This window comes from Mytilus californianus, unplaced genomic scaffold (genome assembly GCF_021869535.1).
Source record: "Mytilus californianus isolate M0D057914Y unplaced genomic scaffold, xbMytCali1.0.p SCAF_36, whole genome shotgun sequence".
Taxonomy (NCBI): Eukaryota; Metazoa; Mollusca; class Bivalvia; order Mytilida; family Mytilidae; genus Mytilus; species Mytilus californianus.
This window is the reverse complement of record NW_026262686.1, coordinates 1,877,072-1,949,160: the sequence shown is the minus strand read 5'-3', so window position 1 is coordinate 1,949,160 and position 72,089 is coordinate 1,877,072. Positions and strand designations below refer to the sequence as shown.

The 72,089-nt window shown below is 33.4% G+C and overlaps 2 protein-coding genes and 1 long non-coding RNA gene across 7 annotated transcripts; 2 read left to right on the top strand and 1 right to left on the bottom strand.

Annotated features, from left to right (window-relative positions):
* Nucleotides 1-16,156: 16,156 nt before the first annotated feature.
* Nucleotides 16,157-37,754, bottom strand: LOC127736786 (zinc finger SWIM domain-containing protein 7-like). Of its 4 annotated transcripts, none has more exons than XM_052247386.1 (7): nucleotides 37,490-37,754; nucleotides 28,355-28,427; nucleotides 23,994-24,015; nucleotides 21,316-21,418; nucleotides 18,710-18,788; nucleotides 17,284-17,309; nucleotides 16,157-16,569 (listed from the first exon to the last, which is right to left on the bottom strand). In XM_052247386.1, the coding sequence occupies exons 1-7, from the start codon at nucleotides 37,508-37,510 to the stop codon at nucleotides 16,465-16,467; spliced, it is 429 nt and encodes a 142-aa protein (XP_052103346.1). In that variant the 5' UTR covers nucleotides 37,511-37,754; the 3' UTR covers nucleotides 16,157-16,464. The 4 variants fall into 4 exon arrangements, with proteins under 4 accessions (XP_052103346.1, XP_052103348.1, XP_052103347.1 ...); XM_052247388.1 differs by lacking the exon at nucleotides 37,490-37,754 and adding an exon at nucleotides 37,039-37,166; XM_052247387.1 differs by lacking the exon at nucleotides 37,490-37,754 and adding an exon at nucleotides 32,551-32,651.
* LOC127736787 (uncharacterized) lies at nucleotides 20,469-21,099 on the top strand. Its single transcript, XR_007999176.1, has 3 exons — nucleotides 20,469-20,571; nucleotides 20,784-20,848; nucleotides 21,059-21,099. It is a non-coding gene; the product is annotated as an uncharacterized LOC127736787 (long non-coding RNA).
* LOC127736785 (beta-ureidopropionase-like) lies at nucleotides 37,231-71,758 on the top strand. Of its 2 annotated transcripts, none has more exons than XM_052247384.1 (15): nucleotides 37,231-37,450; nucleotides 40,153-40,324; nucleotides 42,647-42,734; nucleotides 43,351-43,445; nucleotides 44,836-44,920; nucleotides 48,022-48,098; nucleotides 49,449-49,503; nucleotides 52,344-52,458; nucleotides 56,890-56,971; nucleotides 58,147-58,189; nucleotides 58,919-58,945; nucleotides 61,346-61,386; nucleotides 66,029-66,115; nucleotides 67,954-68,044; nucleotides 69,569-71,758. In XM_052247384.1, exons 1-14 carry the CDS (start codon nucleotides 37,350-37,352, stop codon nucleotides 68,038-68,040), a joined length of 1,155 nt encoding a protein of 384 aa, XP_052103344.1. In that variant the 5' UTR covers nucleotides 37,231-37,349; the 3' UTR covers nucleotides 68,041-68,044; nucleotides 69,569-71,758. The 2 variants fall into 2 exon arrangements, with proteins under 2 accessions (XP_052103344.1, XP_052103343.1); XM_052247383.1 differs by having other exon boundaries at nucleotides 67,954-68,048; nucleotides 69,573-71,758.
* The last annotated feature ends 331 nt before the right edge of the window (nucleotides 71,759-72,089 follow it).

Here is a 72,089-nt window from a genome sequence, read left to right as displayed (position 1 = left end):
TGCTCTAAACAATGAATTAAATTATATAAATTACTTACCTTGACTGTGTATACAAAACCATTACTGGTAACCAGTTTCCGGAATCTTCTTTTACTACCTTGCTCCACTATATGGTATGTCACTGGCCTGTTTCCAACAAAGTTATTGGGAAGTGCTGGGTCTTCTATGTCACTACAAAAATGTATATATTAATAATTCTTTTTATATCAGATAATAGATATAAGAAGATGTGGTATGAGTGTCAATAAGACAACTCTCTATCCAAGTCACAATTTGTAAAAGTAAACCATTATAGGTCAAAGTACGGTCTTCAACATGGAGGCTTGGCTCACACCAAACAGCAAGCTATAAAGGGCCCCAAAAATGGCTAGTGTAAAACCATTTAAACAGGAAAACCAACGGTCTAATATATAAAAATAAAACGAAAAACGAGAAACACTTATGAACCACATCAACAAACGACAACCACTGAACATCAGGTTCTTGGCTAAGGACAGGTGCAAAGAGTTTATTTGAATATTTAAATTATCAGCTCTGAGTTATAGGATTTATCACGATAGCCATTCAAGTACATGTGTAGAAATATTTCGAACCTATTTTCAATTTACACCAATTAATAAGACTACAAAAAATAATTACCTTTCAACTATGTCTTCTACTTCTTCAATAGCCTCTGAAATATTGAAAGACTGAACTGGTAGTACATATAAGGCATATAAAGACCACATAAAGATACAGTACATTCAAAGTATACATGACGGCCTTGTCATATCAACGTTAAATTAAATAACATTAGTTTAATTAGATAATTAAACTATCACCTTGATTAATGTGATTGAAACAGTATATAATAAATGAACATTTGAGTCTACTTGTAGTCTCAATATAAATAAAGCATCAAAACACATTAAATTTCATAATTTTAACATATTTATGTAATTTAGTATTCTATATTTTACCACTTGTAATACAAAAAGATACGATACATTCAATGTATACATGAAAACCTTATAGCACTTGTTATTTTTAATAAGATAAGTTGAATTAGATAATTAAATTTTCACCTTGATAAATGTGATTGAATTCTATCATTAGTAAAAATATTAATAACATAATATGATTTTTTTTACACGGAGAACAGTTGATTTAAATACGATATATATACCTTCAAGAAATACAAGTCTAAATTGAAAACAACGTTCAAACCTATGATTGCATTGGATAAAATTTTTTATACGTGTGAATGCATAACAAATTTCTTGGTAGAAAGGTCTAAATACAGCACAAACAACATTTTCCAAAAGACCAACAAAGTGTAAAAGTATGTTTCAACAAAACACATTTGACTAGCAGGTCGAACAACGGATGTTCTTAAACCCTTCTGACTGCCATTAGCGATTGCCAAATAAACGGATCACCAGATGTAATAAAATGGATCTTAATCATTAATTCAATATTAAACAGAAAACAATGAACTTGCGGAAAAGATGGTATACCGGAAACAAAAGGAGCAAGAATTAGTACACCATATCCGGATTTCGACAATTAATGTCTCTTCAGTGATGTAAGGAATCGAAACGATATTAGGAGGACCATATAATTTACCTCAATTTAGGATAGACTCTTGAATTTTGAAGAGTCGAAATAGGATGAACGGATCATATAAACCCGAAGGCAAGTATAATATATTTATATAATTAGTAGTATTAAATTAATACCCAAAAGTCTTGAAAACTTGTGTGATGAAAACATAATCAACATAGTTAATATATCTATGAAAATATTTGTCGAAGGTCAACTTTTTTTTACCGGACACCTTTTACATTATTATAAAATTCATAATCCGTATATATCTTTATTGTTATTCCTCATAAATGTATTTTTTGTTTTTTCAATGTGAACGGTTCGACTTTAAATCAGGGGCCGGATCGACTTGGGACGGATCGACTTGGTACAGAACGACTTGGAACGGCTCGACTTGGAGCCGGATTGACATGAAAGCACACGTACATGCAATTACTTGGGAGAATGTAATGCATTACAATTACAAATTTGCATTACCCCTGTCTACCCCTGAGTATCTCGCAACTACATGTAAGGTCAATATATGAGACAAAGAGATGAGAGAAAGTAAACTGTTTTTTTTTTTTTTAACGTGACTAATATACTTTATTGCACAGTATTGCTGTTAACAATTTACTTAGTGTACAGCATTGCATTAAGTATCCCTGATATATTAGTTATTAGGTATCCAGGGAGAATATCTAATTAAAGTAAATTGATGTTATATTACAATATTTCAATATTTTAAATGATTTTATGTTTACCGGAGAATTTCACTTCCATCCGATAATGGTGTTTAATATTAGTTAAATGTGCATCGTGTATGCCATCATCATCTTTGATTTGGATAAATTAAATGGAATATCGACGGAATATAATACTAAGACAAGTTGTCTTTTTAAAAGGTAAGTTGACCATAATTTTCTTGATTTCTTTAATCATAAGCAAAATTTGCACTTATTTGAACATTGAGGTTTATTGTGTAGTTTTGACTAAAATATATAAACTACTTAGGTAAACATGATTGTACACAACATCAGAATATATAACACAAAGTTGTCAAAAATAAAATAAAATAATAAATGAAAGAAGAAGACAAAAAGTGTGTATTATACAATATTGGATAATATATTTTTTTTATTAAACATGTGTTAGTTATGTCAAGGTACATTATAGTCACCTGACATGCTCACGTCATGTGACTTCAGACTTGAGTCATGTGACGTCAGGGATATTTATTATTGCTTATGTAGTTTAGGGTTTTTATAATTAATTTGCTATTTTTTCTTTTAATTACATTATTGACTTCAACTATATATTTTATTTCTGCTTTGAATATTTTAAAGATATCTATTTTTGTTCTCTTTGAATCAGAGATATAATATGACTTGTAGATATCAAAAAATATTACAGTCAAAAGGAAGTTAATTTCATAGTAAGCTTCATCGTTTATGTTATATCCTACTTTAAGATTTTCCATATTAAGAATGCTTTCATTGAAACCTACGAATTTAAGAAGGTTTAATATTTTTGATATAAAATCACTGTTGTAACTGCAAGAAAAATAAAAATGTTCATAATCTTCTTTTATACTACAATGATTACATTTATTATCTGTGAGTATTTTCCATTTTACTAATAGATCATTGCATGGAAGAATAAAGTGAATTAATTTCCACCTAAACATTTTCAGTTTATTGTCAGGTAAGTAGTGAAAAATGAAGTAAAAACAATTTTCTAGTTTAAAGTATAGGTTTTTGGCAAACAATTTTTCCCACATTATAACTCCTATTGGTTTGTCTGGTTTGTTTTCATTTATAATAATGTTATAAATTTGTTTTGTACTCATTTTAAAATTGATTTCTTTGTTAAGCATAATTTTTAGACTATTAATAGTTTTATGAATATTAACTTTAGTTTTAATTGAATTATCTTGACTTATTGTGGTAAGCCAATGATTTGGTATTGCTTTTTTAATGCAAGATATCTGCCTGATCCAATCTTGTTTATTTTTTAGTTTAGAAAGTATATATGTTTCTGAAATTTGACCTCTATCATCTGTGATATCATTTATGAAAAAAAAATGGCTTTTTACCCACTCTTCAAAAAATAAACATTTTCCATTTAGTCTGATAAAATTATTTCCCCATATAAATTGTTTTCTTATTTGTAGAAAGTCATGTGGGTATGATGACCCACCTCCTTTAACACAAATCCAAGTTTTAATTAATTCTTGGTAAAATTCTGGTACACTTTTGAAAATTGTTTTATCTAGATCATTTATATTTTTTAGATTCATTTGAAAAATGATCAAGTTATTACCAAATTTATTTAAATAAAATCTTGGTATAACTGTCCAATTGTCCTTTTCTGTATTAAATAATTTTGTTATCCAGCCTATGTGTATGGATTTTATAAACATATCAATGTCTATCATTTTTAGTCCCCCTTTTTTGTACTCTGTTGTAAGAGTTGATCCTTTAATTTTATCTCTTTTACCATTCCATATAAAATTGTATATGAGGGTTTTAAATTTTTGTAACAAATCTTTTGGTATTACAGTTTTTGATGCTATGTATGTTAAGTTTGGTAGAATTAAAGATTTAGTTACTACTATTCTTCCTAATATACTTAGTTTTCTTTTCTTCCAATTTGCTATATTTTTTCACATTTCAGTATTTGTTTTTCAATATTAAGATTTTGACATTCTGATTTGTTGTGTCCAAAATAAATTCCCAAGCTTTTGATAGGTTTATTACTCCAATTAATATTTTCATATTTTTCTTTGCAGTGCTTTAATTTGCCAAGCCATATTCCTTCAGTTTTAGTTCTATTAAGTTTAAGACCAGAAAAGTTACCAAATGTTTCAATTAAATTTAATGCAACTGTAATGTCTTGTTTAGAATGTAGGAACAGAGTAGTATCGTCTGCTAGTTGACATATTTTTAGGGTATAAGTGCTGCTATCTAGCTTAATTTCTAATCCTTAAATATTTTTATTTTTATTCTAAAGGAACCGGAAATATTTTTTTTTCATTTAACCTACCAGTTCAACGCCCCCCTTTTTTAATCAGGGTCGGACATGGAGATGATGTTTACATACCACAAAACATTAATTGGGCATGGGTTTACCTCTATCATGAGGTATTTTCCCCTACCATTAACCCAGGTTTATAAAAAAGAAAAGAGGAAATGGGAGAAGGTTCCCCTTATCTTAATGGAACCAATCTTCTCTTTGAGAGAATTCATTTTATTTGCATTGAACAATACCTGTAACATTTTCTGATAAGGCATCCTTGTCCCGCCGTGTTGTCCCGCATTCTCTTCAATTTCAGGTGTAAATGTAAATATTCCCATCAGCTTATCACTCACAAAAATAGTGTAACCGTGTCCGTTTTATGAAGGTTGTAGGTTTCGGTGTCTTAGACACAGGCATTTGTTTTGTCAATTTGGGTTTACTTCTCAAACTTGTGCACGTGATTTTTCATACAAGGGTGGATAGTAAATCCACATTGACAGAAACAAGTGCCTGTGGTCTTAGAGAACATTTAGGACATCGTTTTATGTTTCATCCTTATCATAATGAGACAACCGGTTTTTGCAAATGTTTAGACCTTCGTCTCCACATTAAACAGCCAAAGATGAAAATAAAGTAAACTTATTGCCACTATGTCATAGTGTTTACCTCATGTAGACGATATTTTGCAATTTGCACGTCTTATATCTGCATTTTACCACGAATGTAAATGCAAATTCAGAGAAAAAGCTTTAATGAACTTCCAGTCAACATAAAAACAAATCGGATCCAGAAATTTCGTTTCCGGAAGTAAATTCGAAATAAATAAAATGTAAAAAAAAAAACGGCATAAAAACTTTTGTGTCGGCACGGTTTTCAATGGGTCGGTCGGGTGAGGGGAAACAAACATTATTTTTATTGTGGCCTACGGACTAATTTATGTGCAAAAAAATCAACGAAAAACCAATATGTAACACATCAACAAACAACATCCACTGCGTTACAGGCTCCTGATTTGCGACATGCACATACATAGAGAATGCGGCGGGGTTAAACATGTAAGCGGGCGCCCTAACCCCCCCCCCCCCCCCCCTCACATTACCCCTGAATCTGGACAGTGGTGTACCAGTTCAACTAACTATAAAAATCAATTAAAAAAGAAAAGACGTATAGTTTTTCTCTGACTGTTTATGACATCTTATACTAACTTATCCATTGGATGTTGGATGTGTACTGATTGATAGTTAAGTCTTAGATGCATGATTTTTTTTTATTAGTTGTAACAGGCTTAGCGGCTTTGAACTAGCTGTCAGTAACTTAAAGTACTCTCAGATCTATACTTAGTGGGTTTTTGTTGTTGGGATGACAAGTTCCCGGTCACGTGTATTTTTGTTAGATGTATTTTTATTTGTATTCATCTGATGAGTTAATATAAAAGAAGATGTGGTGTCCATTGGACGATAGTGAACGCCAAGGATCAAAGATACAGATAAATGTCTCTAGTGAGTTGAATAATGTCTGATTTACAATAGGGGACGAGTATCATCAATGCTAGAGATAAATGTATCTTGTGAGTTTTAAAAATGTCTAATGGACGATAGGGTGCGTGTAAGATCAATTACAGAGATATATGTCTCTAGTAAGTTGTAATGATGGACGATGGACGATAGTGGACGAGTAGGATCAATGATACAGATATATGTCTCTAGTGAGTTTTAATAATGTCAAATAGATGGTAGCTGACGACAAGGATCAATGATAGAGATAAATATATCTTGTGAGTAGTTTAATAATGTCTAATGAACGTTAGGGGACGACAAAAATCAATGATACAGATAAATGTCTCTACTGAGTTTGAATAATGTGTGATGGACGTTAGGGGACTCACCAGAGACATACATCTCTATCATTGATCCTATTCGTGAGCTACCGTCAATCAGACATTATTAAAACTCACATGATACATATATCTCTATCATTCATCCTTGCAGTCAGCTATCGTCTATCGGACATTATTCAAACTCACTAAAAGATATGTATTTTTATCATTGATCCTAACTCCTAACCTCCACTTATGTCAATCAGACATCATTACAACTTACTGGAGACATGTATTGATATCATTGACCCTAATTGTTCACTTTCGTCCATCAGACATCATTACAACTTACTAGATACATTATCTCTGTCATTATTCTGACAAATCAACAATCATCCATCAGATATGATCACAACTCACTAGAGACATGTATCTCTAACATTGATCTTAGTCGTTCACTATTGTCCGTTAGACATTATTTAAAAGTTAAATCACAAAAATACTGAACTCCGAGGAAATTTCAAAACGGAAAGTCCCTAATCAACTAAACTCACTACAGAAATTTATCTGTATCATTGCTCCTTGTCGTCCACTATCGTCCATTAGACATCATTAAACTCACTTGTGACAGTTATCTATATCATTGATCCTTGTCGTCCACTATCGTCCATTATACATTATTAAATTCACTAAGGACATTTATCTATATCATTGATCCTACTCGTCCCCAAAAAATAACGTCCATCAGACATTATAAAAGCTCATTAGAGACATGTTTCTGGATCATTGATCCTTGTCGTCCAGTAACGTCCATCAGACATTATAAAACTCACTAGAAACATTTATCTCTATCATTGATCCTTGTGGTCAGCTATCGTCTATTATACATTATCAAACGCACAAGAGACATTTACCTGTATCATTGATCATTCTCGTCCCATAACGTCCATCAGACATTATCAAACTCACAAGAGATATTTATCTGTATCATTGATCCGACTCGTCCCCTAACGTCCATCAGACATTATTAAAACTAACTAGATACATTTATCTGTATCATAGATCCTTGTCGTTCTCCCCTAACGTCCATAAGACATTCTCAAACTCACTAGAGACATTTATCTGTATCATTGATACTTGTCGTTCACTATCGTCCATTAGACATTATTTAAACTCACAAGAGACATTTATCTCTATCATTGATCTTTGTCGTCCACTATCGTCCATCAGACATTATAAAACTCACTAGTGACATTTAACTCTATCATTGATCCTTGTCGTCAGCTAACGTCCATCAGACATTATAAAAACACACTACTGACATTTATCTATACCATTGACCCTTGTCGTCAGCTAACGTCCATCAGACATTATAAAAGTCACAAGATACATTTATCTCTATCATTGATCTTTGTTGTCAGCTAGTGTCTATAAGACATTATTAAAACTCACTAGAGACATTTATCTGTATCATTGATCCTTGTCGTCCACTATCGTCCATTAGACATTATCAAACTCACAAGAGACATGTATCTCTGTCATTGATCTTTGTTGTCAGCTATCGTCTATTAGACATTATTAAAACTCACAAGGGACATTTATTTGTATCATTGATCCTTGTCGTCCACTATCGTCCATTAGACATTATTAAAACTCACTACTGACATTTATCTCTGTCATTGATCTTTGTTGTCAGCTATCGTCTATAAGACATTATTTAAACTCACAAGATGCATTTATCTCTATCATTGATCTTTGTTGTCAGCTATCGTCTATAAGACATTATTAAAACTCACTAGAGACATTTATCTGTATTTTGGATTCTTGTGGTCCCGTCCCCTAACGTCCATCAGATATGATCACATCTCCCTAGAGATATTTATCTCTATCGTTGATCCTAGTCGTCAGGTATCGTCAATTAGACTTTATTAAAACTCACAAGAGACATGTATCTGCTTTATCCACCATTTTCTACATAAGGAAATGCATGTCCCAAGTCAGGAATATGAAAGTTGTTTTCCATTCGTTTGATGTGTTGGAGCTTTTGATTTTGCCATTTGATAAAGGACTTTCCGTTTCGAATTTTCTTTGGAGTTCGGTATTTTGCTTTTTTACTTTTTCTGCAGCAGTTAGTAATTACCCTCAACGAGTACGAGTTTTTTTTCAGAAAAAAACATGTTTACACTGTCAGTTCTTGTTAAGGTTGTTGTTGCATTTTTTTTAGTACTTTAGTTTACCCGATATAAAACAGGGAGCTCTTAAGAGGCTGAATCACTAACCTGATAAAAAAAAAATGCAGTTCAGATATTTGTTTACTTTTCCTGCAAATCAGTTATGTTTGCTTACTTGTAGATCCTATATATTGACACTTTTGAAGATCGTGCATTGATGATCATTCTTACTGTTTACAGTTTTTACCTAATCAGTATTTTTTTAAAGATAATTTGTAAAATTATAAAAAAAAATGTCAATTTTGTTTATTAAAGGCAAAAACTCAATATAAAAAGTCAGAGGGACAGTCAAACTCATAGATCTAAAACAAACTGACAACTTAATGGCCAAAAATAAAAAGACAAACAGACAAATAATAGTACAGATGACACAACATAGAAAACTAAAGACTAAGCAACACGAACCCCACCAAAAACTGGGGGTGATCTCAGGTGCTCCGGAAGGGTAAGCAGATCCTGCTCCACATGTGGCACCCGTCGAGTTGCTTATGTTATTACAAATCCGGTAAATAGTCTAATTCGGTAAGTCACATTCGTGAAAAGGGAAGGGTATTGTAGTTACGACATTAGGAACATATCCGATATCATCTGTGAAACGGTTATTCCATAACGGTCAACCAACTCGTGATGGCGTCCGTAAAATTTACGATGGGATGACTTCAACTTCACCATTTGGAAATCTTGGTTTAATAGCTTCCTTGTGATCAGCAATCCTCTATCAAGGAAATCATGATAGGAAACACAAGCCCGGGAATATCGTATCAATTGGGAGATATATACTCCGTATGCAGGCGCTGCTGGAATGTTGCTACATAGAAATGGAAAGTTCACAATTGGGAAGCTGAAATCATCTCTTTTGTCGTAAAGTTTTGTTTTCAACCGACCCTCATTGTCAATTTCTAGATGTAAGTCAAGATATGAGGCAGACTTAACTGTATCTGTAGTATCCTTTATCTCTAGTTCGATGGGATAGATTCGTTCAACATAGTCACCAAATTTTGTATTATCTATCTTAGCAATATAATTTTTGATATAATTCGAAAATTTTTTAGAATAAATAAATAATGTTTACTATAGAATTAAGCGAAAATACATAAATTTACTCGATCTTCAAACAACTAATGAATAAAAACACAATGAAAATCGTGTGCACTCAAGGACGTGACTTCCAATAAAGGCAAATACATTTTGAAAATGTTAAAGGTAATTACTCATCAAGGGATGTGGTTCATAAGTGTTTCTCGTTTCTCGTTTTTTATACAGATTAGACCGTTGGTTTTCCCGTTTGAATGGTTTTACACTAGTAATTTTGGGGGCCCTTTATAGCTTACTGTTCGGTGTGAGCCAAGGCTCCGTGTTGAAGACTGTACTATGACCTATAATGGTTTACTTTTATAAATTTTGACTTGGATGGAGAGTTGTCTCATTGGCACTCATACCACATCTTCTTATATCTAGTCATACAATGGATTCGGTAAAACTGGCATTTTGTTGTGTTTATATTGCTTATCATTTGTACTGTTTACATGCTCTACTTCTCTATTATACTTTTCGTGATTATTCGCAAACTTAGAAGAGTTATCAATAAATCGTTATGTAAGATAACCATTCCAATAAGGATTAGTCCAAAGGTTTTTGTGTTGATTTTTAGGTTTTGTATCGCTGTCCATTTCTACTGAGTACAGTTTCTAACAAACTGTTATAGTTTAGGGATAATTCGCAAAATGTTAATAATTGGTTAAAATATTTCATTTAAGGCAACAACTCAAAGTGGTTAAGGTTAACTTAGCAAGGTCTGTAGATCTGATATTGCTGATATTTTTTTTTTTTGCTGTTAAAAGTTTCTACTTGTCTTTTATAGTTTTCGAGATAATTGGCTTAAACATGAAAAAAGCCAAAATCATCATTGCAGGGTAACCACTCAGTAGTTTTGGTAATTTTGCATTTTTGCATTTCTGTATTGCTGAGCAATTTAACTCTTAACAGTTTCCATTTATCTATTATAGTTTTCGATATTACAGCCCCGTGGATACAAACAAATTTTTATTATTTGTTCTTTTCCTCTTATAGTTGATGTTTTTCCTCGCTTTTTGTATGTGGCCCGAATTTGTTTCAGTTAAATCTATTTATGACTATTGAACAGCGGCATACTACTATTGCCTTTATGTGTAATACCACCATTGATTTATTTATTTGCTTTTAACTATAGAGCGTGATAACAGTTTGTCAGGGATTTCGATGTTTGCTGTACCACGGTTCATTTCAACGGACTTTTTTTCTTTTCTAACCAATGCATGGCGTTGTCAGTTTATTTTCGATTTATGAGTTTGAATGTCCCTCTGGTATCTTTCGCCCCTCTTTTATGACAATATGACAATACCAATCAGAATGAATTTTTTGCAGTGTTTTAAGAAATGATTTTACTTTGTATCCATGTATTATTTGTGAAACGATAAAAGAGGGGCGAAAGATACCAGAGGGACAGTCAAATTCATAGATCGAAAATAAACTGACAACGCCATGGCTAAAAAATAAAAAGACAAACAGACAAATAACAGTACACAAGACACAACATAGAAAACTAAAGACTAAGCAACATGAACCCCACCAAAAACCGGGGGTGATTTCAGGTGCTCCGGAAGGGTAAGCAGATCCTGCTCTACATGCGGCATCCGCCTTGCTGCTCATGTTATTACAAATCTGGTAAATAGTCTAATCCGGTAGGTCACATTCGTGGTGAAAAAGGAAGTGGATTGTAATTACGACATAAGGAGCATATCCGATATCATCTGTGAAACGTTCCATAAAGATCAACCAACTCGTGATGGCGTCCGTAAAATTTACGAAGGAATGATTTCAACTTCACCATTTGGAACTCTTGGTTTAATAGCTTCCTTGTGAGCAGCAACCCTCTATCAAGGAAATTATGATAGGAAATATAAGCCCGGGAATATCGTATCAATTGGGAGATATATACTCCGTATGTAGGCGCTGCTGGAATGTTGCTACATAGAAATGGAAAGTTCACAATTAGGAAGCTGAAATCATCTCTTTTGTCGTAAAGTTTTGTTTTCAATGTTTAAAAAGGGCGTATTTTCTGTATAAAGTATGTAGATTTTTGACGCCCAAACTTTCTAATGTTTTAAATACGCAAATGAAAGTTCCGAAAACTATACCGAAACTTATAGCAAAACTTTTGGTTGACAAATTTATATTCTTTATTGCAAAAAAAAAAACTTGAAATATCTGTCATTTTCTCCTTACCCAGTTTAGCCGCTGCTACTTATCATAATGTGGACCGGTCATTGTTATTAAATCTACGCAATTTTATTGGATTAAGTTAATATTAGTTTACCTTCAAACTGTGTTTTCATACACATATATTGATTAAATCAGAACATGCATGAATGTGTACAGTTACTTAAACGACCGTCAAACTGGACACTGGACGAGTCCATATTATTTTTTTATTAATGAAACTAAATGTATGAAAGGTAAGAATTGCCACTTCTTATATTTTCACAAAAATTTCCATATATATAGAGTAGATAAGTTATTTTTAATAGCCTATTCCGGAGAAAATAAGACAGTTTTCAAATCAGACTGTTTTTCCATTACATAAGTCATTTTTCGAAGAGAAATGCCGAAATACATTTTACGCACGGCTACGACAGGTAAGATCATTATTTATCTCAACAACAAAAAAAAATTCAATCTCATTATAACATGTATAATATTATACTTACAATTAATTCCAAACAAAAGTAGTCAGTAAATAAAGTCAAAATATGTCCGATCTGGTTATTTTTGGACATCAAAGTTCAATAGGATCGTTTTAATGTCACTTTCGTCAACATCACAAAATCTTTCAGTAACTACGAGTACCCTCAGATCAGTACTTTAAGTCTGTAGTCTTTTTGTTAGTTGATCAGACACTGGTGACGTTTTACAAAGTCTGAGTAGAAGCTGCAAGCTCTTGAAAACCGAATGAGTTGGGAAATTATATCCAAGATGCAGGTGAAGTTGGTATATTGCTATTAAGGTGGGGGAAATTGATGATTTCAAAATAAAAATCGTCTCGTTTGTCATAGATTCTGGTACTGAGATGACCGCTTATGTCAAATTCGAGGAATAAGTCTTAAAATGAGGCAGAGGAAACCGTGTCTGTTGTTTCTTTAAATTCCAGTTCTGAAGGATATATTAATGGAACCAAAATCAGAAAAATTTGGATTGTTAATGGAAAGATCATCATCAGTATATCTGAATGTAAAATTAAATGATCTAGCTTCTTTGATTTTCTTGCCTTTGAAGAAGAGATCAGAAAGGAAAAGGTGGGTTCCCATAGGGATCCCGACAATTTTTGAAAAAGTTTAACTCCAAATTCAACAAATATGTTGTCAATAAAAAACTCCAGCATACTGATCACTTGTTCCTCTGTGTAGCATGTTTTTTCATTTGTGTTCACTACTAACAGAATATGCCGTTGGTATCCCAAAATAATAAATTTATAGCGTATGCTACAATTTTTATGTTGAAAAGCATCGTGGATTATTTCTTTTAGACGATTTTTCAATTTCACATGGGGAATGGTGGTATAAAGGGTTAAAAAATCAAAATTTTGATAGAACTGATTTCAGTAAAAAGATCGAGATTTAAAATTATCCAGAAGTTCTTTAGAGTTTTTTAGAATCCACATATGTTTATACCACTACGCGAGTAAACAGTTTCACTGTTTTATTGAAGAACCTATTTCACTGCGGACAGAATCTTTGTCAATCTAATTGACAATTCTTTCGTCGAACATGCAGACGAGTCAATATGTACCGTTGTTTGTACGGAAGTTTTTGAAGCTTAGGAATCCAATACAAACAAGGTAAGTCCTCCGATTTGCTCATTTATTCCAAAGCATGGGGAGCTAAAAATGAAGATGTGGTATGGTTGTCGCTGAGACAACTTACCACCAAAAATCTAATGACATAGATGATGTAGATCAAAATTATATCCAAACGTCTTTAAAGTAAACCGAGTTTACGCGTGTTCTTCGTGGGTTTGTACTACTACGAATGTCTTGTAAAAGAATTAGGAATAAATGAGAACTCAGGTAATCCCACATACAAAAACATATCATTTGAAAAGGATGAGATTTTGGCGAATCATAAGTCCTTCATGGCTTCAATGAACATTACATTGAACAACAAATCGGAGGACTTACCTTGTTTGTATTGAATACCTAAACTTCGTACAAACAACGGTACATTGCCGGCTCATCTGCATCTTCGACTAAAGACGTGTCCATTAGATTGACAAAGATTCTGTCCGCAGTGAAAGAGGGTAATCAGAAATACACTGAAACTGTTTACTCGCGTAGTGGTATAAACATAATTATGTGGATTCTAAAAAACTCTAAAGAACTTCTGGATAATTTTAAATCTCGATCGTTTTACTGAAACCCTTTATACCACCATTCCCCATGTGAAATTGAAAAATCGTCTATAAGAAATAATCCACGATGCTTTTCAACATAAAAATTGTAGCATACGCTATAAATTTATTATTTTGGGATACCAACGGCATATTCTGTTAGTAGTGAACACAAATGAAAAACATGCTACACAGAGGAACAAGTGATCAGTATGCTGGAGTTTCTTATTGACAACATATTTGATGAATTTGGAGGTAGAATTTTTCAACAAATTGTCGGCATTCCTATGGGAACGAACTGTGCCCATCTCCTTGCCGAACTCTTCTTATTTTCATATGAATCGGAGTTCCTTCAGACACTTGTCAAAAACAAGAAGATCAAAGAAGCCAGGTCATTTAATTCTACATTCAGATATATTGATGATGTTCTTTCCATTAACAATCCAAACTTTTCTGATTGGGTTCCATTAATTTATCCCCCAGAACTAGAAATTAAAGACACCACAGACACGGCTTCCTCTGCCTCATTTTTATACCTCGAATTTGACATACACGATCATCTCAGTACCAGAATCTATGACAAACGAGACTATTTTAATTTTGAAATTATCAATTTCCCCCACAGTTTGTTTTCGATCTATGAGTTTGACTGTCCCTCTGGTATCTTTCGTCCCTCTTTTAGTAGCAATATACCAACTTCACCTGCATATGGGATATAAATTTCCCAACTTATTCGGTATTCAAGAGCATGCAGCATTTACTGAGACTTTGTAAAACGTCACCAGTGTCTGCGCAGAAATTTGATGAACCAGGGGTATGCCAAAGAACGTCTCATTCTTTTTCTAAAAAAGTTCATCGGAAGGTACTAAGGCCTTGTTAATTAATATTTCGTATCAACTTCACAAATAATACACGATGGTCTTGAAGTATAGATTTTGGGTACTGACGTTGTTTATCGTCTTTATAACGTGTTATAGTAATCTTTTATTTGCCTTTATGAATATTACTTTTACTGTTTAGTTTGTTTTTGGTGTTATCCATTTGACGTGGATCTGTACTTATACATCCCGTCATTGTGTTATTGTTCTATGATAATTTCTGTATTCTTGTCTTTCATTTTTGCTAATATGCTTTGTCTATATGCCTTTTTGTGTTTCTTTGTCACATATGACGTGGCTCTGTACTTATACATCCTGTCATTGTTTTATTGTTCTATGATAATTTCTGTATTCTTGTCTTTCATTTTTGCTATTATGCTTTGTCTATATGCCTTTTTGTGTTTCTTTCTTACATATGACGTGGCTCTGTACTTTTACATCCCGTCATTGTGTTATTGTGCCATGGTAAATGTTTGTTTATATATTTGTTTGTTTTTATAGTGATTGAGACAATAACACAATGTTGACTGCTGTTCCCCTATTTTTGACATTTTTACCTATTATGTCTGATTATTTTGTTCACACATCGTTGTCAATATAATGGAATTTTATGCGACTTTCATAAGTGAGAGGTTTAGCTAGCTATAAAACCAGGTTTAATCCACCATTTTCTACTTAAGAAAATGCCTGTACAATATGACATTTGTTGTCCATTCGTTTGATGTGTTTGAGCTTTTGATTTTGCTGTTTGATTAGGGACTTTCCGTTTTGAATTTTCCTCGGAGTTCAGTATTTTTGTGATTTTACTTTTTTGTACAGATCATGCAGATGGTGATGCTCATTCATCCTAAGCAACTCACATTACATATTATGTTATTGGAAAAAATGCTTACTGTTTCAAGCAACTGAGTAAACCCAATTTAGTCTGAGTTTTTGGTGAAGTTTTTTGTTCTCTAGGGAGTGATTTGTGCTTTTCTGTTTTTACTATCGGTGTTTTCATTTAGATGATCCTCTTCACCCTTGACAGAATAAGTCAGAACTTGTGCATACAGAGTAGTCCCATCTAGCGACAGATAGAAGTCAAGCCCACTCTCACTACATCATAATTTACCAATGACAGCACTTGTACTCTTTAGTTAGGAGATGTAAAAATGACTGTGTCCAGTGTTTACACCTTTCGTAAAGCAGAAACCGGATATATATGTTGACATTCTAACATCAAACAAGGAACGTGTCCAAAAATGTTTAATTAGTTGATTAAGAACTTGTACAATATGTGTACAATAAGTTGCATTTTTATAGTTTACTTTATTGTTTTAAGAAATACTATTCAATCTTAACAAGTGATTTCTAGTATTATATTAATTTCTGTTCACTTTATTTTTCTTAATTCTATTATTACAAAATATCTAGTTATTGCATTCTAAGGTTGTCTGAAATACTTTCTAATCTTTTCAAGTCATTTCTTGTATATCCTTCCTTATATTATTATATCTAATGTTTCCAATTCAGTATCCAGTAGTTTCATTGTTTTTATTCATTCTATTGTTTTAAGTAATGTTGCCATTTCATCATCAGTAACTTCCAATGTCTTCGTCAGCTTCATTGCCTCAGATAATTTTATAGCTAATACATGCTTACACTGTAAAAAAATATACATATATATATATATATTTCATTTAACTCTAATATAGATACACTATTAATAATAAAATTAAATTAAATCTAACATAACTGCATGTCTCGTTTTGAAATATAGTGGGAAATCTGTTTGTTAATTGATGTACTAGCAACATAACCAGACTAATTTCGTTTAATAGTATTATCATAGATGTTGCAATTTATTATTCTTACCCATTTCTGAGAATTCATTGATCCAGTCTTTTTTTTATAATATGTGTTCATAAAATATCAAAATCATTCGAAACACTAATGTATGTATACATGGTCTCAGCAAGACTTGGCAAATTTCTGATAGTTTGGTTTTCAAAGCTCTTTAGCCTATTATTCATGTTATTGAAAAATGTTATGGACGTCAATTCACGCGTTGGTTGACTGTTATTGAATATCTGTTTCACGGATGACAACCGATATGTTCTAATTGGTGTAACCGCAATCTTCCTCTTTTCTCATTGAATGTGACATACCAAATTAAGACTTATCACTGGTTTCACTTACATGAGAAACACAGCAGGCGCTAAATGTGGAGCATGACTTGCTTACCTGTCAGGAATAACTGAATCACACCCGATTTCGGTGCAGTTCATGTTTTTTGCCTTGTGTTTTGTGTACTGTTGTTTGTCTTTTTAAGTCTATATATACATATAAACGTAGAACCATATCAATTTAAACTTACCATTAAATGATCATCTTTCATCAGAACTAAAATAAAAAATAAAGCAATGATTTATTGATGAACCTATTTTTCTAAATGGTCACTTTACAATATTAACTCACTCTGGGCCAAAATAATCCAGTTTAGATCCTTATAAAAAATTGGGCAGTGATTCCCCTGATTGTTTTCAAGAACTGTCAAAAAACTAATTGAGTATCTGAACTCTTATGCAGAGCAATACAATCTGGTAGTGAAACGCTGGTAGTGAACCAGGTGTAAAGATAATGAACTATCTGTAACCTATCTTTTGAACCCTGGAATGGAACAATAAAGGCTGGTAGTGAACCAGGTGTATAGTAAATGAACTACCTGTAACCTAAACTTCTGAACCCTGGAATTGAACGATAAATACCTGTAGTGAACCAGGTGTGGAGTTAATGATCTCCCTGTAACCTTCCATTCTAAACCCTGGAATGGAACAATAAAGGCTTGTAGTGAACCAGGTGTAGAGTTAATTAACTGCATGGAACATTCCCTTCCGAACCCTGGAATGGAACGATAAAAACTTGTAGTGAACGAGGTGTAGAGTTTATGCACTGTGCATGCCTGTAACCTACCCTTTTGAACCCTGGAATGGAACGATAAAGGCTTGTAGTGAACCAGGTGTAGAGTTAATGAACTGCATGGAACATTCCCTTCTGAACCCTGGAATGGAACGATAAAGGCTTCTAGTGAACCAGGTGTAGAGTTAATGAACTACATGTATCCTTCCCTTCTGAACCCTGGAATGGAACGATAAAGATTTGTAGTGAATCAGGTGTAAAGTTATTGAACTCCCTGAAACCTTCCCTTCTGCACCCTGGAATAGAATGATAAAAACTTGTAGTGAACCAGATGTAGAGTAACCTTCCCTTCTGAACCCTGGAATGGAACGATAAAGACTTGTAGTGAACCAGGTGTAGAGTTAATGAACTACAGTAACCTATACTTTTGAACCCTGGAATGGAACAATAAAGACTGGTAGTGAACCAGGTGTATAGTTAATGAACTGCCTGTAACCTACCCTTCTGAACTCTGGAATGGAACGATACAGATTTGTAGTGAACCAGGTGTAGAGTTAATGAACTGCCTGTAACCTACACTTCTGAACCCTGGAAAGGAATGAAAAAGGCTGGTATAGTGAACCAGACGTAGTAATTTTAAGGGCCCTTAAAGCTTGCTGTGCGATGTGAGCCAAGGCTCCGTGTTGAAGACCGTACTTTGACCTATAATGGTTTACTTTTATAAATTGTGACTTGGATGGAGAGTTGTCTCATTGGCACGCATGCCACATCTTCTTATATCTATGTAGAGTTAATAAACTACCTGAGTATCTGAACGCTGGACAGGAACATTAAAAGCTGGTAGTAAAACAGGTATAAGGTTTCCAGAACTGCCAACAACTTACCCGAGTATCTGAACGCTGGACAGGAACAATAAAGACTGGTTGTAAAGCAGGTATAAGGTGTTCCAGAACTGCCAATCACCTACAATAATACACACAAAACATTATTTTACCATTTTAACAGTACAATTTCACGGCAACATGTTGGAAGATATGTTGTATAACTTTTGAACTACTACTACTACAATGAAATGTATTTTGTAATCATAACGTCTTTGACAGAGACTCCACAACATTTAGTGGTGCCTTGACAAGGATATGGACCCATAGCTTAATTCAATTCATTCTAGACACAAAGGAGACGTTTAGAAGTAGCTGATAAAATTCAAAGACTTAAAATTCATCGCCAATACAGAAGTTGATGAAGTATAGGCTCTTGGTGTTGATGTCACACAGAAACAGAAAATACTGATTGATTTGAAAAGCAGGCTCCAGGATCAAACATTGGAGGGCAGGAAATTACTGATTCAAATGAGTACCGGTATATGTTTGAACTAGATTGCAAGCTTAGACAAATAAGAAAATTCAACCAGTCATTAAAAACAAACACTACACTTCACATGATATTGTTGATCCTTTGACAAACATATCACAAATGTATATTGAATTCACACCTGAGGTCAGAGTTGATATGAACACCTGAGCAATAGACTTTCAGACGGTAAGGCCAAGTGACTGGCATTTCTATCATATAGTAAAAAACCTTACCTGGTACACACACCAATCACTAGCTGAGTTCATTTGACTCACATTTCTTTTACATTACTACTGAACTTTATACCTGATTTACAAACCTACCACTATGTGAAGTCATGTGGCTGACATTTATATTACATGACTACTGAGTTTACCTGGTATATAGACCTAGCTACCACTAGCTGAGGTCATGTGACTGACATTCCTATATTACATTACTATTGAGCTTACCTGGTATATAGACCTATAGCTACCACTAGGTGAGGTCATGTGACTGACATTTCTATAACATTACAACTGAGCTTACCTGGTAGAGAGACCTACCACTAGGTGAGGTCATGTGACACATTTCTATTACATTACTACTGAGCTTACCTGGTATTCAGACCTACCACTAGATGAAGTCATGTGACTGACATTTCTATTACATTACTACTGAGCTTACCTGGTGTACAGACATACCACTAGATGAGGTCATGTGACAGACATTTCTATTACATTACTACTGAGCTTACCTGGTATTCAGACCTACCACTAGATGAAGTCGAGTGACTGACATTTCTATTATATTACTACTGAGCTTACCTGGTATTCAGACCTACCACTAGCTGAGGTCATATGACACATTTCTATTACATTATTACTGAGCTTACCTGGTATTCATACCTACCACTAGCTGAGGTCATGTGACTAACATTTCTATGACATTACTACTGAGCTTACCTGGTATTCAGACCTACCACTAGATGAAGTCATGTGACTGACATTTCTATTACATTACTACTGAGCTTACCTGGTGTACAGACATACCACTAGATGAGGTCATGTGACAGACATTTCTATTACATTACTACTGAGCTTACCTGGTATTCAGACCTACCACTAGATGAAGTCATGTGACTGACATTTCTATTATATTACTACTGAGCTTACCTGGTATTCAGACCTACCACTAGCTGAGGTCATATGACACATTTCTATTACATTATTACTGAGCTTACCTGGTATTCAGACCTACAACTAGCTGAGGTCATGTGACTAACATTTCTATGACATTACTACTGAGCTTACCTGGTATACAGACCTACCACTAGGTGAGGTCATGTGACTGACATTTCTATGACATTTCTACTGAGCTTACCTGGTATACAGACCTACCACTAGGTGAGGTCATGTGACCGACATTTCTATTATATTACTACTGAGCTTATACCTGGTATAGAGACCTACCACTAGGTGAGGCCATGTGACCAACATTTTTATTATATTACTACTGAGCTTACCTGGTATACAGACATACCACTAGCTGAGGTCATGTGACTAACATTTCTTTGACATTATTACTGAGCTTACCTGGTATTCAGACCTACCACTAGGTGAGGTCATGTGACTAACATTTCTATGACATTACTACTGAGCTTACCTGGTATACAGACCTACCACTAGGTGAAGTCATGTGACTGACATTTCTATTATATTACAACTGAGCTTACTTGGTATACAATCCTACCACTAGGTGAGGCCATGTGACCGACATTTCTATTATATTACTACGGAGCTTACCTAGTAGACAGACCTACAAATAGGTGATGTCATGTGACCGACATTTCTATTATATTACTACTGAGCTTGCCTGGTATACAGACCTACCACTAGGTGAGGTCATGTGACTGACATTTCTATTATATTACAACTGAGCTTACCTGGTATACAATCCTACCACTAGGTGAGGTCATGTGACCTACATTTCTATTATATTACTACGGAGCTTACCTGGTATACAGACCTACCACTAGGTGAGGTCATGTCACCGACATTTCTATTATATTACTACTGAGCTTACCTGGTATAGAGACCTACCACTAGGTGAGGTCATGTGACCGACATTTCTATTATATTACTACTGAGCTTACCTGGTATACAGACCTACCACTAGGTGAGGTCATGTGACTGACATTTCGATGATCCACTAAATCCAGAGCTGGTAGCAGGGGAGATTGGTATACAAAACTTAATCTGTAGATGATAAAATTATCATAAGTTATCTGAAATTGGTAGACAGAAAGTCAATGATAGAACAGTCAAACTCTAATTTGGCATTTAAATAAGAAAGATAATATCATAGGGAACATGTATACTAAGTTTCAAGTTGATTGGACTTCAACTTCATCAAAAATGACCTTGACCAAAATATTTTAACCTGAAGCGGGACAGACGGACGAAGGTACGGAGGGACAGACGGACGAACAAACGGACGCACAGATTGAAAAACATAATGCCCCTCTACTATCGTAGATGGGGCATAAAAAAAAGGAGGATGTCCATAAAACCTGATAAAATCAAACACTCAACTATGTCAACCAATGGACGGAATGGAAAACAACTGTCATATTCCTGTCCTGGTACAGACACTATGTCAACCAATGGATGGAATGGAAAACAACTGTCATATTCCTGTCCTGGTACAGACACTATGTCAACCAATGGATGGAATGGAAAACAACTGTCAGAAAACAACTGTCATATTCCTGTCCTGGTACAGACACTATGTCAACCAATGGATGGAATGGAAAACAAATGTCATATTCCTGTCCTGGTACAGACACTATGTCAACCAATGGATGGAATGGAAAACAACTGTCATATTCCTGTCCTGGTACAGACACTATGTCAACCAATGGATGGAATGGAAAACAACTGTCATATTCCTGTCCTTGTACAGACACTATGTCAACCAATGGATGGAATTGAAAAACAAATGTCATGTTCCTGTCCTGGTACAGACACTATGTCAACCAATGGATGGAATTGAAAAACAACTGTCATATTCCTGTCCTGGTACAGACACTATGTCAACCAATGGATGGAATGGAAAACAACTGTCATATTCTTGTCCTGGTACAGACACTATGTCAACCAATGGATGGAATTGAAAAACAACTGTCATATTCCTGTCCTGGTACAGACACTATGTCAACCAATGGATGGAATGGAAAACAAATGTCATATTCCTGTCCTGGTACAGACACTATGTCAACCAATGGTTGGAATGGAAAACAACTGTCATATTCCTGTCCTGGTACAGACACTATGTCAACCAATGGATGGAATGGAAAAACAACTGTCATATTCCTGTCCTGGTACAGACACTATGTCAACCAATGGATGGAATGGAAAACAAATGTCATATTCCTGTCCTGGTACAGACACTATGTCAACCAATGGATGGAATGGAAAACAAATGTCATATTCCTGTCCTGGTACAGACACTATGTCAACCAATGGATGGAATGAAAAACAACTGTCATATTCCTGTCCTGGTACAGACACTATGTCAACCAATGGATGGAATGAAAAACAACTGTCATATTCCTGTCCTGGTACAGACACTATGTCAACCAATGGATGGAATTGAAATGGTACAGACACTATGTCAACCAATGGATGGAATGGAAAACAAATGTCATATTCCTGTCCTGGTACAGACACTATGTCAACCAATGGATGGAATGGAAAACAAATGTCATATTCCTGTCCTGGTACAGACACTATGTCAACCAATGGATGGAATGAAAAACAACTGTCATATTCCTATCCTGGTACAGACACTATGTCAACCAATGGATGGAATGGAAAACAACTGTCATATTCCTGTCCTGGTACAGACACTATGTCAAGCAATGGATGGAATGGAAAAACAACTGTCATATTCCTGTCCTGGTACAGACACTATGTCAACCAAAGGATGGAATGGAAAACAAATGTCATATTCCTGTCCTGGTACAGACACTATGTCAACCAATGGATGGAATGGAAAACAACTGTCATATTCCTGTCCTGGTACAGACACTATGTCAACCAATGGATGGAATGGAAAACAACTGTCATATTCCTGTCCTGGTACAGACACTATGTCAACCAATGGATGGAATGGAAAACAACTGTCATATTCCTGTCCTGGTACAGACACTATGTCAACCAATGGATGGAATGGAAAACAAATGTCATATTCCTGTCCTGGTACAGACACTATGTCAACCAATGGATGGAATGGAAAACAACTGTCATATTCCTGTCCTGGTACAGACACTATGTCAACCAATGGATGGAATGGAAAACAACTGTCATATTCCTGTCCTGGTACAGACACTATGTCAACCAATGGATGGAATGGAAAACAACTGTCATATTCCTGTCCTGGTACAGACACTATGTCAACCAATGGATGGAATGGAAAACAAATGTCATATTCCTGTCCTGGTACAGACATTTTCTAAAGAATGGTGAGGTAAACTGCATTACAAAGTATTGAGGAAATCCATGGTTTACTTTTATTTATAAAGTATGGAATTGAAAGCAGATAGACATAAAGACTTATCAAATGATGTGTGAATAAATACATCCCTAGCCTGTATTTCATCCAATTTGCTTGTTTTACTTTTGTCATACTTCCTTTGAAGCAGACACTGTTTACAAGTCTTAATGTCAAAAATATGTTGATTTATTTAAGTGTAGTTATTTGAAATTAAATGTAGTGGAGATGTCAATTAAAAAATGTGAAACTGGTTTCATAATGCAAATGAATACTTACGCAGACAGGATTTCATCTGTTACTGTCAAAAATAATTAAATAGTGTATTGAATGTGTGTACCTGAGAATGTTAGAAATAGGACAAAACAGCTACCACTTAAGCCTGGGATTGACTTATGGCAGACAGACATATATCCTACATTATAAACAATGCACACCAAATATTACAGACATTGCATATATATTTACTGAGGAGCAGACCTGAGTTGCATCCTGTTTAAAAGTTTATGTCTGCTAGTAAGGGCCTCTACTTAAGGAATGACTGCAGTATTTCCAAGTCTATGAAGAAATAACATAAAAAATATGGTGCACACTGAATAACCTGTGTAGCATATTATTGAAAAGTGTTCACTGCATTTTTTAGGTTATTTCGAATCAAAAGCACAAATATTCCTTATAATTTAATTCAATGTTCCATTTTTGAGGAGTAATTAATGAAAAAGACATTGATGACATCACGGTCATATGACAAGTTTATGTCTATGAGCTCAGATCAAAAAATAAAGGCGGAATGTGTCCATGGGTTTATAGTATATAACTTTATAAAGGGACATAACTCAAGAATGATAAAAGTGACGCTACCCAAATTTACACTTGATCTGAGTTTTGTGGTAATAAGCATTGTGTATTACTATAAGCTTCATATTATTTATTTAGGCAAAGTTAAGCTAGAGAACAGAAATGAAAAATTCATCAATTTTACCATTTGTAAAGGAGCATTACTCTAGAAAGTAAAAGTGACACCACAAAAATTCAAACTTGATATGTGTTTTTTGATAATAAGCATTGTGTATAAGTTTCATAACATTTGGTTGAGGCAAACTAAAGTTAGAGAACAGAAACCGATTTTGGGATGTACAGACGAACGGACATACTGAAGGACAAGGGTTGGCCTTGTGCTATCCTGTTTGAAATAAGTTTTCTACAGGTACCACCAAACTTCAAAACCAAATCTTTCTATCTATGGAAGAATTTAGTAGAGGTTTTAAGTAATTTGTGGTAACAAAATCCCTGACTTAATAATTTAGCAGTAATACATACATGTAGATTACGTTCAATAAAATCTAAAACCTAAGTCTTACAACAGACACGGGCATCCCAAACGAGTAATAATATATAAATACCAAAAAAAAGTGCCAAGGGAACATCACCCTCCAAAACTGAAAATTAACAATAGGGAATGAATAATCGTCTCTTTTGTGGTAAAGTTTAGTGTCAAGTTTCCTGTGTAAAACAATCTAAATCTAGGAAAGGACAGTTATTGCAATTTATATTTGATATATTTAAAGTCAGTTTCTTTGGGTAAAATAAAGTATACTTTTACATTATGGAACCTAAGTCACCTGTACGAACCAGTCCTACAGGAATGTACAAGGAATCTTGTAGGAATTTGTTAAGAATTCCTACCAGGAATGTGTGCATATTCCTGCTTGATTGTAGCAGAAATCTGCCACAGAAAACCGCAGAAAAATTTAAATTAGCAGGATTTTCTTAGTAGGAATAATGTGATTTTTACCAGGAATATTCAAATTAGCAGGAATAATTTGGTAGGAAAGTAAAATTCCTACCAGGATATTTGTCAAATTTTCCTGCTAATTTGAGTATTCCTGGTAGGATTTTTTTCATGAACTCCTACTAGGAAAATTGATTTTCTAGCAGGAATCTAAAAAATATACATTACAAACTTAGTTATATACACATATACACAACTGGGTCATTCATTAAGTTTGAATCTCTGCCATAAAGAACAAAGAAAACACATATTAAAACTTCTTGTTGTAAAATTTGACTCTTGAATTCATGAAGCAGCTACCATATATGAAAGTTGTGTTATAAACCTGGTTTGTAATCTGTTTGTGAATTTAATTATGATAGAAATAGATGTATGTGTTTTTTGGTACCTCTCAAAAACAATTTTGTCTAGAAGTATTGGTCTGTTATTATGTATACAACAAAAATGTAGATCAGATGAACTTATAATATATATAAGACAAAATATGATTGAAGACTAAGATTTCCATTTTTAGTTAGTTGAAATTAATTTGACTATCATGCTAATTAGAAAAAAAATTAAAACTTCCTCAAAAAACATTTTAAAAAGTGTAGCTTAAATTCAAAAACCTTCATAAGCAGTCAAGGTTATAACTCTGATAACGTATGTATGTTACACATTTCAAAGGGCCAATTAATATACATTGTACATCATTTGTTTGGTTAAAATGTATACAAGTTCTATTGATATTATCATTCTCTTTATGTATACTAAACGATAGAAAGATATAACAGTTCATAGTTTGCCAATCGTGCATAGTACACCTATGTTATTACAGAAAAAGTATGCCTGTAAAAACTAAAGGGTGTTATAATGTTATTACAGCTTCTCTACATCACTTCAAAGCCTTTGCTCAGACATACATCATGCTTAATCACAATGTATTTTAATTTATTGTAAGAAATAATGATCAGAGCATGTAATGAGGTTCTGCGCAAGCTTCTCAGTAATTCCCAAGTGTCTCGTATAATTAGTTACATATACATGTCTTTTATAACTAAGCCTTAAGCTTAAGTTTATCCCCTAAAAGCCTTGTCTCATTGATTTACCATGGTTGATGAAAAATATATTAATTTAATTCGAAAATTAGTTATCAAGGCTATGTATTTAGTTTCTACGGCAAAGTTTCAAGAATTCCCAAGTGCCCACTAAAAATTAAAATATTTATGACTAATTTAACAAATAACAAACATGTGTTACTACAGATTTAAAAAAATTAAGGAATAAAGAGTAGACAACTCATGAAAGTATCTGTTATAACACATGCAAGATATTTTCTCAAATAACCCTATAGAGTTATATCCCTGACTGATAAGCATTCCTGTCTTACAATCTAATATTTCCCTTGAAATTATTCAATCTTTGCAGCATTTTTTATACACAATCTGATTCTTTTACCCTCCAACTTTTGAATTGGTTAACTGGAACCTGGTTTCTTATAACACAGCAAAATAAATGTTATTAGCAAACCGGAATCCATGCAGTTAAAGATAATTGAATACAAACCAATATTAGTCAAGATAATAATCCTGCTAAGATAAGAAAAAATTACTGATAAAAGATTTTCTGACAAGAAAAAACTATTCCTGTTACCCATACCAGGAATATTGTTGTAGGAAAATGAAAAATCCTGCCAGAAAAAAGTTTTTCCTAGTACGTCTAAAGAGTAACAGGAATTTAAAATTTCCTGCTTATTCAATGTGAGTTCCTAGCTGCTATAGTCTGGTAGGAATCCTGCTAAATATTTCATACGGTAATGTGGTACAATTTCATGGCCATCCATAGACTAATATATTTATGTTATTGTCCAGAAACTCCTAGTCTTTGGCCCCTTTTCAGACCCTTATTCTTAAATGGTTTGGGCCATATGACCCCCAAAATCAACCCCAACATTCATTTTGAAGTATAGAACCTTGTGGTAAAATTTCAGAGTTATCCATACACTTATATACACTAGTTATTGTCCTGAAACAAGAAAAAATGGTTTCTAATTCTTAACAGAAAGGACAATAACCCACAAAAATAATACCAACATTCCTAATGAGGTATGGAACCTTGTGATAAAATTTCATAGAGATTCATCAACTTATATACAAGTTATTGTCCTGAAACAAGATTTATTTTTGTTTTTGGCATCTTTTTGGCCTCAAATTCATAAACAGCTAGGACAATTACCCCCAAATTCAATCCCCCAACCATCCAATTGTGGTATGGAACCTTGAGCTACAATTTCATAAAGAATCATACACTTATGTATATAGACTTTTTTTATAGATTAGACCATTGGTTTTTCCGTTTCAATGGTTATACACTAGTCATTTTTTGGGGCCCTTTATAGCTTGCTGTTCGGTGTGGGCCAAGGCTCCATGTTGAAGACCGTACTTAGACCTATAATGGTTTACCTTTACAAATTATGACTTGGATGGAGAGTTGTCTCATTGGCACTCATACCACATCTTCTTATATCTACTTCTACTCAAGTTCTGGTCTGGAAATCAAAATGTCTTAGGATGAAAAACTATGTTTGCCCCTTTTTGGCTCATATTTCCAAAACAGCTAGGACATTAATCCCTAAAATCAATCCCAACCTTCCTATTATGGTATCCATGGAACCTTGTGCTACAGTTTCATAGAGATCCATACACTTATATTCAAGTTAATGTCTAGAAACCATAATGTCAACGACGCAGACATCACCATAACATAATATTAACACAAAAGTTTTGCAGTCATATAAAAATTGTATGTTTTGCTATGTGTTTGTAGATCATTGATTCTGGTTTGCTTATAAATTAAATGTATCACTTACTTTTTCCAGAATCTCTGTAAGCATTCTCTACTTCTTTCCACAATTCCTCTCCAACCGACTTTATTACGTCTCCCTAAATTAAAACAAAATGATAAAAAGAATGCCTTATAGATTATGATAAGTTGTAAATGGTTATTCTGGCTGGTTCTACATTATAGATTATGATAAGTTGTAAATGGTTATTCTGGCTGGTTCTACATTATAGATTATGATAAGTTGTAAATGGTTATTCTGGCTGGTTCTACATTATAGATTATGATAAGTTGTAAATGGTTATTCTGGCTGGTTCTACATTATAGATTATGATAAGTTGTAAATGGTTATTCTGGCTGGTTCTACATTATAGATTATGATAAGTTATAAATGGTTATTCTGGCTGGTTCTACATTATAGATTATGATAAGTTGTAAATGGTTATTCTGGCTGGTTCTACATTATAGATTATGATAAGTTGTAAATGGTTATTCTGGCTGGTTCTACATTATAGATTATGATAAGTTGTAAATGGTTATTCTGGCTGGTTCTACATTATAGATTATGATAAGTTATAAATGGTTATTCTGGCTGGTTCTACATTATAGATTATGATAAGTTGTAAATGGTTATTCTGGCTGGTTCTACATTATAGATTATGATAAGTTGTAAATGGTTATTCTGGCTGGTTCTACATTATAGATTATGATAAGTTGTAAATGGTTATTCTGGCTGGTTCTACATTATAGATTATGATAAGTTATAAATGGTTATTCTGGCTGGTTCTACATTATAGATTATGATAAGTTGTAAATGGTTATTCTGGCTGGTTCTACATTATAGATTATGATAAGTTGTAAATGGTTATTCTGGCTGGTTCTACATTATAGATTATGATAAGTTATAAATGGTTATTCTGGCTGGTTCTACATTATAGATTATGATAAGTTGTAAATGGTTATTCTGGCTGGTTCTACATTATAGATTATGATAAGTTGTAAATGGTTATTCTGGCTGGTTCTACATTATAGATTATGATAAGTTGTAAATGGTTATTCTGGCTGGTTCTACATTATAGATTATGATAAGTTGTACATGGTTATTCTGGCTGGTTCTACATTATAGATTATGATAAGTTGTACATGGTTATTCTGGCTGGTTCTACATTATAGATTATGATAAGTTGTAAATGGTTATTCTGGCTGGTTCTACATTATAGATTTTATGATAAGTTGTAAATGGTTATTCTGGCTGGTTCTACATTATAGATTATGATAAGTTGTAAATGGTTATTCTGGCTGGTTCTACATTATAGATTATGATAAGTTATAAATGGTTATTCTGGCTGGTTCTACATTATAGATTATGATAAGTTGTAAATGGTTATTCTGGCTGGTTCTACATTATAGATTATGATAAGTTGTAAATGGTTATTCTGGCTGGTTCTACATTATAGATTATGATAAGTTGTAAATAGTTATTCTGGCTGGTTCTACATTATAGATTATGATAAGTTGTAAATGGTTATTCTGGCTGGTTCTACATTATAGATTATGATAAGTTGTAAATGGTTATTCTGGCTGGTTCTACATATGAACATATAAACACTTCTAAGATCAAATTACAATATATTTTCTATCTGAATAAATTAATCATATATACCGGTGAAATAACCTTGCAGGAAGTTCTTGCTATAAGATGTCATGGATGTGTAGGTTTGAATAAATGAAATGCTTAAACATTCATCATGTTCATATATATAGTCTCTGGGCATGCTGGTAAAGAGTTGTCTTATGGGCAATCACACCACATCTTCTTATCTTATAGAAAGAGTATGATATATTGTATATATATGCATTTATTTTTCAATATTATTCTGAAATCTACTTTATTTCCAAGTAGTTGGACAGCAAGTACATGTATGATAAAGCCTCTATATTTCAAACAGCAGATGTAAGTGATTCAAGTACCTTCAAAACTTCAAAATCTAGAGCAATCTACAGCTGTCTATGTAACTACAGAAGTTCAAAATCTAGAGCAATCTATAAGCTGTCTATATATAAGTAACTAAAGAAGTTCAAAATCTAGAGCAATCTATAGCTGTCTAAGTAACTACAGAAATTCAAAATCTAGAGCAATCTTTAGCTGCCTAAGTACCTACAGATGTTCAAAATCTAGAGCAATCTATAGCTGTCTAAGTAACTACAGAAGTTCAAAATCTAGAGCAATCTATAGCTGTCTAAGTAACTACAGAAGTTCAAAATCTAGAGCAATCTATAGCTGTTTAAGTAATTAAAGAAGTTCAAAATCTAGAGCAATCTATAGCTGTCTAAGTACCTACAGAAGTTCAAAATCTAGAGCAATCTATAGCTTTCTAAGTAACTAAAGAAGTTCAAAATCTAGAGCAATCTATAGCTGTCTAAGTACCTACAGAAGTTCAAAATCTAGAGCAATCTAATTTTCATATAGCTGTCTAAGTAACTACAGAAGTTCAAAATCTAGAGCAATCTATAGCTGTCTAAATAAATTTTTATATAGCTGTCTAAGTAACTACAGAAGTTCAAAATCTAGAGCAATCTATAGCTGTCTAAATAACGAAAGAAGTTCAAAATCTAGAGCAATCTATAGCTGTCTAAGTAACTAAAGAAGTTCAAAATCTAGAGCAATCTATAGCTGTCTAAGTAACTACAGAAGTTCAAAATCTAGAGCAATCTATAGCTGTCTTAGGAACTACAGATGTTCAAAATCTAGAGCAATCTATAGCTGCCTAAGTACCTACAGATGTTCAAAATCTAGAGCAATCTATAGCTGTCTAAGTAACTACAGATGTTCAAAATCTAGAGCAATCTATAGCTGCATGTCTAAGTACCTTACTACATACAGATGTTCAAAATCTAGAGCAATCTATAGCTGTCTAAGTACCAGCTCTATACTGAATCAAATAAGTTAGTTAATGAGCATGATTAGTTATAAAACTATTGCTATTGTAATCTTGGACAAACATATGAAGGGACTTGTAACTAAGAATATTTTCAATTTCATTACCCTTAAAATTTACCTATAAATGGAATGGGTGTTTTAGAGGCATTTCTCTGTTCTGACATTGGTCAACTATCATGACTACATTTCTAACTCCTCCTCACTAATTTTAAGGACTGTCTTTGAATGTTGATAAAAATTATATGACACTGAAGATTGTAGGGTGGCATGGGGTCATTTTCATTTCCATAATGCCATTATTTATAGTTGTTGTTCTGGTGTCCTTTGGAGATTTTTTTTACTTTTTTCAACAAATTAATGAAATATTCAGGATATTAAAAAGGTGATATTTTATTTATATCTTCTTTTTTCCTGATAAATTACCATCATGATCATACAGGGTTTTGATATGGTTTCAACATGTTCAAAGGATGGCACATATATGTACATGTATGTAGTCTATTTATTGAATTTTCACTTTATAGTATCACATGATCATGCAGGAGTATAATTTCAAAAAGGTTACCACTGAATATGTTGAAAAATACTTCTTTTTTTTTCTCAGAATTTTAGTTTTTTTTTTTTATTAAAATGGGGGGTTCATTCTTTATTTAGAATAAAAAGTTTCTGAGGGACTTTTTAAATATACAATCAGCATATATATATATATATATATGATGTTTAAGACAATGACATGAGGAATACATAGATATATAACATGTATAAGTTGTATTGCATTTTTATAAATGCAGACCAGGTAACATGGGTAATATACAAGTTACAGATTTTAAAATATAGCACTGATCTACAAGTAAAATAGACAACACTTGCATTCTTTTATTTGTAACTGGATATATTTTTCACCTTTTCTTTAAACAAATTAATTACATTTAATTAATCCATAATAATTCATCTTTCAGACATAAGTTCATAGAATAGTTTCAGTGGCGGATCCAGAAATTTGCATAAGGGGGGGCCGGGGTCCACTGACAGCCTAAGAGGGGGCCCGCTCCAGTCATGCGTCAGTGATTCCCTAAATATTCAACCAAATTTTTCCCACAAAAGGGGGGGCCCGGGCCCCCTGAAAAACCCTCTAAATCCGCATCTGAGTTTTAAGTAGTGTGAAGATTGAAAGTAATAATCAAAATGATCAGGTATCAAACTTGTAAGTTGCTTTGGATTATGAAAAAAAGATCATGTTATCATAGTTATAACTAATAGTAATCTCAGATTAATTACTATACCTTCATGTATCTTGTGTATACATAAGTGCTTAAGCTTTAGTATCGTGTGGATAAGATCATTGACACATATTAAAGTTGAATTGTCAACATGTTGAAGAACATTTACTGTAAACCGGGAAATTTTCGCGCCGTCTTTATTTCGCGATTTATTAATACAATCTAAATTCGTGTTGTTTTGAATTCGCGATTTCCCTGTGACATATATAAATATTTTCATAAATGATTTAGAAAGTGACCAGCTTTACATGTATCGTAAATCAAGTGATAAAATCAATCAGAAATATTTTGTTTTCGGTTCATAAATGTTAAAGGAGATTAAAAGTTGTGTCATGTTTGCTTGTAAAAACACATACACAATAACAGAAAAGAAGACCTAATTAAGAGTGAATAAAAATAAAATGCTGTCAGGATTAATGCTAATTAATCGATCTTTTGATCTGATTAATATTTGTAGAAGATTCAACGAGGTAGTATTTTTAAAACTGAATTACAGGTGTTATTTACATATTTGTAACAAGTGTTATTTACACAACAATATCAGTAATGTCCGTAACGTCCGCTTGCTTGATTTGTCTTCCTTTTTAATAAGATTAACTTGAGTTAAAGTCATGTGGTTGTGGGAATTTCAAAAACAATTTCTCTCTGATATACTACCAAATTTTGACAACGTCACACGCTGTCACGACTCAAACGATCCACTAGACGGATCAAAACTACCAAAAGGACAATCAGGGGTCTCAATTTTATGGCCAGATTCATGGAGTGGGAACGTTAAGAAATTAAAAGAGGGAAACGAAAGAATTGTAGCTATCACCCTATCCTCTAACTATGATATCTGCATAATCAATGCGTATCTTCCAACTAATGACAAAGACTCGGCATATGAGTACTCAGAATGTCTAGATATAATCTTTGATATAATACAAAAATATCAGGACCTTTATGAAATAATTTTCTGTGGGGATCTCAATGGAACTTTATTACATTCAAGATCAAACAAGCATGATAAATTACTGAAAAACTTTGTACAGGAACTAGGCCTTCAAACAGCTGGAAATTATGACTCAAAAATGACTTTCTTTCATCACTCTGGACAATCATCCTCTCAAATTGATTACATTTTAACAAGAAATATATCAATCTTCAAAGAACACAAAATTTGGGACCGTTCAGCGACAAATAGCTCAGCTCATGTGCCAGTAGAAACAAACACCACTGTAACAATTCCAAGTGTTGCAAATAGAAAACCATCTGAAGGAACATCATACAAAAAACTTCTCTGGGATGAAATAAACACTGAAATATACAACTCAAATTTATCAGAGGGGCTCCTTAAAATTAAATCTGAGGATTCAACTTCAGACCAACTTCAAACCATTACAAATGAATTACTGAAAGCAACAAAGGTAGCTGTTCCAGCAAAACCTATCAAATTACAAGGGCCAAAATGGAAAGCAACGCCAACCGTACGAAAACATCTGAAATCATGTAAATTACTATATTCACAATGGAAAAATCAGGGACGGCCACAAAACCATCCATCACATACTGAATTAAAAACAGCAAAGAAACTCTTGAGAAACTCACAAAGAATAGAGCAAGCTATTGCTAGAAAACAACTCTACCAACAAATCATGGAAAAACCAACAACAAAACTTTTCTATAGACTGATAAATAGAAACCGAAATTCCAGATCTAGTACTACAACTTGTATAGAAATAGATGGTGAAAAGGAATACTGTCATTCAAACCAAAGAAAAGTATTTGCTAATTATTATGAAGACTTAAGTATGCCAAAAAACTTGGAATATGACAACTCCTATTTAGATCTCTGTCAAACACGTCAAAATCTAATTGAAAAATTTTATAAAGAAAATCCAGTAACATCTGACCCATACACAGAAACAGAAATTCAAAAATCAATAGAAACTCTAAATGTAGGGAAATCACCAGATGAATACGGGCTCACTGCCGAACATCTTAAGAATGCCAAATCAGTATTAACACCAGTATTAACAACTCTATTCAACAAAATCAAAGAGACCAACTCTATTCCAAGAGCCTTTAAAACAGGAATCCTTACTCCTGTTATAAAGAGTGGCAAAAACCCTCTAGATGTCAAGAGTTACAGAGGAATTACTGTTACTCCCATCATTGGAAAAGTACATGAACTGTGTATTCTTAAGAAACTCCAATTACACCCGGGTCCAGATTTACAATTTGGCTTCACAGAAGGATTATGTCCCCTTATGGCAAGCTTACTTATAACAGAAGCAAAATGTGAAAAACTTAAAAACAACATACCATTATTCATAACAACAGTTGACGTACAATCAGCGTTTGATGTAGTCAAACATATTATACTAATGGACAAACTACTAGACCAAAATATTCCTCCAGATCTATTACAACTTATTAAGGGCCTATATACAGATTTAGAATCAAAAGTAAAGTGGATGGGGGATATCAGTGATAGTTTTAATATAAAACAAGGAGTAAGACAAGGAGGCATTTTATCTACACACCTCTATAAATTGTATGTCCAAGATCTACTTGAAGAACCCAAAAACAACTCTATTGGCTTCCATCTAGGAAATATTTACATAGGTGCACCTACTTGTGCAGATGACATTGCCTTATTGAGCTCGGACACATCAGAAATGCAATTAATGCTTGACATTATAGGTAGATATGCTGATCAGCATCAATATAACATCCATCCAATAAAAACTAAAGTCGTACAGTGTAATACGCAAGAAACAGATAACAGTTGGGTATTAAAAGGAAAAACTATAGAACCAACAGATGCCACAACACATTTAGGTCTTCAAAGAACAAACAAAAGAGAAAATGAAATTAACATTGATGACCGCATTAAATTAGCAAGAAGAACAAAATACTCCTTAATGAGCTCCGGTCTTCATGGAACAAATGGGGTTGACCCAATTACAGGATATAACATCTATAAGACATATATTCTCCCAAGACTTTTATATGGTTTAGAAATACTACCACTTACAAAAGGACAAATTGAAATACTAGAAAAATTTCATAAAAATACCTTGAGACATATTCAATCTCTGCCACAAAGAACAGCTACATCAGCAATATATCTACTCTTAGGAGCAATACCAGTTGAAGGAGAGCTTCACAAGCGGCAACTATCTATGCTCTACTCTTTATTATCGGCTAAAAACCAAACTATTCAAGATCTTGTACAACGCCAATCATCAATCAATTTTGACAATCCAAAAAGCTTCTTCTTTTGTGCAATGGAAACCCTACAATTGTACAAGCTTCCAAATATATGGGAACTCCAAAGCAGTCTGCCTACTAAAAATAAGTGGAAAACATTAGTGAATTTTAATATGTCAAATTACTGGAATAAGGCTCTTCAAATTGACACAGTCCAAAAGACATCACTTAAATATCTATCTATAAACCAAATTAAGAATGGAAAGCCGCATATCTCCTACACCACATTGCAACCTACAATCCTTGATGTTCGAAAAGGTATAATCAAAAGTAGGATGATGACACGAACGTATACATTACAAGCTGATCGGCATAAATTCAGCAGATATGAAATTACTCCAACTTGTCAAATGTGCAACCAAGAACCAGAAGACCTTATTCATATGCTTACTACCTGCTCAGCATTAAGTGAGACAAGAAAAGAAACTTTCAACCCAATAAAAACTTATATAACCAAATTCATTGGAGAAATGAAGTGGAAAGAGACATTCATTGATAGACATAAAATTACAGTCCTTATAATTGACTGTACAAACTTCACATATATATTTAGTGAAAGCAAGCTCAAAATAGAAGAACTAGAAATGCTCACAAGAGATATGTGCTACAAGATGCATAACTCGAGACTAAAACTGATAAGTGTGTAATGGCTGTTGACAATTATCACTCAACTTAGAAACTTAGTCTATTTTAAATTTTAGCAAGTGTATATATATTCACGGAGTGTGTACATAGTTAAAGACTTTTTATCCATATTACCCTTAAACGAGGGGTGTTCCTAACAGAGGAAGCTTATACGAAGAAAAGAAGTCATGATTTCTAACATTGGTTTTCATTTAGAAATACAGTTAAAATTTGAGGTATAGATCTGTCGTCTGTAAAATAGATGTTATACAGTGGTCCTCTACATATCCTATCATATACTTACATGTATGGTTTTTATCTTATGAATAGAATTTGCTTGAAAATTTCGCGGTCGTTTTATTTTCGCGTTTCACTTCGTTCCGCGAAAATAGCGAAAATAAAACTGCCGCGAAAATTTCCCAGTTTACAGTACTCAAAAATAATATACATTTTTTGTAACACAAGAAAAAACTGTTAGAAAAAGGGGTTACATTTCCAAAGAGACATGTGCTTGACCCCGCCCCCTTTTCGTGTTTGTCTATGTCCAATAAGTGGGATTCATAAAGAAGTCTTTCCGAAATTCGTATTCATCTTTTCATCTTACTTTACCATCTCATCTGTTTCTATTTTTGTATTTTCCCGGATTGGTCGAATTCATTTTCAGCAGGTATGAAAATATTTCTCTTCAGACAAAATTTAGTTAATAATTTTTTTTAAATATATCTCTCTCGTTTGATTTCAATTGTTTCATTGTTGATTTATCTTTTTTTTTTTTAATAAATGCGTTTTTATTTGCAATTACTGGTGATTTGAGCGTAGATAAATAATAAACACCCCTTTTGTAAAATGTAAACATATCGCAGCTTCTCGGAACCTCTTTGGTTCATTCATCTTCTCTGTCAACGTGTGAATTCAAAACCATGGCTGCTGAGTTAGAAAGCTTGGAGAAATCATTACAAAAGAATGTCCCACCTCAAGAGTTGGCAGATGTGTGGAGAATTCTGTATGGAAAAGAACTTAGGTAAAATCTGATTTAATGCGTGTTCTAATTCAACTTTACCGTAAATGTAATGCAAAACATCAGTTACTAATTGGAAGAGGGAGGGAAACGAATCTTAATTTGTTAGTCTTGTATGATTTTTAATTTTAGTTCATTTATATATTTTGGAGTTAAGTATGACGTCCATTATCACTGAACTAGTACACATTTTTGTTTAGGGGCCAGCTGAAGCATGCCTCCAGGTGTGGGATTTTCTTGCTGTATTGAAGACCCATTGGTGGCCTTGGGCTGTTTTCTGCTCTTTGGTCGGGTTGTTGTCTCTTTGACACATTCCCCATTTCCATTCTCAATTTTAATTTTGCTGGACTTTGCACAAACCTTTCACGCAGAACCAGTCACATTCAAATGTCGAATCTGGTTCCTTAATACCTGGACGAAGAAGTCTTGGAAAATCCAGACATTATATATATTTAGGATCATAGCTATAATCCTTATCCAGGAAATTCAGACAGCCAAGTAGTCAGAAGGTCAGATAGTTTGACAGTCCCTTATTAGTCAGAAGGACAAATAGTCTGACAATCCGATGGTCCAAAAGAAGTCAATCGGCTCTTCACGAGGTTGTGCTGTTGCAGAGATCTCGTCTTAACATAAGCTAACTAGTATACTCTAAAAGGTGAACAGTATTTAAATTTTCAAATTAAATCCTGCACTGTTGGAACAATTGGCCCAGAGGTCCTATAAACATTTCCAATCATTTGGTGTTTGACATCAGTTGTTGCCTGTTAAAGTTTAGAAAAATCTTCTCTAAAACTGTTTTGCAAACTTACCCTAATTTGGCTAAATTCATCTATGATGTATTTAATTTTAAAAGAGATGGATTTATAGAGGAAGAGGCCAGAGTGCCTAGGCGCCCCCTTATGGAGCTACATTAATGGATAATTCAGACATTTTACCTTTTCCACTACAAAAGTTGGCTACTTTGGGGGCACCTGGGCCCCCCTTTTTCAAAATGCTGGATCAGCATCTGCAAATAACATTGGTAACATTGCTAAATTAGAACATAGGGGTGAAATGCAAGTTTTGCCTTCTATCAGTCAGGGGAATTACTTAAATGAGTGATTTTCTAAATCACTGATTCAAGTAACATTATGTCCATAAAGGTTGGAAGTAAGAGTTGTCTTTCTTTGATAATCACCTATTTAAGTAGTACAAATTAATCACTAGACTAAGTGATTTAATTTTATTGTAGCTTTAAATATAGAATACTGATGATCCAGGGACTAATTATGTTGCTAAAATTATCAGAACCAATATCTGTGTTGATAGGAATGACCAGGTCATGTCAGGTGATGACCTTGTACTAAATCTAGGATAATGACATAAAAATCACTTGTTTAAGTATCATACCTCAATTTCCTTCCAAAAAATCACTTCTTTAAGTATCATTATTTTAATAACCCCCACTAACAGTTAAGGGTCTAACTTAAATAAGTTATTAGAGAAAAATAACATACATTTGTTATTGAGGGCTGAAAAATCAAAAATCTGTGATAACATATGTATGTTACATGTTTCAAAGGGGCATTATACATCCTTTATTTTGTTAAATTGTGTACTAGTTCTATTGATATTATTATTGTCTTTGCAATGCTTTATGTATACTAAACGATAGAAAGATATAACAGCCCATAGTATGCCAATCATGCATGACACACCCATGTTATTACAGAAAAAATATGCCTGTAATAACTAAAGGGTGTTATTACAGCTTCTCTACATCTCTTCAAAGCCTTTTCTCCTATATATATCACAATATTAATGTATTTATTTATTGTAATAAATAATGATAAGAGCATGTAATGAGGTTCTGAGCAAGCTTCCTAGTCATTCCCAAGTGTCTCATGTAATAAGTTAAATGCCTGTAATAACTAAGCCTTGTTATTACAGCTAAGGAAGTTATCACTTATTGACTTAAAAGCCTTGTCTCATTGATTTACCATGGTTGATCAAAAATGTATTAATTGAATTTGAAAATAAGTTTTCAAGGTTATGTTTTAAGTTACTGCGCAAGTTTCAAGAATTCCCAAGTACCCACTGAAAATAAAAAATTTTATGGTACATTTAACTGATAACAAACATATGTTACTACAGATTAAGAGAAAGTACCCGTAATAACACATGTATGTTATTTTTCTCTAATAACTTATTCAAGTTACACCCTTGACTGACTAATTTCAACACCCCCGAACAGTGAAATTTTGATGGCGAACAGTAGAATTTTATTACATAATCTATAAGATGAAACCTTGAATTTTACAGGAAAAATACTCACAATGCTGGGAAAAATCTGTTAAGAAAGTATCAGTTCATTGTTCATTATGTAAAGCCATTTTTATAGCATTTCTTTAACTAAAATAGAATTTGCAGCTTAATGATTGCATCAAAGGCATAAACCTTGCTGCTTAAAAGAAGCAAAAAGTTTATTTTTTTCAATTTTACTAATGAAATGATATTATCTAAACCTATGTGTTTAAAATTTTGGTAAAACTACAAAATCACAATTTGCATGTGTTTGTGACAAAACTTTGAATTTGCTACTGAAATAAGTGATTTAAAATCACTTATTTCAATAAGTCCCCTGACTGTCTATCTTGAACATGTTGAAAACCCTTATACATGTTATAGGGTCAAAACCAAATTAATTTTGTTAATGTTTTACACAGACAACTAGAGTTTCCAAAGGAGGCCAGAGATTTGGCAGATAAAAGACAGTTTGAAGTAAAAGGCAGTTGTTTTACTGCAGAAAAAGAATCTCTCCGTCCACCAAGAGTAGTCAGAATTGGTGCTATACAAAATCAGATTATTGTGCCTACTACAGAGCCTGTACCAAAACAGGTAAGGTTAGATCCACGAACTGCCTACTACAAAATCTGTATCAAAACAGTGTAGGTTAGATCCATGAACTGCCTTCTACAGAGTCTATATCAAAACAGGTAAGGTTAGATCCATGAACTGCCTACTACAGAGTCTGTATCAAAACAGGTAAGGTTAGATCCATGAACTGCCTACTACAGAGTCTGTATCAAAACAGGTAAGGTTAGATCCATGAACTGCCTACTACAGAGTCTGTATCAAAACAGGTAGGGTCAGTCAGGGGTACTACTTGTACAAGTAATCTTTATTTACTTGAAGAAGTAAATAAAATCTACTTATAGAAGTTAATTATGTTTGAATAATCTCCCCTTAATTTTCTCAAAAATTTACTTGTATAAGTAATTTTTTTTTACAATCCTACAAAAATTCTCAAGTTTTGAGATGTATAAACATGACTTTAACAATTTTTCTCAGGTTAGCTCATAATGTTTGATTAGAGTTCAATGTTTCATCTCATTAATTCAACAAAGAAACTGATTGAGCAAAGATCTTAAGTAATTGCACAAGGCCTTCAAAAATTGCCCCTTGGGGGCTTGTAAATGAGCAGTGTTCTGAAGATAAAAGACAAATAAGATTTTCATTGTCCATGAAATTACACTTAAATGATTAGTAAAGACATCTGCAAAGGACAGACAATCAAAAATTCTATTAGAGCAAAGAAGTCCTAAGAATTCAAGAAAAGAAGATAGGCTGACTTTTTTACTTGTATAAGTAAAAAAATCTGAATGTCTAAGGGACATAACTAAGCCCATTTTTTTTTACCTATACAAGTAAATTAAATAAAATACACTTGTATAAGTATCCTACAAATTTACTTATATAAGTATATTAATACTTACTTCTTCAAGTAAATAAAAATTACTTGTACAAGTAGCACCCCTGACTGAAGGTTAGATCCATAAAATGCCTACTACAGAGCCTGTATCAAAACACGTAAGATTTAAACCATGAACTGCCTACCACAAAGTCTGTATCAAAACAGGTAATATTTCGACATGACATATGGCATTTATTGGCAATTCCTATTTTACTTTTTACTCATTATTTCTATGTACCAAACATGGACTTTGCAGTTGCATATTAGATTATTCTTTTCAAGTGTGTATAGGGAGCAAGGGTATCAAATTGCGAGCTTTTGCAAACAGCAGAAAATAAAGTGTGAATGGTGTTAGCACTGAGCACTATATATGTGGTGTTAGCACTGAGCACTATATATGTGGTGTAAGCACGGAGCACTATCTATGTGGTGTTAGCACGGAGCACTATATATGTGGTGTTAGCACGGAGCACTATATATGTGGTGTTAACACTGAGCACTATATATGTGGTGTTATCACTGAGCACTATATATGTGGTGTTAGCACTGAGCACTATATATGTGGTGTTAGCACAGAGCACTATATATGTGGTGTTAGCACAGAGCACTATATATGTGGTATTAACACTGAGCACTATATATGTGGTGTTAGGACTGAGCATTATATATGTGGTGTTAACACTGAACACTATATATGTGGTGTTAGTACTGAGCACTATATATGTGGTGTTAGCACTGAGCACTATATATGTGGTGTTAACACTGAGCACTATATATGTGGTATTAACACTGAGCACTATATATGTGGTGTTAGCACTGAGCACTATATATGTGGTGTTAACACTGAGCACTATATATGTGGTGTTAGCACTGAGCACTATATATGTGGTGTTAGCACTGAGCACTATATATGTGGTGTTAGGACTGAGCACTATATATGTGGTGTTAGCACTGAGCACTATGTATGTGGTGTTAACACTGAGCACTGTATATGTGGTGTTAGCACTGAGCACTATGTATGTGGTGTTAACACTGAGCACTATGTATGTGGTGTTAACACTGAGCACTGTATATGTGGTGTTAGCACTGAGCACTATATATGTGGTGTTAACACTGAGCACTATATATGTGGTGTTAGCACTGAACACTATATATGTGGTGTTAGCACTGAACACTATATATGTGGTGTTAGCACTGAGCACTATGTATGTGGTGTTAGCACTGAGCACTATGTATGTGGTGTTAACACTGAGCGCTATGTATGTGGTGTTAACACTGAGCACTATGTATGTGGTGTAAGTTTGCCTATTACCTTTTTATGTTTTTGATGCTATCTGATTTCTGTAAGAGATTGAATCTTAACATAACAGTATATGAATCTTAACATAACAGTATATATTAGATACATATGAAGAGAAATGGCAAGTTTATAAGTTGTGTTTCTATTGTCCTGGTTTCTGTTTCAGGTTGAATCTCTACACAACAGAATATCAGAGATTATAGAGATGGCCAGTTTATGTGGTGTCAATGTCATTTGTTTACAAGAAGCATGGAGTAAGTTGAAAAAATCAGGGTAGATAACTGTGTCAAGTAAAAGGTTAAGAAATGTCCCGTTATTTTCAGTTTTGTTAGTATTATGATGTCATACCCTATCCTGGGAATGCTAATTTGAACAATAAAATGTTGAGCAAAATTAACTATTCAGCATGTCTAGAAATAGAAAAAAACTTGTTTTGTGCTTTTGTAGTGAAACAGAGGACAATACTTTGTCTTAGGTGCTACCAATATTCACCATGTTTTTAAATGTATGTTGAATTTGGCAAGAGACAGTGTTAAACTTTTCTATGGAGTTTTTCTTTACATGAGCAGGGTAATCAACTTTTATGTATTACTATTAATTACAAAATGCAAAATATAATCCAACTTATATCAAAATACAAAAATGATAATACATTGTACAAGAACCTTGCGAAATTGCTCAATAAGAGTTGAAGTGAAAAAGTATTATTGGCATATATATTTTTGAATGTTTTCTTACCATGGCTTGAATATATATAACTACTTGAATATTTTATTGCCAAAAGATAAGTGTCAGAAATTTTTTGATTTATGACAAGTTTTTACCAAAAGTAAGCTGTTGGGAAATTAAAATCACACATTTATTTTACAGCAATGCCATTTGCCTTCTGTACACGTGAGAAACACCCATGGTGTGAATTTGCTGAATCAGCAGAAGATGGAGCTACAACAAAATTGTTACAAGAGGTATGAATTATCTCCCTTCCCCAAAAAGATATCACCATAGGTATGAATTATCTTCCTCTTCCACACAAAAATGTTACAAGAGGTGTGAATTATCTCCCTTCCCCAAAAAGATATCACCATAGGTATGAATTATCTCCCCCTTCAACATTCCTTTCCCAAAAAAGATGTCACAATAGGTATGAATTGTCTCCCCTTCCACATAAAATGTTACAAGAGGTGTGAATTATCTCCCCCCTTCCAAATAAAATGTTACAAGATGTGTGAATTATCTCCCCCTTCCACATAAAATGTGACAGGAGGTATAAATTATCTACTTTCTTCATAAACATGATATAAACTAAAAAATCTGAATAGCAGATAAATCCTAAATTTTCAGTAATCATTAGAGTTTTTGTATCGTCAGCGACGAAATTCACGAAATGCGAGGCATAGGTGTTGCTTTGCCAGCGGCAGTGGCATCAACAATTGTTAAGTTTTCTGCTTAAGTCAGTTTGATAGGAACTACTTGTGATAGGTAATGATACTTTCTGTAAAGTTGCATTACTATCAGTTTATATCAATTTGACAACAATTTTGAGGCCCTGACTCTAGGTCATGGTCCAGCGACTTTGAATTAATAAGCAATGTTGCTGTCCATCAGATTCACATTTTTTCAAATTTTTGACAACAGGCGAGACACATCTCTGTGTCAACAGTTTATTCTTTGTCTCAACCAAAATTACGGGGATTTTCGGAGTATTTACTTCTGCTATTGTGGCTGCCTCCAAAACCAGGTTGAAGACCAACAGCTATTTAATTTAGTGTGCAAATGCATCTTTGGAAGATATTCTGACCTTGTGCCATTAGATGGACGGTACTTATCACTTATTTTACAGCTGAGTGGCTTTGATTAAGCTTTCATCTTTGTTACTGATGAGGAATTTTATGCCTGAGTTCATTTTAAGATCTGATGACCTACAAAATGTAAATAAGTGTCTAGGGAAGTAAAGCAACAACCAACATGTCTAATACTTCTTAAATTGTCAACCATGACAGGCCATCCTATGTAATATTGTATGTTTTTTATTCTCTAGTTTGATCTTTTATAAATAATTTCTAGGTATAAATTTATTAATGTTTATTTCTTAAATTTTGCTTTGATTTTTTTGCATGATAATAACTCAAGCAACCGAACTGAGAAAGTTTTTTCTTAGTCAAGTTATGTGAGAACAAATGTTAACCAACATCATTGAAGTTGCCTTAAAAAAACCAGATCGATAAACAGACTTCTATTGTCTTTCAACTTGAGGAAGTTTCTTGCCCTTTGATGAGATTTTAGTTAAGAATCTTCCTTTTGTTTTCAAAACCATACATGTAAATAGTCAATATATATTATTAAAACTTTTTTCAGCTGGCAAAGAAATACAATATGGTTATAGTGTCCCCTATACTGGAGCGTGATGCTGATCATGGAGATATTCTAGCTAATACAGCAGGTAAATACAACATGGTTATAGTGTCCCCTATACTGGAGCGTGATGCTGATCATGGAGATATTCTAGCTAACACAGCAGGTAATACAACATGGTTATAATGTCCCCTATACTGAAGCGTGATGCTGATCATGGAGATATTCTAGATAACACAGCAGGTAAATACAACATGGTTATAGTGTCCCCTATACTGGAGCGTGATGCTGATCATGGAGATATTCTAGCTAACACAGCAGGTAAATACAACATGGTTATAGTGTCCCCTATACTGGAGCGTGATGCTGATCATGGAGATATTCTAGCTAACACAGCAGGTAAATACAACATGGTTATAGTGTCCCCTATACTGGAGCGTGATGCTGATCATGGAGATATTCTAGCTAACACAGCAGGTAATACAACATGGTTATAATGTCCCCTATACTGAAGCGTGATGCTGATCATGGAGATATTCTAGATAACACAGCAGGTAAATACAACATGGTTATAGTGTCCCCTATACTGGAGCGTGATGCTGATCATGGAGATATTCTAGCTAACACAGCAGGTAAATACAACATGGTTATAGTGTCCCCTATACTGGAGCCTGATGCTGATCATGGAGATATTCTAGCTAACACAGCAGGTAATACAACATGGTTATAGTGTCCCCTATACTGGAGCGTGATGCTGATCATGGAGATATTCTAGCTAACACAGCAGGTAAATACAACATGGTTATAGTGTCCCCTATACTGGAGCGTGATGCTGATCATGGAGACATTCTAGCTAACACAGCAGGTAAATAGAACATGGTTATAGTGTCCCCTATACTGGAGCGTGATGCTGATCATGGAGATATTCTAGCTAACCCAGCAGGTAAATACAACATGGTTATAATGTCCCCTATACTGGAGCGTGATGCTGATCATGGAGATATTCTAGCTAACACAGCAGGTAAATACAACATGGTTATCATGGTTATAGTGTCCCCTATACTGGAGCGTGATGATGATCATGGAGATATTCTAGCTAACACAGCAGGTAATACAACATGGTTATAGTGTCCCCTATACTGGAGCGTGATGCTGATCATGGAGATATTCTAGCTAACACAGCAGGTAATACAACATGGTTATAGAGTCCCCTATACTGGAGCGTGATGCTGATCATGGAGATATTCTAGCTAACACAGCAGGTAATACAACATGGTTATAGTTTCCCCTATACTGGAGCGTGATGCTGATCATGGAGACATTTTAGCTAACACAGCAGGTAAATACAACATGGTTATAGTGTCCCCTATACTGGAGCCTGATGCTGATCATGGAGATATTCTAGCTAACACAGCAGGTAAATACAACATGGTTATAGTGTCCCCTATACTGGAGTGTGATGCTGATCATGGAGACATTTTAGCTAACACAGCAGGTAATACACATCTTTGGCTTGTCACATTTTTTTTATAGAAAATTGTTGTCTTTCTCTTCTTCCTTTTCATCTTCATACCTGCCAACTTATAGGACTATGGCATGCACTACACGATATATATATAAACCTCTTGTCCTGATTACAAAATCCTGATTGTGAAAATAGCCCTAAAACCTGATTTGTGAAAATCTTCACTCAAATTTTTTGTTTTGTTCCCCATTTTAAACTTTTCTCAAAGGAAACAATCATAATCAGTGATCATTAGCCAATCAAAATTTTTCCTGTGATCACGTTTTCATCTCCTGATTAATAGAGAGATTGAAAACAAGTGCAAAGCTAGTTAGGAACTTTTGAGTTGTACTCCTCTGCCAGTATGTCAGAATGATAAAAATCTGGATCAGGTGCACTAATTATCACTTTCAAGAAAATTTTTATACCACCTTAGTCCTTAGAAAAAAAAAGTGTTGTTTAATTCAGAGGCTGGTTGACAAACTCAATGATAGTTCAAATCAAATAAGTTATTTCCTCTGAGATGCTTATCATGGTGGTAGAACAACCAGGTAATTATCTCCCCTGTTTTGAGAGTTCTATCCTCTAAGATGCTGATCTTGGTTGTAGAAATAACCAGATAATTATCTCCCCTGTCTGGAAAGTTATTTCCTCTGAGATGCTAAACATGGCGGTAGAACGAACAGGTAATTATCTCCCCTGTTTTGAGAGTTCTATCCTCTTAGATGCTGATCATGGTTGTAGAACTAACAGGTAATTATCTCCCCTGTCTTGAAAGTTATTTCCTCTGAGATGCTTATCATATGGTAGTAGAACGAACAGGTAATTGTCTCCCCTGTCTTGAGAGTTCTATCCTCTTAGATAGTGATCATGGTGATAAAACTAACAGACAATTATCTCCCTTGTCTTGAAAGTTATTTCCTCTGAGATTGTGATCATGGTGGTAAAACTAACATATGATTATCTCCCCTGTCTTGAAAGTTCTATCCTCTTAGATAGTGATCATGGTGGTAAAACTAACAGATAATTATCTCCCTTGTCTTGAAAGATATTTCCTCTGAGATTGTGATCATGGTGGTAAAACTAACATGTAATTATCTCCCCTGTCTTGAAAGTTGTTTCCTCTAAGATGGTGATCATGGTGGTAGAACAAACAAGTAATTATCTCCCTTGTCAGCAATGTCTTGAAAGTTATTTCCTCTTAGATGGTGATCATGGTTGTAGAATGAAAAGGTAATTATCTCTCCTGTCTTGAAAGTTATTATGGCCCCACCTAGGCGGGTCGCCCTATAGTGATCAGTCTGTCCGTCCGTCAGTCCGTAACAAATTGTGTCCGCTCTATATCTAGAGAACCGTTATGATTTTATACTTTATACTTGACATGTATATTAACCAACACCAGAGGATGTGTCATAATGTTTGTACAACTTCCTAGGTCAAAGTTCAAGGTCAGCGGGGCCCACAGACATAGCTCCCATCTCAATGATGTCTAGTTTCCTCTGAGATGGTAATCATAGAACTAACAGGTAATTATCTCCCCTGTCTTTGAAGTTATTTATTCTGAAATGCTAATCATGGAGGTAGAACAAAAAGGTAATTATCTCCCCTCTCTTGAGAATTCTATCCTCTTAGATGGTGAGCATTTTACAATATGTATACATAAAGTACTTGTTTTTCCATTTCAGTGGTGATCTCTAACACAGGGCAGTACTTAGGGAAGTCTAGGAAAAATCATATACCAAGAGTAGGAGACTTTAATGAGGTCAGAAAACAATCCAATTAAACTTTAATAAGAAGTAAACATAATCAGTTAGTACAAGGGTTTATCATGATTAAACATAATAAGTTACCAATAGAATTTATTATGATTAAACATATTAAATAAGTCAGCAATAGAATTTATTATGATTAAACATTACCACAAGATTTTATTGTGATTAAACATGATAAGTTAGCACAAGATTTTATTGTGATTAAACATGATAAGTTAGCACAAGATTTTATTGTGATTAAACATGATAAGTTAGCACAAGATTTTATTGTGATTAAACATGATAAGTTAGCACAAGATTTTATTGTGATTGAACATGATAAGTTAGCACAAGACTTTGTTGTGCTTAAACATTATAAGTTAGCCAAAGAAATTATTAAACATTATAAGTTAGCCCATGAAATTATTAAATATTATAAGTTAGCACATGAAATTATGTACCGATTATCAGGTTGTCTGCATATTGATACTGAAAATATCAGCTGCGAGTCACAATATGAAGCTTTTTGTCGAGTGAGGGCAGCGAACGAGTTCAAAAAGGCTTCATATTGTGTCGAGCAGCTTATATTTTACAATACCAATATGCAGATGACCAGATAATCGATTAATTAGGTTGTATTTGCGTATTTTGCATGAAAGAAATAAGTGTTTTCTTTGTTTCACCAGCAACCCGGGAGATGTCTTGATAAGTTCGGGTCAAACTTATTAACGTCGGTTTATACATTATGACGTTGTTGATATGTCCAGGTCAAAGTTGTTAATGCCAGGTCAATGTATATGACATCACAAAGCTGTGATATGTTGTTTTATTAAGAGCTGAGCAGAGTGATATAGATAGTGGGACGACTAATAATAAACATTATAAGTTAGCACAAGAAATTATTAAACATAAGTTAGCACAAGAAATTGTTAAACATTATAAGTTAGCACAAGAAATTATTGAACATAATAAGTTAGCACAAGAAATTATTAAACATTATAACACAAGAAATTGTTAAACATTATAAGTTAGCACAAGCAAGTATCATTATAAAACAGGAAATGTACTTTAACTTGACTAACTGAATTAACAATAATTCAATTTATATTTTGAGATAAATTAAGTATTTATCTACTAATCAATTATACCCTTACCCAATTGTTTGGAGTTTGCTAGCACTTGATGCATCATTTTTAGAAACGAAGGAGGTCAATACCAAATGGATGACCTTGACCTTCATTTATGATTTAGATCCCCTAATAAGATAAATAAAATTACTAGGTGAGGGCTAAAGCTGACATTTATTTTATTCATTTATTTATTATGTATATAAATACTTGTATTGATTATTTATTTTTCAGTCAACCTATTATATGGAGGGCAATACTGGACATAAAGTATTTGATACACAGTTCGGTAAGTTAAACGTACTCTTGATACTGCAAGAATAGTGTTTGACTCTAAATACTGCAGTTATTATCATTATTATACCTTACATATATGTTAAACAATAACACATTATCAAGTGAGAGGGAATAATTCAGTTAATTTTCATTAAAATGCAAGGAAGGATGAATAACTCTAAAAATTTACACCATGCATTGAATAAGACTATTATTCACATTACCTTTTGAGCTTCTTTATTTGTACAAAAGTTATCTCCCATCAAAATGATGTCACAGTGTATGTAAACAAAAGGGCAAAGGCCAGGTTAAAAGTCAATAAAGTGACGAGAAAACAAGATCAAACAACAATGAACAAGGCTTGGAATTCATCTAGTGCAGAGGATATCTCTCATAAGAAGTCCTTTTCAGGGCCATCAATATTTTACAGAACAAGTCTAACTTTGTTATACATACATGACATAGGAGAAATTCTTGGACACAAAATAATTTTCCAATGCAAGTGTTCCTACAATCATTTACTATAGTATACAAATCTTTTTTGATGGTTTAATGGCCTTCCCACTGTCAGATTGGTATAATAAAACAATTGTGGCCCCTTAGAAGTGATGAATATCTAAATTGCTAACCCTAAAAAGTTCACTTCAGGCTTCTTACTTCTTTCAGCTCTCTCTACTGTTTTAGATCAATTTTGTGTTTTAACAATGTTCAGATCTGAAATTCAAAATGTCATCTTTTATAAGGCCAACCTTAAAAATATGTTTGTTTGCAGTTTTCCGACTGTACCTTCAGACTGAAGGGTCGGTAGGTAGGAAAAATATTTTATTTTATCAGCCAAAATGAAGTTTAAACAAGCAGTTACACAAACCAAGTTTATTGTGAAGAATTTTTTTTTAAAACAACAAACACTGAAAACCAACATGAAATGAACAGGCTGTTATATTCCTATTTTGGGTCTTCTGGTTATCGGGACTGCCTCACACAATTTATCTCTTATGTCGGAAAAGGTGAAACATGTTTTTAGCTATTAATTATTAAGTTAGTTGTCGTCTGCCAGTGCAGTAGCATGGCCTTGTATTAAAAATTAAAAGAAGTAAAGTGTGAAGTACAGTTTATTTGTAGACTCGTTACTTGGTTCTTACCATAGTCCCCCAGCCAAGTACACGATAAGGCATTTTCAGATAAAAACTTTTCAACCAAAATTGAAACTATATAAACATGGTGTGATTATCCAATTTATGACATTATTAAATACTAGTACTGGAACACTTATAAGATCTTATAAACAAGGAATGACTAGAATTGTTTTAAAGAAATTGTTCACTGACATATGCTTCTTTACTAGAAAGTTTTCATGAGTAGAGTATTTTCATTAGGAAAATGTAGATATCAAAGATTCATAAGACAATGTAAGAGTGTTATCAATAAAAAAAATTAACCATTGAATCTTTCTCAATTAAAAAAAAAAGGAAACTTGAAAAAATATATTTGACATCGGACTGTTTTCATAAATCTAACAATATTTAATTATATGTAATAAGGTTATATTTTGAAAGATATTTTGATGTGATCAGGCTTTAATTAAAACCAAAAAAATCTTAGACTTCAGGGTGAAATCAATAGCACTCCTTTAAAAGTAAATGGTCTGTACTGAAATGTTTTGACTGCATAAAAAATTGGCAGCATAGCTCCTAAGGACATGTTTTAATTCAATTCACACAAGCCACACTGTTTGGGTATATTTAATATTGTAAGAGGGAGAAGAATTGCAATGAGTAGGGTAGCTCCCCTTATCCTAAAGGAGCATACTCATTGCAATAGAAGATAGATTTAACATAGAGAAAGTATATTTATTTTTACAAGCCAACTAATCATTTTCTTTACATCTTTGTGTAGTTTCTGTGGCTTCTTATAGATTTGGCATTGTCTATCGATTATAAATTTCAAATGCGCCCTTCCTGGCGTGTTTACAGGTATCCATGAAGTCATGGAGAAGTGGTTTCATCCTTGTTGTCTTCACAACGTTTTATAGAAACTATGGCATACTTCAGGCTGCTGTCAAATTTTTTTAACCACTGATATTGGTTCCATAAAGTCAGGCTCAAGAGATTCTGTACCTGATCTGTTTGAGATTGAAATGGTTATCGTGTCGGTTTTATGAATATCCGCTGCATCATGCGTTCTCAAATCATCAATGATATCTGTCTGAATCTGTAAAAACAGTTTACTATTAAACTTTTTTGGTTGTTATTTGTTTTAAAATTGACAGAAAACGACAGCGCAAAGTACTCCTCCATGTCTTCATCGATACCTGTAAACAATCTCCATGTGCTTTATTATTAAACGGTCCCATATACGCATGACAAGAAGGTAAGAAAAACCGAACTTGAAACGTGTAATCGACCCAGACTTTAAATCAATTCCAGAAACGACCAGAAGTTCCGGATTGTGTCAATAGAAAAATAAAAAATAATTTCTTCAAATTAAAAGCAATAAAATTTTCACAGTCGGGCGGATTTTCGAGGGTCGGTCGGTAAACTGCAAACAAACAATATTTTAATTTAAGCCTAATGTAGCGTTTTTGTCCCATACCACATTGCAATGCAGGTCTCAAACACTATCACTTTATAAATGTTATGTATCCAAAACCCTTCACTGGATTTACTTTCATTAGCAACAGGTAAAATAATACACAATTTGTAATTGTTTATAAGAAATGACAAGTAAAATTATCTACAATTTGTAATTGTTTACAGGTTGAATTATGTACAATTTGTAATTGTTTACAGGTAAAATTATATATGATTTGTATTTTTAACATGAAAAATTATGTATGATTTTGATTGTTTACAGGTAAAATTGGTATAAACATTTGTTATGGACGACATCATCCCTTGAATTGGATGATGTATGGTATTAATGGTGCAGAGATTGTATTTAATCCTTCAGCCACGGTTGGAGCTTTGAGGTATGTACTCATGTACTCAGTGTATAGAGATTGTATTTAATCCTTTCAGCCACGGTTGGAGCTTTGAGGTATGTACTCATGTACTCAGTGTATAGAGATTGTATTCAATCCTTCAGCCACCGTTGGAGCTTTGAGGTATGTACTCATGTACTCAGTGTATACAGATTGTATTTAATCCTTCAGCCACGGTTGGAGCTTTGGGGTATGTACTCATGTACTCTTGTGTATAGAGATTGTATTTAATCCTTCAGCCACGGTTAGAGCTTAAAGGTATGTACTCATGTACTCAGTGTATAGAGACTGTATTTAATCCTTCAGCCATGGATGGAGCTTTAAGGTATGTACTCATGTACTCAGTGTATAGAGATTGTATTTAATCCTTCAGCCACGGTTGGAGCTTTAAGGTATGTACTCATGTTCTCAGTGTATAGAGATTGTATTTAATCCTTCAGCTACTGTTGGAGCTTTAAGTTATATACTCATGTACTCAGTGTATAGAGATTGTTTTTAATCCTTCAGCCACAGTTGGAACTTTAAGGTATGTACTTAATTTCTGTGTCATTTGGTCTCTAGTGGAGAGTTGTCTCATTGGCAATCATACCACATCTTCTTTTTTATATCATGTACTCAATATATAGAGATTGTTTTTAATCCTTCAGTCACAGTAAGAGCTTTAAAGTATGTACTCATGCACTCAGTGTAAAGAGATTGTATTTAATTCTTCAGCCACGGTTGGAGCTTTAAGTTATGTACTCATGTACCCCATGTATAGAGATTGTATTTAATCCTTCAGTCACGGTAAGAGCTTTAAAGTATGTACTCTTGCACTCAGTGTATAGAGATTGTATTTAATCCTTCAGCCACGGTATGAATTTTAAGTTATGTACTCATGAACCCCATGTATAGAGATTGTATTTAATCCTTCAGCCACGGTTGGAGCTTTAAAGTATGTACTCATGCACTCAGTGTATAGAGATTGTATTTAATCCTTCAGTCACGGTAAGAGATTTAAAGTATGTACTCATGCACTCAGTGTATAGAGATTGTATTTAATCCTTCAGCCACGGTTGGAATTTAAGTTATGTACTCATGAACCCCATGTATAGAGATTGTATTTAATCCTTCAGCCACGGTTGGAGTTTTAAGTTATGTACTCATGTACTCAGTGTATAGAGAATGTATTTAATACTTCAGCCACAGTTGGAGCTTTAAGTTATGTACTCATGAACCCCATGTATAGAGATTGTATTTAATCCTTCAGCCACAGTTGGAGCTTTAAGTTATGTACTCATGAACCCCATGTAAAGAGATTGTATTTGATCCTTTAGCCACGGTTGGAGCTTTAAGGTTTGTACTCATGTACTCAGAGTAAAGAGATTGTATTTAATCCTTCAGCCACGTTTTGAGCTTTAATGTTTGTACTCATGTACTCTGTATATAGAGATTGTATTTAATCTTTCAGCCACAGGTTTAGACAATTTTAGACTTTTACTCCAAATTCTGGTTTCTTTGACATTTTGATCCTTTGTACAGACAAACCAAACTTTTTTGTAACAAAAAATAAACTCTAGCAAATATTTGTGAAAACATTTGGATTATCTTTCTTTATATTACATGTAGTATGCTCTAAAGGATTAGGTTCATGAAGGGCTAAAATTGGCATTGATAATTTAATGTTTTTTTAAAGCAGGCCAAAATACTATAAATTCACAAGTAGTTGTGATATTAGTAATAATACTAAATTACTTCTTTTTGGCACCTCACATAATAAATAACAAAGTCTTGATCCCTTAATTATGCACAGTTTGTGTAATAATGTCAATTTTGGTCCAGTTTTAGAATAATTTACTTTGGCCGCCATCACTGATCAAGAAAGTTAGGATTCACTATTAACATTGGCACCTTTTGGTTATAGAGCATTTTGAATATTTTATGATAAAGTGGCTAATAGAAGATAGGAATTACACTATTGCTAACTCTTGCCACTGTTTATATTTTCAGTGAACCTATGTGGCCAATAGAAGCTAGAAATGACACTATTGCTAACTCTTGCCACTGTTTATATTTTCAGTGAACCTATATGTGTCCAATAGAAGCTAGAAATGACACTATTGCTAACTCTTGCCACTGTTTATATTTTCAGTGAACCTATATGTGTCCAATAGAAGCTAGAAATGACACTATTGCTAACTCTTGCCACTGTTTATATTTTCAGTGAACCTATGTGGCCAATAGAAGCTAGAAATGACACTATTGCTAACTCTTGCCACTGTTTATATTTTCAATGAACCTATATGTGTCCAATAGAAGCTAGAAATTACACTATTGCTAACTCTTGCCACTGTTTATATTTTCAATGAACCTATATGTGTCCAATAGAAGCTAGAAATGACATTATTGCTAACTCTTGCCACTGTTTATATTTTCAATGAACCTATATGTGTCCAATAGAAGCTAGAAATGACACTATTGCTAACTCTTGCCACTGTTTATATTTTCAATGAACCTATATGTGTCCAATAGAAGCTAGAAATGACACTATTGCTAACTCTTGCCACTGTTTATATTTTCAATGAACCTATATGTGTCCAATATAAGCTAGAAATGACACTATTGCTAACTCTTGCCACTGTTTATATTTTCAATGAACCTATATGTGGCCAATAGAAGCTAGAAATGACACTATTGCTAACTCTTGCCACTGTATATATTTTTAGTGAACCTATGTGGCCAATAGAAGCTAGAAATGACACTATTGCTAACTCTTGCCACTGTTTATATTTTCAGTGAACCTATGTGGCCAATAGAAGCTAGAAATGACACTATTGCTAACTCTTGCCACTGTTTATATTTTCAATGAACCTATATGTGTCCAATAGAAGCTAGAAATGACACTATTGCTAACTCTTGCTACTGTTTATATTTTCAATGAACCTATATGTGTCCAATAGAAGCTAGAAATGACACTATTGCTAACTCTTGCCACTGTTTATATTTTCAATGAACCTATATGTGTCCAATAGAAGCTAGAAATGACACTATTGCTAACTTTTGCCACTGTTTATATTTTCAGTGAACCTATATGTGTCCAATAGAAGCTAGAAATGACACTATTGCTAACTCTCTCCACTGTTTATATTTTCAGTGAACCTATGTGGCCAATAGAGGTTAGAAATGACACTATTGCTAACTCTTGCCACTATTTATATTTTCAATGAACCTATATGTGTCCAATAGAAGCTAGAAATGACACTATTGCTAACTCTTGCCACTGTTTATATTTTCAGTGAACCTATGTGGCCAATAGAAGCTAGAAATTACACTATTGCTAACTTTTGCCACTGTTTATATTTTCAATGAACCTATATGTGTCCAATAGAAGCTAGAAATGACACTATTGCTAACTCTTGCCACTGTTTATATTTTCAATGAACCTATGTGGCCAATAGAAGCTAGAAATGACACTATTGCTAACTCTCGCCACTGTTTATATTTTCAGTGAACCTATGTGGCCCATAGAGGCTAGAAATGACACTATTGCTAACTCTTGCCACTGTTTATATTTTCAGTGAACCTATATGTGTCCAATAGAAGCTAGAAATGACACTATTGCTAACTCTTGCCACTGTTTATATTTTCAGTGAACCTATGTGGCCAATAGAAGCTAGAAATGACACTATTGCTAACTATTGCCACTGTTAATATTTTCAATGAACCTATATGTGTCCAATAGAAACTAGAAATGACACTATTGCTAACTCTTGCCACTGTTTATATTTTCAGTGAACCTATGTGGCCAATAGAGGCTAGAAATGACACTATTGCTAACTCTTGCCACTGTTTATATTTTCAATGAACCTATATGTGTCCAATAGAAGCTAGAAATGACACTATTGCTAACTCTTGCCACTGTTTATATTTTCAATGAACCTATATGTGTCCAATAGAAGCTAGAAATGACACTATTGCTAACTCTTGCCACTGTTTATATTTTCAATGAACCTATATGTGTCCAATAGAAGCTAGAAATGACACTATTGCTAACTCTTGCCACTGTTTATATTTTCAATGAACCTATATGTGTCCAATAGAAGCTAGAAATGACACTATTGCTAACTCTTGCCACTGTTTATATTTTCAGTGAACCTATCTATATGTGTCCAATAGAAGCTAGAAATGACACTATTGCTAACTCTTGCCACTGTTTATATTTTCAGTGAACCTATATGTGTCCAATAGAAGCTAGAAATGACACTATTGCTAACTCTTGCCACTGTTTATATTTTCAGTGAACCTATATGTGTCCAATAGAAGCTAGAAATGACACTATTGCTAACTCTTGCCACTGTTTATATTTTCAGTGAACCTATGTGGCCAATAGAAGCTAGAAATGACACTATTGCTAACTCTTGCCACTGTTTATATTTTCAGTGAACCTATGTGGCCAATAGAGGCTAGAAATGCTGCCATTGCAAATCATTATTTTACAGTGGCTATTAACAGAGTGGGAACAGTAAGTTTTTACCTGATTTGACAATTTAAGCATTTGATATTCTTCCCCCACTTGGATATATATTGTTATCACCTTGTCTGTTACTATCCAACCTTTTTTGTTGTTTTGTTCAATAAATATATTACCGTTAGTAACACTTTACTCAGGATTCAGCACTAAAAGACAATGAAATCATATTCGGTCAGCAGCTTGATATTGATGAGTTGCTGTCTTTTTGTCTGTCAGATATCTACTTCCTGTTTGCTGATACTTTAAATTGTTCAGTGTGTTAAATGAAATCATATATCGGTATTTGCATGTCATTTTCTCAGTAACTATGGAATGGACCAACTTGTATTTGATCAGCAGCTTAACAATGACCAGTTGTAATGTATAAGCCCTTTTTTGGATTGGTCTATTTTCAGAAACTTAGAATAATGAGTGGGAGTAAGCAAAGTATGACAACACATGCATGCTTGTGTTAGACTTAAAATAGAAACACCAATGTTAACACATGGTTAACAATTTTTAAAATGCAATTACTTGGTTTATAAATATACATTTTCTTTTTTTATTATAATTTTTTTACATTTTATATCATGTATATGGAAAATTGTAAGCAATCTCAAGCCTTCATTTCTTGTTGAGTTTTAGATAAAATCATATATATATCAATGGATTATATAACCATTGTCTTTGAAATCTAAATGATCACTGCACTTGAAATGGAAAATTATTGGAGTCATAATCCCTTTGAACAAATGAAATATTTGCTGCAGTGGGAGACATTGGAACTGTGTTGTTTCATTTAGACAAATAATGCTGCCAGGTATTGCAGGGTTCTCTGTATAGACTTTGTGGGAGCTACATGCTTTATTTTCTTGCCATTTTTGTGTTCAACTGTCACATGACCCATTGACTAGAATAGATTATGGAAAAGGGGAATGTGTCAAAGAGCAACTAATCGACCAAAGAACAGAAAATAGCCTAAGGCAACCAATGGGTCTTCAACACAGCGAGAAAATCCCACACCCAGAGACGGGCTTGAGATAACCCCTAAACTAATGTATACTAGTTCACTGAGATGTTATTATGTTAAACTTTATGATCAATTGAAGTTTGTCAATATATTAAGTAAGGAAAAAAGGAATTAATAATACCGAAACTTACAATAAATATGAGATGTTTTATTTCAGGAAGAATTTCCCAATGAATTTACCTCAGCAGATGGAAGAAAAGGTGAGTTAAATCTTTTTTTTTACCATAATGTGTAATTGGCACTAAATTCATTCATAACCCTATAGTCACTGGCTTGACATCTATATTTAGTTATATTCATGGCCTCATCTCAAACTTACCTAGCATAATGCATTGAGTTAAACATTCTTTAGATCCTATCCATGGCCTTGGCAAGTAATGTGGACCTTGTGACAAAATAGCTTTACTTTTAGATATGAGCTGAAGATCTCAGTTGGTCACAGCTGTGATTTTAAAGTTTCTAATATGGCAGTGACATAAAAACTTGTTCCAAGTGAAACCACCTAACCTGCAGGTGTTAAGTGAAATAAAGCTTTGTGATACAAGGGGGTAATGAGGCAGATCCAGGATTTTTGAAAGGGGTGGGGGGGCAAAATTCCATAAAGCTGAAGCAGACCTTAACTGAATATATAAAACAAATTTGGACAATTTTTTCTAAAAAATGATAAATTTTTCAATCAAGAGTGGTGGGGTCATTATTTATTTACATGTACATGCTTGCTTGACAATCTTGAGTTGCTCAACATCTGAAAAGAATTTACTTATAGACTTGGTAGTGTTCTGAGCTATGGAAGACTTCTGATGAAGTTAACAATCTTTGCATGCTTTAGAATGTGCCACAGTTGTCAACATTGCAGTCTATACCACATGATTTTCACAATATTATCTGTTAGACATGTTGGAAACATTAAACAGAGATTTCTTTTTCAGCTCACAAGGATTTTGGCCATTTCTATGGTAAGTTTATCTGATTCTCTTATTTTTACAATACATTTTGTCATTAGGAAATTTTATCCGTCATTTCTTGGGAACTTTTATCCATAGTATTTTAAATGGGAAAAAAGTAATCTCTTGACATACTATATATATTGGATGAATAAATATCTTGGTATAGTAAAAATATCTTGATTATTCTAATACAGTTACAGTAAGTTGTCTAAATATCTGCAGGTCATATTGATAAAATAGCGATCAACTTTTATTTCATTAAGTTGTAATCAGTTTATAGTCATAAAGCATGATTGATGATAAAAGATGTATCAGCCAGAAGAGGTCACAATGAGTCCCGGTCTCTTATTTTAGCTTGCTAGGCCATCACTTGGCATCTGTCATTGCCCTCAACCTTTAACTTTACCTAAAAATCTTTTATTAAATAAGTTGGTCAAATTAAACTAAACTTGACCACAATTATCATGGAGTACATGTATCAAGTTACAAAAATATGTGTCCAATGACGCCACCTGCCAACCAACATGGGTAAAAATAGAACAGAGGGAAAAATGTATTAAAGTTTTTTCTATTATATTGAAAACTTCTTGAATAGAGAAATTTTGACAAGGACAAGGCAAAAATGTTCAGAATGTTGAGATCTACCTACTGTCCATTTACATCAAAACTGTTAAAGACTTTTTATAGGAGTTATTGCCCTTAAATGAAAAATTTTACCATTTTTGTCTCTCCTTGACTGAGTCAAAAAGCGACACATAGGTACATGTATGCTGTTTCCGGCAGCAGCGTCAACAATGTATTAGTTTGTGATTAGGTCTTGTTTATGGTGAACCACTAGTGGTAGGTTAATGATATTTGGTATGCAGTTGTATTAGCATTGGCACATCTCATTACCATGGAGATTATTTGGCCCTGCCCACTCAGTCATGGTCTATTGACTTTGAAACTTTGCTTAGTTTACATATATTAGTTTGTGATTAGGTCAGTTTAAGGGAAGCCGTTAGTAGTAGGTCAATGATAATTGGTATGCAGTAAGCATAAGGACATCTCATTTCCATGGAGAATATTTGGTTCATATCAGTTTGATGACTATTTTGAGGTCTTGCCCCCTAGGTCATGGTCAAGTGACTTTGAATTTAAATTAGCAATTTTCGATGTTAAGTTTTTCTGCTTAAATCAGTTTGATAAGAACTACTTGTGATAGGTCAATAATATTTTGTATAAAGTTGCATTACTATCAGTACATATCAGTTTGACAACTATTTAAATTTTGAGGCCTTGCCCCCTAGGTCATGGTCCAGTGACTTTGAATTAATTAGCTATATTCAATGTTAAGTTTTTATGCTTAAGTTGTATTGATAGGAACAACTTACAATAAACAACGATATTTTCTATAAAGTTACATTACTGTCTGTACATCTCAGTTTGTCGACCATGTTCAGGCCCTGCTCACTAGATCATGGTCCAATGACTGAATTGACACTGAAAATAACTTTATATAGATATAAGAAGATGTGGTATGAGTGCCAATGAGACAACTCTCCATCCAAGTCACAATTTGTAAAAAGTAAACCATTATAGGTCAAAGTACAGCCTTCAACACGGAGCCTTGACTCACACCGAACAGCAAGCTATAAAGGACCCCAAAAATGACTAGTGTAAAACCATTCAAACAGGAAAACCAACGGTCTAATCTACATAAAAAACGAGAAACACTTATGAACCACATCAACAAGCAACAACCACTGAACAACAGGTTCCTGACTTAGGACAGGTGCAAACAAATGCAGTGGGTTAAAACGTTTTAACAGACGCCAACCTACACCCTAACCTGAATGTAACATCACAACATAGAAAGACACACTATAAAATATCAATTGAAATGGCTTAACTCAATCAAAAGACATTTTAACAAAAACAAATAAACATAAACTGAACTAATAAATTTGATCTATGACACTATGTAAATACAATATTAATAAAAAAAAAGGGGGGGGGGATGTAAAACAATATCAGAAAGACAACTATAACCTTGGACAAAATGGTGTTTAATAAAATAACTTACACAGGTAAATATAATAATTTTGTTGTAAGGAGTACATGGGGTATGGAAATATTTTTTACAAAATAAATAAATTTGTTATGTCAACAATAATATGATATAGAATTAATACAAACTTTATTATTTTGGAATCAGTGTAAGGTATATCATCTTCTAAATTCCAAAGTGACATTTTAAACCTGAAAATACTATTTTTACCTTCTTTTGAGTTTACTTACAATGACTTATCCACATATATATGAGAATATGATTTTTATTAGCTTGAAGCTTTATTCTAAGGATAATTTTTTCAAAAATATGTTTTATTTTGTTGATGTTTAATTGAATTCTGTTGATGTCTTTCACAGGTTCGAGTTATGTGGCAGCACCAGATGGCAGTAGAACCCCGGTAAGAATACCCTTCATTAACTGAAATTAAGACTACCATTAGTTTATAAGACATAAGGAGTAGGTCCGATAAGGCTCTAAAATGGCCCTTATTTCTAGCTCAAATTTCATATTAGTAATTATTGACCAATAAACAATGAATCATAGTTAAATAAAATGCTCCCTGGGCGCAGCTTGATACGACCGCAGAGGTCGAACCCTGAACAGTTGGGGCAAGTATGGACACAACATTCAAGCTTGATACAGCTCTGAATTTGGATTGTGATTAAATATTTGACACAGCATAGGTTTCTGACACAGAATGAATGTGGTCTAAGAACTTAAAATTTTTTAATTTACCTATTCAAACCATATCATTATTATTTGCTTTTATATATAAATCAGAAATAACCAATTTAAAATGGAAAATTTAAAAGAAAAAAAAAGGAAAAAAAAATCCCTCCCCCAAATTTTTTGAACCCCCTTATGATTCATCACCCCCAAACTCAATCCCAGCCTTCCCTTTGTGGTATGGTACCTTGCAGTACAATTTCAGAGAGATCCATACACTTGAACACAAGTTATTGTCTGGAAACTAGAAAAATGCTTGTTTTTAGGCCCCTTTTTGATCCCAAATTCCTAAACGTTTAGGGCAATTACCCCCAAACTCAAACCCAGCTTTCCCTTTGTGATATGGAACCTTGTAGTACAATTTCATAAAGATCCATACACTTACACACAAGTTATTGTCCTGAAACTAGAAAAATGCTTGTTTTTTTCCCCTTTTTGGCCCCTAATTCCTAAAATTTTGAGGCAATTACCCCCAAAATCAATCCCAGCTTTCCCTTGTTGATATGGAACCTTGTAGTACAATTTCAGAAAGATCCATACACTTACAAGTTATTGTCCTGAAACTAGAAAAATGCTTGTTTTTTGGCCCTTTGTGATATGGAACCTTGTGGTACAATGTCAGAGAGATCCACTAACACACAAGTTATGTCTGGAAGTAACAAAAATGCTTATTTTTGGCCCCTTTTGGCCCTTTTTTCCTTAACTGTTGGTACCAAAGCCCCCAAAATCAATCCCAACCTTCCATTTGTGGTATTGAACCTTATGGTAAAATGTCAGAGATCCATTCACTTAAACTAAAGTTAGAGTGCGAAAACCAATGTGTCTTCGGAAGACGCCACCGACGACGACGCCAACGTCATACCAATATACGACCGCAAAATTTTTTTGCGGTCGTATAAAAATTGACTAGGTAGAACTTTTTTGTTGAAAATTTGTGTATTAACATTCTTTTCATGACGTCACAAATAGCACACATGTTGATTTTCCACAAAAAATAATGAAAACGGGCAATTTCCATTGTTTTTTTTTTTACTGGAAACGTAGAGCTCATGTGTTGACGAGAAAGATCTTTCAACAAATTGTTGATTATTACATTTTACATATCTGATTTATATATTTAGTTTGTCAAAGCCTGCACTCTAAGTTTCCTAGGTCTAAATGTACTTTATTATTGATAGAAATTCAGAAGATTTTGTCAATTTTCATCAAAATCTCTACTTTTGATCTATTTGGGTTGTAAATATTAAGCCTATATAAGAAAAGCTACACAAAAGAAGTTCTATTTCTCTTTCTTACATGTCTTTTTTCCCAATTAAAATAATTTTTTATCTTCAAACAAGACTTAATACATGTATTCAGGCCAAAGGAGAAGGGGCATTAAGGCCCAGTTTTGGTCCAAGAAAATAAAATGTTTGAAAACTATTTCAAATTGGCACATGTTTAGAAAAGCATAGAGTCAAGAAATATAAATGAAAAACATAAGATTTTTTATCTGATGACGTCACAATTACGTCATAATATGTACCGTTTTCATGAAAATGATGAAAAATACAGAATTTATGCAGTTTTCTATCGTTATTTCCATTATTGAAACATCATGCGCAGCCAAGAAACAACAAAATAATTTAAGAGAAGCTTACTTACATCTATTGACATAATCTCACCAAATATAAAGTTGTTTCTTGGATGTGCTCATACCTTGCCAATCTAAAATACACTTAAAATTTGATGAAAAAACAAGGAAAATCAAGAAATTTTACAAAATATACAAATTTTGTCATGGCTTGTTGTCATGGTAACTCGTTAAATGTGAAATATGTGGTTTTTTTCTGAATACCTTGTACCTAAGTCTAGATAGGACAAATTTTGGAATATGTATGATAACTTTTAAATTGGCAGTAATATTTGGGTCAAATAAGGGCCTTATTGCCCCTACTCCTTTGACCCTTACCAAACTTACTTCTTTATAATGTGCTTTCTTTGTTTAATGTTTTTATTCAGTTAAACTGTTTACTGTCTTGTTTTCTTTTTTCTCTCTCTCTTTCTCTCTCATTTGAAACTCTACCCTACCCTCATAAACTGTAAAGAGGTAAATTTAAGGGTCTTTATTTTGTATTTTATACCCACATTCTATATGCTTCCCAAAATTATTTTTCAGGAGTATATAGTAATTGTTTTGGTCTTGTTGTCCATCTTCCCATCCTCCATTTCATCCGTCTGTCTATCTGTCCTTCCATCCATCTGTCTGTCTGTCTGTCCTTCCATCCATCGGTCTGTTGGGAGGGAAAAAGCCTTTTGATTTTGGGTTCAAAAAGGTTAAAAGTTACGATCACTGTTACTAGAAATAGAAAAGAAAATGAACAATTGTTTCTGGGTGATAACTTGAGTTTCCCATGCTTGACTTAAATGAAACTTATACACATGAAAAATATAGGGAAGAGAAAAACCATTTTATTTGGGGGTCAAAATGTCCAAGGTTAAGGTCACTGTTACTGAAGATAGAAGAAAAAAATTAACAATGATTGGTGCATTTTCCATTGCTTGATTAGAATGAAACTTATAGAGATGAAGATATAGGGGAGGGGAAGAAGCCTATTGATTATCGGGTCAGTCACCACTACTAAAAATAGAAAATAATGAACAATGTTTCGTGATAGTAACCAGAGTATGCTTTGCTTGGTTAGAATGCAACTTATACAGATGAACATTTGTATGTGATTAACATCCTGTCAGACTCTTGATATATAAATTAAGGAAGGGTGTTGGGTTAATATCATTTTTCTGCGTTTCGTAGTATAGTAGAAAAATAATGTATTGTACGGTTCATCAAGACTAAGTGTAGTCACGTGTTTAGAATGACCAATGGTCAAGTTTTTTATGGTTTGGCGCCAAATGTATTGTCTTGTGTTAAGGTCTTCATTCTAGCCGTGGATGTTCGATAGTAAACCTCAAATTACAAGTGTATATATTTATATATAAGTATGTTATAAACAGTGGCTGTTTATTTTTGTATTTGGTTTTTTAAGCGCTGGACTTGACGCTTTCTCTGGAAGTGGTGTCGGCATTACCTCGAGTTACAGGTTTCCATGAAATTATTTTTTATTGTTTTTCCTGGGTGGCATTCATCACTAATGACGGAGATAAAGATTCAAGGAATAGAATCTTTTATATTGTTTCTAAAATATAGACTAGGATGGACAAATCTGTTAGTCAAATTTATCATTTTCGATTGATGTACTGTATAAATATGTATCGTCACATAATGTCAGATTATATCATATTAAATGCCGGCTAGTTCGTCCGCACGGCAAACATGGCAAATGCAAAATATATTAGTTGAGTTATTTTTTAGATTTATATAGTTTTGAAGTATAGTCCAATTTGTATTTGGTATACTGGTCAGTCAACATCTTGAGTATGTTTGGTATATCTAGTATGGTATAGTAAATACCCAAAAGTTTATTCAGAACAGAAAGAGAGAATATATGTAGTGGTATAATTACAGGAAATACTGTACGACAATTGACCTGATAACAAGAATTTTAATAATTTGTACTTTGTGTATGAACATGATGAAGGTCAGTATTTTGACAGTACCATGAATAATATGATGGCCAGAGGGAAAATATGACATGTCATCTGCATGGCATGCTGGAAAATTATTGACTAGATATTAAATAAAACTTATTTCTTTAAAATAGATAACATAAATAATGTATATTTACCCATTGACTGGGTGTTTTAATATAATGTTATATAAAGTAATAAACTATAATCACTTAAATACACCAGTGACTTATAATCAATACATCTTTGTCGATCAAATACCATGAATACTGTTGTTCAATTTGGTTTTACTGTGTGATCATTTTTCAATAGTTAATTATATTAAATTATATACATTAGATTATCATTTTCTTAATTAGTAAATTAACTTGTCTAATAAATACTCATTATGATACAATAAAAAATGTGTTGAAACCAATATTAGGGCCTTTTATCATTAATCATGTCAATTGATTACATTCCTTTTGTGGAATAAAAAATATTATTTTAGACAGCAAAGAATTAAGTGTGCTCTCTTACAGCAAGGAGTAGTTAAGCATTTCCATGTAACAGGGGGCTATTAAGAGTATATATACCCATGCAACAGTGAGCAAGTAAGTATGTTCCTAGGCAGCATAGAGTAATTAAGTGTGTTACCATGCAGCAGGCAGTAATTAAACATGCTCCCTCGAGCTCGTAGAAGGGAAATAATGTATGATGTTCCCTTGCAAGGTCCTCCTTAACAAAAGACCTCTTTTTCCTTTCAGGGTTTATCAAGAACTAAGGATGGATTACTGGTAGCTGAAGTAGATCTTAACTTATGTAGACAAATCAAAGATAAGTGGGGATTCAGAGTAAGTAGCTTACAAAATGAAAAGTAAGCATGGAAAAATGTCAAATTGTTCTAAAAATGTGGCAAAATAAAAAAACAAAATTTCGTTTTTAGCTCACCTGGCCCAAAGGGCCAAGTGAGCTATTCTCATCACTTGGCGTCCGTTGTCATCGTTAACTTTTTACACTTTGAACTTCTAGAGAACCACTGAATGGAATGAAACCAAACATGGCATGAATGTTCCTTATGAGGTGCTGACCAAGTGTTGTTACTTTGAAATTGATCCATCATCCAAGATGGCCACCAGCGGGGAATTAGTTTAACATAGGACCCTATAGGAAATACATACAAATGTCTTCTTTTAGAGAACCACTGAATGGAATAAAACCAAACGTGGCATGAATGTTCCTTATGAGGTGCTGACAAATGTTGTTACTTTGAAGCCATACCATCACCCAAGATGGCCGCCAGCGGGGACTTAGTTTAACATAGGACCCTAAGGGAAATACATACAAATGTCTTCTTTTAGAGAACCACTAAATGGAATGAAACCAAACATGGCTTGAATGTTCTTTATGAGGTGCTGACCAAGTGTTTTTACTTGGAAGCCGATCCATCATCCAAGATGGCCACCAGCAGGGGAGTTAGTTTAACATGGACCCTATGGGAAATACATACAAATTTCTTCTTTTAGAGAACCACTGAATGGAATGAAACCAAACATGGCATGAATGTTCCTTATGAAGTGCTGACCAAGTGTTGTTACTTTGAAGCCAATTTATCACCCAAGATGGCCGCCAGCAGCAGACTTAGTTTAACATAGGACCCTATGGGAAATACATACAAATGTCTTCTTTTAAAGAACCACTGAAATGAATGAAACCAAACATGGCATGAATGTTCCTTATGAGATGCTTACCAATTGTTGTTACTTTGAAGCCGCTCCATCATCCAAGATGGCCGCCAGCAGGGGGAATTAGTTTAACATAGGACCCTATAGGAAATACATAAAAATGTCTTCTTTTAGAGAACCACTGAATGGAATGAAACCAAACATGGCATAAATTTTCCTTATGAGGTGCTGATGAAGTGTTGCTACTTTACTGTTCAAGATGGCCACCAGGATTTTTTATTAAATTACGGGGCCAATATAAAACCAAATTTGGCCTCAATTATTATTTGGGTATCTGTTATGATTTTTATCTATTTTTACATAAGTAGAGTCAGGTGAGCGACACAGGCTCTTGAGAGCCTCCAGTTTTTATTTCAACAGATCTATGTGATTTAAGCATGGATACAATCTAGGTACAACTCATTTCTGAATCTTTGGTTGTTTGGAGGTTCAAACCCATTTTTCTGATTCAGTATGGATTCATATTTATTTATGTGGAACTATACAGTTATAAAGGATACATCTACAAAATAAACACAGAATAGAAACTTTTGTCTGGATCTAATTAAAAGTGAGTGATAAAACTGTCAAAATAGGTGCAATTTGGATACAATCATTTATATCCAGAGCACCTGAGATCACCCCCAGTTTTTGGTGGGTTTCGTGTTGCTTAGTCTTTAGTTTTCTATGTTGTGTCATCTGTACTATTATTTGTCTGTTTGTCTTTTTATTTTTGGCCATGGCGTTGTCAGTTTGTTTTGGATCTATGAGTTTGACTGTCCCTCTGGTATCTTTCGTTCCTCTTTTATAGTGATTGATTCAGGTAAAACTTAAGATTTTACAGATACTGAAACTTAACAACAAAATAGGCTTGTCATTTCAGTTCCTTTTAATGTGGAGGTATGATTCTCAAAATTTTAAAGTTTCCTTTCTTCAATTAAGTTACTTTAAAACAATTTTTTTAACAGATGACACAAAGACTGGATATGTATGCAGCAGAAATTAATGAGGCTATTAAACCTGACTTTAAACCTGATATAATCAGAGAGAAATAACTTGGTATGTATATAATCAGAGAGAAATAACTTGGTATGTATAAAATGAGAGAGAAATAACTTGGTATGTATATAATCAGAGAGAAATAACTTGGTATGTATAAAATGAGAGAGAAATAACTTGGTATGTATAAAATGAGAGAGAAATAACTTGGTATGTATATAATCAGAGAGAAATAACTTGGTATGTATAAAATGAGAGAGAAATAACATGGTATGTATAAAATGAGAGAGAAATAACTTGGTATGTATACAATCAGAGAGAAATGACTTAGTATGTATAAAATCAGAGAGAAATAACTTGGTATGTATGAAATCAGAGAGAAATTACATGGTATGTATAAAAATCAGAGAGAAATAACTTTGGTATGTATAAAATAACTTGGTATGTATAAAATTAGAGAGAAATTACATGGTATGTATAAAATAACTTGGTATGTAAAAAATTAGAGAGAAAAGTAATTTGATTTGTAAGAAATCTGAGAGAAATAATTTGGTATGCATAAAATCAGAGAAAAATAAATTGGTATGTGTAAAAACTGACCAGCCAGACTTAAATAACACTTAATGTTAATTTGTTCAAACCCATTTGAAAGATTGATTGATTATTGGTTAAAAACACCTGTTTCAGCACACATTGACATGTTATGGTAGACAGTTTTTGGGTAAAGATTGCATGAATGTAATTAAAACCCTTATTTCACTGACTTGATATTTACACAGACCTCATTCCTACCTTTGAGAGCACACAACATAGTGCAGAAAAGTGAACATTATTTGGATCCTAACCATGTTCATGGCAAACAGTTATAGATGATGTCTACTCAAATATTTAAGTTACAAAATGATGTGCATGTGCTTAACCATACTTGATAAAAAAAACAAAAAAAGCAATGAAAAGTAATATTAAGATTGGAGTTATCTTCCTTTGTCCATAATAGAAGTTGGTTTTGACTTAATACAATGCCATGTTATAGTTTAAATTCACACTGTAAAATGAAAGCAATCTTTACCTTCTAGTGCTCACAAGCACTTTGGTTATTCAGGGAGCCAAAGTACCCAGAGAGAACCACAGACCTTAGCAGGGAAACTGGGTGTCCTTGTCAATCAAGATCAGAGTGAAGCACGCCTTGTCAATGAAGGGTTGAACTAACAACCTCAGTGTTGACACGCTAGTGGTCACTAAAGATTAAATACTTAGACCACTTGGCCAACAAGGCTCCTTGTTTTAAATAAGTACGCTTGGTAACAATACTTAAAAATCTGGTGCATTCAGCAGAAAGAATTAAAACTTGTTTACAATGCTTTAAAACTTGGAAATTAGATTTTCTTATCTACTCGGAGAAACGAAACTATGCATGTTTACTTAAAATCTGATATTAGAGAGAAATATGACTTTATATGAGGGGTTCAGGTTGATTGATTTTTGTGGTATCCAAAAATGCCTGTTGAACAGTCAGGTAGGCTCATTGGAGCCTCTTGTTTTATTTTTATGTAGTGAATTGAACTATCTGACTTTGTTTTTCAGATAGAGGAAGTGTCACATCGTGAACATAGTTTCTAGTCGTTCAGGATCATTCATCAACTTTGATTGTTGCAAGTGTGAATATATTTAGAATGAATACAGTAGAGGAAATCTTCAAAATAAAGGCCTTGCTTAATAATGCATTTATAATATTTAAATAGATATTTGTATCTTTTGAAGAAGAAACAATATTGTTTGGTATATGCATACCTATTATGTATTCAGATTTTTGTTTTACCTATTTTTCAAGTTCTATTTCATAAGAATGATATATCAAACAAAATAAATTATCAGTTAAATTAATGAGCAATACCTCACAGAAAATTACTAAAAAATACTTATGATTAATTAATTTTTATTTTATTTAGAAATATCAACTCGGTGAAGAAAAATTCAAAAAAATGAAAAGTGGAGGATAACATCCTTTACATGCTTAAAGAAAACTGAATAATGGAGTGTCTTTTTAATATTTGATACTTGGTACTACAGAGCCATACTCAAGTACTTGTGTACTTGTTGACATCCCTAATTTTATTGTATCATTATAACCAAGTTTGTGGCATTTTTTTCTAATTTACAATAACAAAGTTTATTTTGGCATTGATATGGAAGTGATTTTTTTAAGTAAAAATACTGAAGGAAGTTAGTTTAATTGTTTTATGTTTTGTGTGTTATGTTAAACCTATTAATCAGTTCATAATCATTTTTGCTTTCCATTTTAAGTGAAATACAGGCAATCTGTTTTAGAAACACCATAGGTTTTGCAAATCTTCAGGGAGTAATACATTTGCTATGAAACATACATATTACTGGCAATTAGATAAAACTATCTTATTGATTACAGTGACTGTTATCAACACCTGATTTTTGTCCTCAGAGAAAATGTTGACACAAAGAAGAGGGACACTGTCAATAGATAACTCTGAATGAGATAAGCTGACTCCAGCTGATATTAATTAGGACTGCAGAAATAAGCCAATCATTTTATATTAAGTAATAAAAATGAGAGCTATATTACCAATTAAATATAAAAACAAAGACAAGGATCCTTTATTTACTCACATTATATATGGAGAAACATTGCTTTTGTTCTAACCATCTGTCAGTACACCAACAAAGTTTACCTGAAACTGAGAGCTATATCACCATTTAAAAACAAGGAAATGGATTTCCCTGTATTTACTCATATTATATATGGAGAAACATAGCTTTTGTTCTGACCATCTGTCAGTCCCCCAACGAAGTTTATCTAACTATTGACCTTTTGAAATGACAGACTGACACTAAGCTAAGTTGTGTAAAGTTTATTTCTGTTGTAGATCATTTTTTTGTGATTTCTTGATGTACAGAAAACTGTCGGTGCAATACCTCCTACAGTTCATCATTATAACTAAATACCTTAATCAAAGTTAGAGCCATATGTATTTTCTGTTAATTTGTTTCGTTATTATCTTCTGGGATCCTCATCAATGGAACCTGACATTATTTAATGTACCAGGTGTAGGTTCACAGGATTTTCATTAATCTAATAACTTTATTCATTTTAGGTAAGCATTCTTTTTATCTAGATATTTTATTATTTTGTATAATATTCTAGCTAATTTGATTTGTTTAGAAAGAGTCACATGTTTAACTGTGTTTTCAAAGGTAGACTGAAAAAGCAAGATTTATTTTATGTAAGACAATCTTGTTATTTAGTTATATTATTTTCTGGGTTCTTTAATCAATTAGAAGTTTTCTTGATATAGTCCTTTTTTCAGATTTAAGGTGTATACATATTCTGAAATATCTGAAATTTTCAGACATTGACCTAAATTTCAAGGTTCATTGATAATATCAAGTTTATGCTATACCTGAATTAAGACTAAGATTATCAGCATAAATTTTATATTAAGTAAAGCAGGCGATACATTTTCTATGTGTTTACTCTTGTTTAATCATTTCTGCAGGATTGTAGCTAACTTTTATATGTGAACTCAGGTCACAGGAAAATTCATTGACGTCCTCCAGTAATTTATAAAACGAAAGTCTATTCAAACAGTATACGTGATCTAATAGTTCAGGGGAAGCAGTTATCACTATAATAAGAGGTTGGGAATAAGATATTTTGTATGCAGGTTATACTTTTTTTGTTATCTATATACTTATGTTATATTGCATGATCGCCAATACCTAATAAAATATACCTATATACTCTGTTGTTAAATATTTATATCAACAATATTCACTGTCAGTCAGAGGTACTACATGTACAAGTAATTATTATTTACTTGAAGGAGTAAATAATTATATACTTATATTTATAAGTTAATTATTGTGTTTGAATAATCTTCCCTTAATTTTCTCAAAAATTTACTTGTATAAGTAATTTTTTTTTACAATCCCACAAAAATTCTCAAGTTTTTTTAGCTCACCTGACCTGAAAGGTCAAGTGAGCTTTTCTCATCACTTTGCGTCCGTCGTCCGTCGTCCTGCGTCCGTCGTCCGTCGTCCGTAAACTTTTACAAAAATCTTCTCCTCTGAA

Bases quoted from the DNA above. Each gene is read 5' to 3' on its own strand.
- LOC127736785 (XM_052247384.1), top strand. From the start codon at position 37,350: ATGGCTGCTGAGTTAGAAAGCTTGGAGAAATCATTACAAAAGAATGTC. The intron at 58,946-61,345 runs GTAAGTTTATCT...TGTCTTTCACAG, and splicing joins GGATTTTGGCCATTTCTATG to GTTCGAGTTATGTGGCAGCA. The intron at 61,387-66,028 runs GTAAGAATACCC...TTTTCCTTTCAG, and splicing joins CAGATGGCAGTAGAACCCCG to GGTTTATCAAGAACTAAGGA.
- LOC127736786 (XM_052247386.1), bottom strand. From the start codon at position 37,510: ATGTTTTGCATTACATTTACG. The intron at 28,428-37,489 runs GTAAAGTTGAAT...GTTTTAATTTAG, and splicing joins TGTTTTGCATTACATTTACG to GGAGACGTAATAAAGTCGGT. The intron at 18,789-21,315 runs GTAAGCTCAGTA...GTATTATTGTAG, and splicing joins GTGGTAGGTCTGTATACCAG to GTGATTGGCAGTTCTGGAAC.